The sequence below is a fragment of the Sapajus apella genome, unplaced genomic scaffold, assembly GCF_009761245.1.
Source record: "Sapajus apella isolate SASKATOON/1434 unplaced genomic scaffold, GSC_monkey_1.0 scaffold123, whole genome shotgun sequence".
Lineage (NCBI taxonomy): Eukaryota > Metazoa > Chordata > Mammalia > Primates > Cebidae > Sapajus > Sapajus apella.
Window position 1 is genome coordinate 3,140,355 of NW_022437063.1, and position 69,518 is coordinate 3,209,872.

Consider the following 69,518-nt stretch of genomic DNA (forward strand, 5'->3'; position numbering starts at 1 on the left):
TCCAGGGAGGGGACCTCCAGGCCACCTGGATCTAGGGAGGGGAGCTCTAGGTCATCAGGGTCCAGGGAGGGGACCTCCAGGCTGCCCCCGTCCAGGGAGGGCTGCTTGACCCTGTACTGTGTTCCCTGCGCTGACCCAGAGGGCCAGAGCCTCTTTGAGGAGCTCGGTGGGGCCGCCCTCCTGGTCCACAGCCTGGCTGCCGGCTGTGGTCTGTGCCGAGGAACAGGAACCCCAGGTCCCACACGGCCTGTCCAGGACCTATCCGCAGAGCCTGCCCCTTCCCTTGGCCCAGGCGTGGCATCAGGGGTGGCTCCTGCCATGACCCCGCCCATCCAGGGTGTTTCCAGGGCCAGGGAAGCTGGCAGGTACACAGGTGCATTGCGATGTGGTGTGCAGGCGAAGGAGGGGCACACTCCATTCGGGTGGGCAGCGGCTGGGGACAGCGGTGCCCAGGGACCACAGGAGCAGAGCCCCGGGGGTTCAGGGGAGAGTGCCAGGAGGGGGAGTGGGCAGGAGAGGCAGAGCAGGAATGACTAAGGGGACCTGGGGACACAGACAGGAGGTCACAGCACAGGTCAGGGCCTGTGTCAGGGGAGAGGGGGCAGGAAGGGTTCTAAGACAAGGGTGGAGAGGCAGGCAGGCCGCAGGGAGCCCCCGGACTGAGACCCGATGCAGCAGGCTTGAGGGACCTGGAGAGAGGACTCTGCAGGTGGAGGAGGGCAGGGGAGGGCAAGGGCTGCAGGAGAGGGGAGACGAGGCAGAGACTTTCCCAGGCCCATCGTCCCAACTCGCCCCCTCCCCCACAGGGTCCCTGGGCCCTGCCATTTTAAGGCTGAAAGAAACCAGTCTGAGTCAAACTGGAAGGGCCTCCTCTGGGAATCCAAAGCCCTAAATCACGGCGCCTGGGCGCGGGTTCACTCCAGGACATGCTGGTCTTCTGACTTCTGTCTTCCTGTGCAGCTGGGGGAATGGACGGCCCTGGCCCGGGCCCCCGCTCCCCGCCAGAGCATTGTCTGCCAGGCCAGTGGCGGAAGCAGAGGCTGCTGGGGCAGGCGGGGCCTGCAGGAGGAAGCCTGGGCCCCCACCCCACGCTCAGCCTCCACTTGCCCCACCCCCTCTGACCCTGGAAGCTGGTGGGCAGACGCTGGACATGGAGACCCGCCCTGCCTCCATCAAGGGCCCCTCAACCCCAGCCAGGACCCTCCCTGTCCTTCCACCCGGCCAACTCATCCCAGCCCCCCGCGGATTCTCAGGACAGTCTGGTTGTCCAGCCTATGGGTGACTGACCCACAGTTGCCCTGACTGAGGATATTGGCCACTTCTCCACCCAGAGGGAGGGGAAGAGAGAAGGCCAAGGCCTAGTTTACCAGGGAAATGAGTCCAGGCCTGGCTGCTTCCTCCTCCCTCCCTGAAGAAAGAATTCAGTCACCCGCCCTTCGGGAGTCCGGACCCAGGACAGAGGCCTGAGGTGCCATCTAGGGGCATTCTTCAATGAGAGGGGACAGCTCAGAGCTGGGGGGATGTTCCGTATGCACTTCCTGCCTGCTGAGCTCAGGAGTCTGGGGGCCAGGCAGCTGGAGACAGACCAGCAAATCAGCAGCAGAAAATAGAAATGACATGGACAGCTACCACCTGGCACCTGCCTTAGAAAATGCACTGAGCACGAAGGAAGCAGACGTGCAATCAGCCAGGCGACACTGACACTGCGTGGATGGGGCAGGGATTCAGAGCCCAGGCCCCCGAGGGGCGGGTCCCAGGCACCTGCTGCCACGCTTCCCAGAGGGTGGAATTCTCCATTGTGGGGTGGGGCATCTCAAGGGCTGTAGAAACCAAGGAGCTTGAAGCAAGGAGCCAGGGATCGCCTTGTCCAGAAGGGATTTGGGGGTGCAACCAAGATGCCACAGAACATGTATCTAAAAGTAAAAGTGAAAAATGAAGGGAAGGCGGAAAGAAGATGTGTCTAAGTGGAGCCAGAGATGAGCCCACAGCTTTGGCTTCAAGCTTCCCAGCAGCAAAGGCAAAAAGGGAAAGGGGCGGTTCCCACACATTACTAGTCTATGGGTCCTACTCCTGAAGCCTCCCTCCCATAGCGGACTGCGGATGCCGGAGGAAAAGAGCATGTGGAATTCCTTCCCAAGCTGTGCACAATCAGAGCATTGCGCTATCCTGGGCTCCGGGGCTGCCAAGTGAAACAGCCCCCACTTGCCAGGCCCTTAGCCCATGCCTGGCGCAGCCCCCTGCTTCCTCCTCACAATAGCCGGGGCACTTGAGGTCGGGGTCTCAGCTGTCACTCTTCTGACCCTATACATAAGGGGATGGAAGGAGGGAAGCCAGCACTTCGTGCGGACGTGGTGGTCCGTCTGCCCCTGCAATGCAGATGCCAGCTCTGTGCAGGGACCCCATTCCACAGCCCCACGTGTGTGGGGGGACCTGTCCTCCCATCCAGGTGCCTCCCGGATGTGGGGCCTCCACTGAGGGACTTGGTTTTCTGCCTGGTGGCTGCCCCTAGCACCCTCAGCTCTGTCCTCCCCACCCCTGGCCAACTGGGCTCCTCCCTGCAGGCCGGGCAGCTGCGGAGGGAGCACGGTGCTGAGCGTTCAGTCCTTTCAGTCTGGCCAGCCGCTGGCCCAGTGGCTCTGAAGGTGCCTGGAGAACCAATGGCTGAGGCCCCCACTGGGCAGTCCAGGCCTCTCACGTGTGTTCAGCAAAAGAGAAAGCTCCTCCCCGCCACCCCACCCCTAGAAGTCCCCTGCCCCTCCTGCCCTGGGCAGGTGATGGCTCCATACGGGCCAAGCCTGGATGCAAGTGGATGGAGGCCAAGGACACGGGGGTCCCCTGGAGTGCACACAGATGGTGGCATTCATTTGACCCGCTGTGGCCTCAGGAGCCCCGAGCCCATGTGGGCCAGAAGGTGCAAGAGTGTCCAGGAGCCCAGAAAGCCCTGGGGCTTGTTCCTGTTACCCCAAAACGCATGTGCTGGCAACAGCCCCTTTCTTGTGCTCCACGGTCATAGTGGGGGCACCTGGCTTCTGCTCCCCGCAGGGCTGGGGCTAGAATCTGTTTTTTCTCTCTCGGTATCAGCTGGCTCCACCAGCCGGCGCCCCTGGAGAGCCAGGCAGAAGTGAAGGCTTTCCACATGCCACCTCCACCACCTCCTCACAGGGCGGTCGCAGGCCCCGCAGACCCAGAGGAGGAGAATGAGCGCCGCCCTGGACGGGGCGTGGTGAGGTTCTAGGAGACCGCTGGATGGGAGGTCCTGCGTCCACAGCATCCTCCACTCCTGTAATAGGAAATCCGCCCTTTGCCCTGGCCGCCTTGCCTGGCCCTCCCTGGAGCACACTCCAGCCACCAGGCTTGCATTTCCGAGCCCTGCTGTCGCTTTTCTCTCTGCTGTCCCAGTCCCTCACGCTGCGTGCTCCAGCCCGCCCTGGAGGCCAACCCAGTGGGCACGTTCGCTGGCTCCCTGTGCTGGGACCCGCCTGCAGCCTCTGCTGGTTCCAGGCGCCTGGCAGGAGGCCTGCGGGTCCCCATCACCAGCGGCTGCAGCTCCCTCCCCATTTGGCCACCAGCCCCAGAGAACGGCTCCTTCCCTCCTAGCTTTTCCTGAGCTGGGCCCACGCCTTTGTCCTGTTATTAAACGCTCCTCTAGTGGCCCACATGGAGGGGCCACGCTATCTGCTTCCCCCAGGAAGCCGAAGGGCCGCCAGCTGTCACCCACAGGTCTCCGGCCAAGGGGCTGGCCCCTTCAGACTTCCACAGCCAAGAGCTGCTTTGAGACGGTCACTGCCCTTGCGCTGGCTCAGTGGACACAGGGCTGCAGGCTGCAGCTCCAGAAAGACTGGACCCAGCAGGGGGGCCGGCGCCAGCCAGCCAGCTGAATCCACAGCCACCGCCGCGGGTCCAGGCCCCCTGCAGCCTGGCTGCCCTACACGCAGGACTGGGGGCCACTCAAGGCCACGGGTGGGGCCGTCCTCCTCAGTGGAGATGGCAGCAGCCCCCCACCTCCTTCCCCACCCTGGCTCCTGGGTCCCACAGTGAGGCCTCCCGGGTACACAGCCTGGGTGAGGGGTTGGCTGCTCCAGATGGCACATTCCGACCTTACGTCCCCAGCCCAGCAGAGCAGGGGTGTCAAAGGGGAAGGGGCAGCTCAGGGAGGCATGAGGGGTGGGGTGCACTTCGGAAGCCTTGAGAGGTGCCTTGAAGGCTTGAACCTCTCCTGGGGGCAGCAGGAGAGCCATGACTGTGGCCGGGCACCGTCCCCTTTTAAGAAAACTGCCCTGGCAGGGCGCAGTGGCTCAAGCCTGTAATCCCAGCACTTTGGGAGGCCGAGGCGGGTGGATCACAAGGTCAAGAGATCGAGACCATCCTGGTCAACATGGTGAAACCCTGTCTCTACTAAAAATACAAAAAATTAGCTGGGCATGGTGGCGCGTGCCTGTAATCCCAGCTACTCAGGAGGCTGAGGCAGGAGAATTGCCTGAACCCGGGAGGCGGAGGTTGCGGTGAGCCGAGATCGCGCCATTGCACTCCAGCCTGGGTAACAAGAGCGAAACTCCGTCTCAAAAAAAAAGAAAACTGCCCTGGTGGCCGCTAATGGAGAAATGGAGGGACAGAGGCCGTGGAGGGAGGAGACTCTTTCGCTGGGGTGTGGAGGGCTTCTGGGCAACAGTGCAGCCCAAACAGAGCACGCCTTGGTGAGAGGTGGATGGAGCTGGATGTTGAGGGTGGGACGGGCACATCGAGAGGCAGCCATACTAGCCACTCCTGCCAGCCAGGCCTGGTGGCTGGTGTCACCCTCCCAGTCCTGGATCTCAAGGACACCACTCCCCAGGCCCAAGTGGCTGAGTCACCTGTGCTGCCTTGAGGGTACCTGGCCATTGGCTTGGGCAGATTCGTTCTGATTTAGCCCAAAATAATGACTTGGTGGTTTTCCTAGCTGCAGCCTCCAAGCTTTCAGGCCACCTCCCCTCCCCGATGTCCCTGAGCTGGACCTGAGACTGGCCCAGAAGAGGGCGAGGAAGACTAGGGGGTGACGGGGCGCAGACACCCCCTATCTGCACCAGGACCCGTGGGGCAGAGCGCACCCTGTCGTTGCCCTGGGCACCGTGGCCATCTGCCAAGGGACAGATAGATGGTCCTTCCTAGTCCTCAGGCACTCACAGGGTGAACTCGGACCTTCTCCTGGGTCCCCACAGTACCCCACACCAAGCCCTTAGCGTGCTCGCAGCGTGGAGGTGGGCTTCACCTCTCAGCCCCCCTACCTGGGATGCCACACACCTCTTCAGGGCCAGGGGAGTCCCCTCCTAGGGCTGCCATCCTCAAGGCCCCCAAGGATGCGTCACTCTCTCTCACCCCAAGTCACCCAGGAGGGTTGACCTCAGTCACACGTCTGCCCCTCCAACTGGGAGAGCCCTGGAGCAGGGACCGCATCCCACGCCTCTGTGATTCCTTAGCCTCGACCCACTGTGTGAGCACCGACGGCCACAGCACCTGAGACCTAGCCAGAGCGTCCCAGTTTCCTGGGCACCCGCTGTTCTCCCCAGCCTCTTCCATGCGTGCTGGGAAGCAAGATCTGTCATGATCTTGCACAGAAGGACAAGAAACAGAGAGGTTGAGTAAGCTGCCTGACGGTGTCTCGCTCTTGTCACCCAGGCTGGAGTGCAGTGGTGTGATCTCAGCTCACTGCAACCTTCACCTCCTAAGTTTAAGCAATCCTCCTGCCTCAGCCTCCCAAGTAGCTGGGATTATAGGTGCCCACCACCATGCCCGGCTAGTTTTTGTGTTTTTAGCAGAGACGGGGTTTCACCATGTTGGCCAGGCTGGTCTTGAACTCCTGACCTCAGGTGATCTGCCTGCCTCAGCCTCCCAAAGTGCTGGGATTACAGGTGTGAGCCACCACGCCCAGCCCCCATCCTCCATTCTGATGGTGACATTGGAAATGAGATGCCAGGACCCCAGGGGTTCAGGTGGCCAACCCAGCTTTCAGTCCCCCAGTGTGGCCGGAGAGGTTGGAAGTCGGACATTTCGGGGAAAAGTGCTCCCCTCCCCTCTAGTCAGCAGCCACTGGGGTTTCAGGCTCTGGGAAGGGGAGGAGAGGGTGGGGAAGACTGAGGCTTATTATTCTTCCGGGGACGCGGGGGTGGTCGTTAAGATGGGACCTGGCTTCCTAACTGAGGGAAGCTGAAGAGAAGGGCCCAGTTCACGGGAACAAGGTGCGGGTTTGGGATGCCCCGAGGGCCCTGGGTGCAGGAGACTGGGCTGAGAGGCAGCTGTGCTGCTGGGGCTCACACCCACACTCTCGATGCCATCTGTGTCCCCAGGGCAGCCAGGTGGGGCTGGATGCGGCAGACACGGTGCATGGCTTCCCGGAGGGGCCTGCCCAACAGGTGTAGGGGCTCAGTGAGCACGGGGCCTCGGCCTGCAGGTGAAGCCCAAGGAGGCGGTACAGCTCCACCTGGCTGCCAGAGAGGGCGGCCCCAGCCCTATGACACCTGGGCCTGGGGGAGCTCATGGCTTTGAGGGTGTTGGTGGCCGTGGGGGTGCCCTGGCTCTGGACTGGGCTGCCATGTGTTGCTATAGCCACCAGAGGGCAGCAGAAGGGAGCCGTTCCGCCCTGGGGAGCTGGAGCCTGTGCTTCCTGCAAGGCGGGGAGACCAGGAGGCCCGCAGGGTCACTCGAGGCCAACGTCGGATCCGGCTCCACCGCTGCTTCCCGCTCGCCTGGAGCCAGCCTGGCCCTCATCTGCGCTCGAAGGGCGCGCTGCACCCGACCAGACATCTCCAGCCCGGAGATTCAGCTGCAGCCCCGGCCGCCAGACCCACGCCCACTTGGAGCCCGCCCCCGCCCACCTCCTGTCTGCAGATGGGGAAATTGAGGCCCAGCCAGGGCAGGGGATTGGCTGACGTTTTGCAACAAATTCAAGTCAGAGACAGGCCCAGCTGGGGCTGCCAGCGCCGAGGCCCGCTCGGGACACTACTGGCCAACACGGGGCCCAGCACCGTCCCAGTCTCACCCAGAGCTGGGTCCTTCCGGCCCGCTCCGCCCGCCCCCGGGGGAAGTGACCCTCCTCCACCTCCCAGGGCCCGCAGGAGTGGGCAGGAGGCCCCTCTGGGCCGGGCACCAGGTGCCAAGTCGCTGTGTCCGCCTCGGGGGCTCCTGTGCAAGGCCATTTCCAGTTCTCCGTGTCCTTCCTTCCATTTGGGAGGTCAGGCTGCCGGGCCATGCTGGTTCCTGTGGCCCTAGGGCCCGCCCAGCACAGAGCGTGGCAGGGAGGGGGGAAACGGGGGTGAGGGAAGTGAGTCACCCCTTGGGACACTTCCCTGCTCAGTTCCTGCCTCTCTGCAGCTTCTGTGAGGCAGGTCACACCTGCAGGGGGGCCTCGCTGCACTAGGACAGGCAGGGGGTGGGGACGCCACCTTTTCATGGGCCCCAGAGAGGCCCTGAGAGGGACACCGGGTGACAGATCCAGGGGCCTCCTTGCTCGGCCACCCCGCATCCGGCCCCAGCTCAGGAGGGCCAGTGGCCTGAGTGCTGGGCTCTGTGGCCGGAAAAGACTCACGTTCCAGAAAAAAGCCGCTTGGCAGGTCCGAGCAAGCTCATGCCGCTGCTCCCGGAGCCGGCGCGGTGCGGCCTCTGTTTCCCCCGTGTGCGTGGGGGTGGCGTGTTCGCAGGGCAGGGGCCCCCACGGAGCAGGGCTGAGGCCTGCGCCGGCTCGGCGGGGCGATGAGGGAGTGACTGGCTCCCCGGCCATGCCGCAGTGAGGCCGCCGAGCGTCCGGCCTGGCGTCGGGCTCCGGCTCTCAGCCCGCCTGGCCCCTGTGCGGTGGCCTCAGGCCGGCAGGGCAGGGCGGCCGTGGCAGCCATCTTCCCGGGGAGCTGGGGCCTGGCCAGCCGCGCTTCCCAGCGGCCTCCTCCCGCGCTCTGAGCTGCATTACCTCATCGGGAAGCCATTCCAGAAAGGCGCTGCAGCGCCCTGGGAGCGGGAGAGGGGAGAGCTGCGTCAGCGTCCTCCTGGCAGCCTCGGTGCCAGACAAGGGCAGGCGTCACGCCTCCGGGTGTCTGCCTGCCGACTGACTGCTGGGAGAGCAGCTGGCTTTTGTCAGCGTTTCGGGGTGACTGGGCCGGGCTGCAGTGGGCAGGTGGCGTGGCACGGCCCGTGGCCGGCCAGTTACCAGGTGGGCAGAGGATCTATTTCAAGAGCCGGAACCAAATGGCCAGGCATGAGGGGAAGCCAGGTGCAAGCAAGCTCGAAGGCAGAGACCAAGCCCTGACTCTGCAGTCCCAGGCCTCAGTTTCCCCCAGGCCAGCCCTCGTCACCCCAACACCTGTCCTCTGCCTTCTACAGCCACAAAGAGCACCGGACATGAATGAGCAGGTGACTACACTCCCTGCTGCCCGTTGGAATAAGCCACCCGCAGCCGGCTTGCAGGGACCTTTCTGGACCACAGGGTCAGGGCTGAGAGGGGTGGGGCTGCAGGGGCAGCGGAGGCTCTGGGGAGGGAGGAGGAGCTTCCTACCTGTGGAGGAGACAAGGGCTGCTCCCTGCTGCGCTCCTAGCCTTCCTGCCCAGTTTGGATTCCAGAAACACCTCTTGGTGCCTCCGCTTTCTCATCTGGGGTGTGTGTGTGTGTGCGTGTGTGTGTGTGTTCTGTAGACAGGGTCTTGCTCTGTCACCCAGGCTGGAGTGCTGTGGTGCAATCATGGCTCACTGCAACCTCTACCTCCTGGGCTCAAGCAATCCTCCCCCCTCAGCCTTCTGAGTAGCTGGGACCACAGGTGCACACCACCATGCCTGGCTAACTTGCGTTTGTCCGTTTGTTTGTTTTTGTAGAGACGGGGTCTGCTACGTTGCCCAGGCTGGTCTCAAACGCCTCGGCTCAAGCGATCCACCTGCCTCAGCCTCCCAAGTGCTGGGATTACAGGCGTGAGCCACCTCACCCGGCCTGGTTTTATCATGTAAAATGGGTTGACAATGCCCACCCCAGAGAATGGTTGAAAGGACTCGCAAAACCACGTAGGAGACACAGGCAGACAGGCACTTGTGGGGATCCATGAGTGAGCCCCAGCGCCAGCTCCCCTAGGCCAGCTCCCCTAGGCCAGCTTCCGGTCTTCACACGGTCTGGGCCAAAGGAGTCTTCCTAAAACAGAGGACTGTGTGGTGCGCTTCTCCACTAAGAAACCTCTTCCCTCAAGTCAGTGACACTGTCCTCCAGCCCCACCCAACTGCACGTGTGCCCAAGCTCATCATACCTTTTCCTAAACTGTGTCTGTCTGGAAGACTCCTACTCACCCTGCAAAACTCCATGTGAGATGCCCACTCTCCCACCTAAAATGCCTCACAGGATTGCTCTAAGAACCAAGTAGCATACAAGTGTGAATTGGCACTCATGGCTGTCCCTGTTACTTATTAGAGCAACCATAACCAAGAACGCAGCGGTGGGCAGGAAGTATCACTGGGGATAGGAGTTAGCAGGAAGTTTTTCTGGCTTGGAACTTAAGCCCAACCTTGGCAAATGGTAGATTTTTCAGAGGAGAAAGGAGGAAATTGGAGGCCAGTGTGGCAGTGTTAAATATGGCTGCAAAGTCCTTGGTCCTTCTCTCGTTGAAGGGTGGGCCCTGTGGCCTCTCCTCTTGAATCCAGGTGGGCTTGTGACTACTTCAACCAAGAGAATTCAGCAGAAGTGCTGCCGGGTAACTTTCAAGGTTCACTCATAAAAGGCCCTATGGCTTATATCTTGGAGTCCCAAGTTGCCATCTAAGAAGGAAGTTCAACAACCTGAGACCTCCATGCTGTGAGGAAGTCCAAACTCCATGAGGAGTCACATGGGGGTATGCTGGTTGACAGTTCCAGCCTTCTAGCCAGCCCAGCCCAGACACCAGCCATGCGAATGCAGAATCCATCTTGGAAGTGGATCCATCAGCCGCAGGTGAACTGGCCCCCAGCCATCTGAGTTGTCTCTGGTGGGGCACAGAACCCACACAGCAGAGTGGAGCTGTCCCTACTGTGCCCTTTCAGAACAGACTTCCTGAGCATAATAAAGTGGCTGCAGTTTTAGTCATTGTTTTGGGGCTGTTAGGCAGCACTAATTAACTATAACGGGTGAGAAGAAATCAGAACTTCCTGGTACTTAAAGCCAGCCACACAGCCCCTCGAAGCAAGGTTGTCCCAACCTGGAAGTCAGTCCCAAGATCAGGTTCTCCCCACTGCTCTCTGCATTCCCCAGCCCAGGCTGGCCCATAAGCAGTGCTTGGGACATGAAGTTGCTGGAGCACTCCCAAGCCACTCCCCACACCTGGGAGGAGCCTCCCTCCTCAGGATCGCAGGGTCTTTGCAGCTGGGATGACTGTGGACCCAGAAGCTCTGGAGAGTGATCCAGGTTCTCTGTGTCATGACTATCCCTCTGTGCCTCAGTTTCCCTACCCATGGAATAGGGCACAAAACTCATAATCTCTCTGACCCCTCTCAGCTCCTACCCCGCTTCCCAGAGGCCTTGTTCATTCTCACATGTGTCTCCCCCACGCCCTCTTACCCACATGACTCTGCCTGCCGTGAAAGCAGAGGTCATGACTGCAGTCTCACTGCTGAATGTTCCGAACCCGGCACCCAGCCTAGGCTGAAGGATGGATGCCACTGGTGTTTTCTGAATGGATCAATGAGTCAATCAATAAATGGAGTGAATGAATGAATGAAAGAAAGAGCTCTTTTTATACTCACTTGATCCATTTATTTCCCCTCCCATACAATAAGGATTCCCTTATTGCAGCCCCAAGAGTCTCCCCTTGCATGCCTCACATGACGGGGAACTCACCACCTTTAAAGATAGCCTATTTCCTGTTGGGGCAACTCTGATCAGAGAGTATTTCCCTGAGCTGGCCTTGCCTTTGGCCCCTCCCCAGGAGAGAGGAAGGAAGGGGGAGGCAGAGGAAGGAGTCCTCAGTCCCCATGGTCCACAGAGCTTGCGTCTGGTGAGTGCTGAGAGCAGTTGGAGGGACTCCAGAGCTCCAGAAACCCCTTGGCTCTCTCTGTGCCCGGCCCAGCTAAAGTCCCAGGGTGGGCGGGGGCAAGGCACTGTCCTGCTCTGCCCAGGGCTCAGCTGGGGCAGGGCCAGCGCACCAGGAGGTCCACAGGGGCAGAGAAAGCAACCGGGCGGGAGCGGAGCTGGGGCAGGACAGGTGGTCTGTGCTGTTTCCATGGCTCCGGTGCCTCTGCCTGCCTCACTGGCCTGGGAAAAACAAGCCAGGCACTGAGCAAACAGCGCCTGTGACTGCCCCGGACAAAGGCTGGGCTGTTCAGGCAACCCGGCGGCCAAATGGGCCTCCCTGGCGGAACATCGGTTTAGACTAGGCCCGTCGGGGCTGAGCTGCCAGGCCCCACAGCCTGTCCCTTGGGTCTCTGGGGAACAAGCTAGGGCTGGTGGGGGTGGGGGAGCGGGGGACAGGGAGTGGAGGGGAGGGGCTGGGAGGGCAGGGGCAGGCACTACCCCAGTTCTGCCCTCTAGGCACACAGCTCCCTTGCCCAGCCATTCAGGAGAACGAAGACAGCACAAGCTCAGTAGATAAAGGAAGAGGGTTTCTCTATCCAGCCGCAGTGACTGGAGCTCAGTAGCCACATACCCCATGGGCCTCCCACCCTCCCGAGGGGCTCCCCTAAAGAGTGGCCAGTCCTGTGCCCACGTGTGAAGGATATTTTTACTGCTACTGTGGACAGATGCTGTCTTTGGCCCCAAGCCAGGCAAACCCAGAATGCCAGAGTGCAGTGCGGGAGGCGGTCCTCCCTGGGAGGGAAGGGGCTGGGGACAAAAGCCCTCTACAGGGGCAACTCAGAGGGCTGCCCTCCTGGCTCTGGCTCCTGAGACAGAGCCCAGGCCCAGGCAGTGGCTGGCTCCGCTAGCAGAGTGCACTGGACTGGCCGAGGCCCTCCCTCCCCGGGCCCCCCACGTGAGTGCTGTGGCGCTGACATGAATCTTTGCTCTAGGCTGTCTTCTGGGGAGACCCAGAGTGGGACAGGAGCTCAGGGAGAGGCCTCTGCCAGTACATGGGTCACAATGGCGTCTGCCGTCCTGGAACTCAGAGGCAGAGAAGACGGGACCCTGTCATCCCAATCACTGTGACTCTGCAGCGTGGGAAGCCGAGGAGCCGAGGGGCACTGAGGGTACAAGGACCCAGAGCTGAGGGACTGGGCTGGCCTGCAGGGGAGAGGCTGTGATTTTAAGGAGAAAGGAGATAGAGAAGGGGCCCAGGGCAAGGGGTGCTGTCTACAGAGCAGCCCCCGGGGCCTGCAGAAGCCCCCTTGTCTGTGTCTCCATGGGCTCCCAGGCGGCAGCGTTCCCAGCACCCTTCCCCCTGCCCCTTCCCCACTTGAGGCTGGACTACTCGCCTGCCTGCGGGAGAATCCGTGGGGTCTCAGCCCCACAGCCCAGGGGCAGCAGCACGCTCTGCTGAGCTGGCAGCCACGTGGGCCCCCAGACGCTCCAGCCAGCAGGAAGGAAGTCAATTAGCGCTGCCCTAGTCAACGCGGGGGACGGAGGGGAAGGACACAGGGGTGGGCAGGGGCAGCAATTGGACCCTGTGCGTGCTCTGCAGCTCGAAGGGACAGAGCTGGCCTGAGTTAAGCAGAATGGGCCAGGCCTTGTGCTCCGGATCGGATGGGGCTGACCCAGGGAAGGCAGGACCTTCGAGCCAACCCTGAAGGGGCCACAGGTGAGGGATGTGTGCCCAGGAGGGAATTCCGAGAGGCGGGGCAGAAGGCGGGAACCCCACAGGTGGGCACTGCCTCAGGGACTCCCGCTTGTCCACGGCCCCGGGTGTCCTGCACCCCACACTCGGCCTCCTTCTGGAGGTCTGTGCCCATCCCCACCCCCTTGCCCTCATCTGCTCCAACCCACCACGCCTTGGGGCCTTCTCTTGGGGCTTCCTAGCCACCACCGCGCTCCACCCACCTCTGCCCTCATCACCCACGAGGCCTTCCCAGGCCTCAGGCTCCACAGCCTTTCACCAGCCTCCGGCCGCTGGCAGTGAAATTTACAGGGGCTCCCTCCAGGCCAGGGGTGCTTCCGTCTCCTCCATGGCAGCGTCCCCGGCCCTGCGCGGGGCCCTGGGTGAACACGTGGGCTGAATGAATGAAGGAATGAATGAGTGCATGAGGGACACATGAACACATGAATGAGGCAATGGCACTGGGGGTCCGTGTACAGCTTTGTTGCTTGCATTGAAGACGGTGAAGGCTTTTCGTCCCGGTCCAAGCGTGGAGGCCTCTCTAGAAACCGCCCCTGCCAGCCCCATGAGGGCGGAACGCCGCGCTCCGAGGCCACGGGCCAGTGCAGAAAATGGCTTTGAAGTCTGGGCGGAGGGCAGAAGCCCCCCGCCCGGGAAGGAGGAGAGCCGCTGCGAACGCTCCCAGGAAAGGTCGCTGGGGGGCAGACCCGAGCGGCCGCGGCCCCAGAGCCCCCGAAGCGCAGCCCGCGGTGCGTCGGCGCCGGAGTCAGCGCCCTCCGCGTCCCCAGCGGCCCCGCCGCGACCTGCAGCCGCCCGGGCGCCCCGGGAGCCCGGCCCGGCCCTGCTCAGCGCCGCTCTGGGCTGGAGCTTGCACTTTCCGGGAACTCGGACCTCCCCCAGGACGCCCTCCCAGGCGCCAGCGGGCCCCGCGGATCGTCGCCGTCCAGGTGCGGGGTGGGGCGCGTGCAAGGCGGGCCCGGAACCCGGGCAAGTCGCTGCGGTGCCCCCTGGCTTCCCGGGGGGCATGCTTCACCTTTGCGCCCCCAAACCCTCCGTGCTGCGGCCCCGGCCCCCCTCCGCGTTCCCGCCTGCTCCTCCGGGCCTGCCCGTTCCCTCGGCCTTCTTGGGAACCTCCCTCTGTCTCCGCATCTTCCGCCGCTCCCTTCCCTGCGGCGCTCCGGCTCGGGCTGCGCGGGGAACCCCGCCCTGGGCGCCACGCCCCCTCCACCCGCCCGCCGTCCCACGCCAGGCCTTCCCGGGGGCCTCCACCCCCCGGCCCCCGGCACAGGCCTCGGCCCCCTCCGGGCACGGGTTGTCGCCACCCTCCACTGACATGGCGGCAGCCAGCTCCGGGCCAGGCGGCCCGCCCACCCCGTGTCTCGCGTGGCACCCACGGCGCTGTTCCTGTCCCGCCTCTCTTCTCGTGACCTCACCCGGCTCCAGACTCTCACATGTTTACGCCTTCAGCCCTGACCAGCCTGGACCCCACGTCCCCTCCGATATTTCTTTCTTCTTTCCTTTTTCTTTCTTTTCTTTTTTTTTTTTTTTTTTTTTTTTTTGACGATGTTTCACTCTTGTCGCCCAGGCTGGCTTGCAGTGGCCTGATCTCGGCTCACGGCACCCTTCGCCTCCCGGGTTCAAGCGATTCCGTTGCCTCAGCCTCCCAAGTAGCTGGGATAGCGCGCACGAGCCACCACGCCCAGCCAACTTTGTATTTTTAGTGGAGACCCGGTTTCAGCATGTTGGTCAGCCTAGTCTCAAACTCCTGACCTCAAGTGATCCACCCGACTCACCCTCCCAAAGTGCTGGATTACAGGCGGACCGTGCGGGTTGGGGGGGGGTCCTCTCCAGTATTTCTGAGGCCAGCTGCCCAGAGAGGAGGGCTGGGTGGAGAGGATGGGGCCAGCAGCACCAGGCCTGGACTACGAGACTGGCACCAGGCATGCGCCTGGGCTGGCTCTGGCTAGCCTACGTCCACCCGGCTGCAGGACCTCCACCCCCGGCCTCCTGCAGCAGCCCCACATCTCCATGGGGTCACCCTGCTGGGATCAAGAACACCTCCCCTAATGTCCCAGCCCAGGGGAGCTGAGCCACAGCACCGGCCACTCCTGGACAGAGGCTGCCTCATGACTTCTGACCTCTGTCTCTCGGGTTGGCATGAGAGAGACTGGACTCCTGCAGGCCTCAGGGCAGAGGCAGATGTCAGCCTCCAGGGATGTCACTGCCAGAACCCCAGATGCCCTAAGCCATCCGCACTCCCCCATGCAGTTTCTCTGCTACAATAGCACATACCCAGATCTGAGCCCTCTCACCTGGGCCACTGCCAACGTGCCCTAAGGCCCTACACCCCACCCCCAGGAGCCCCGAGGATCTTTCCTTTTAAAGATATTCAGACCTCACAGATAAGTGTGCCCAGGCCAGCCCCTCCTCAGTTCCCAGGCCCTACCCTGACAATGGCCACAGCTTCAGAGCAGCTGAAACCTGCTGTGAGTGAAAAATGAGAAGCTGTTGTTTTAATTTTACTTCCTCTGATTACTAATGAGGTTATTTCTTCTCTGTGTAAAAACTACACTGGTGTTTAATTGGATTTTTGTCTTTTTTGTTAGTGTATAGGAGCTCCTTTTGTTTTTTGCCTTTTTTTTTTCCTTGGAGTTGGAGTCTCGCTCTGTTGCTCAGGCTAGAGTCTAGTGTCGTGATCTCGGCTCACCGCAACCTCCGCCTCTCAGGTTCAAGCAATTCTCCTGCCTCAGCCTCCTGAGTAGCTGGAATTACAGACACCTGCCAGCACACCTGGCTCATTTTTGTATTTTTAGTAGAGAGAGGATCTCACCATCTTGGTCAGGCTGGTCTCAAACTCCTGACCTCGTGATCTACCTGCCTCAGGCTCCCAAAGTGCTGGGATTACAGGCGTGAGCCACCCTACCCGGCCAGGAGCTGCTTTTGTACTTACATATATTATCAATTCAAATTCTCTTAGATAAAAATTAATGTTTAGAGGCAAAATCATGATTCTCATGCAAATAAAAATTGAACACACCTAAGATTTTATTTAATTCATTAGTAAGGAAACCAGTAAGATGTTAAAACCAGTTCAAAGGAGAACTGGAAAGACAGACACGTAGGCAGCAAGGAAAGCTGGAACACGTTTGCTTATTGGTGCAAACTGCTTACTATCGTATAGGGCAGTACAGCTTGGGATTATCTTTTCTATGGGACAGAATTCAATTCACTCTCTATGGAGCAAAATTCATTTGCATTCTATGGGCAGGATCATTGGCCTTATAATTGGTTTTCTATAACTTAACTTCTCCCCTGAGAGCTGTAAAATAGCTTAGTGGCCAGGCGCCACGGCTCACGCCTGTAATCCCAGCACTTTGGGAGGCTGAGGCGGGCGGATCATGAGGTCAAGAGATCGAGACCATCCTGGCCAACATGGTGAAACCCTGTCTCTACTGAAAAAAAATACAAAAATTAGCTAGGCATGGTGGCACGCGCCTGTAGTCCCAGCTACTTGGGAGGCTGAGGCAGAAGAATTGCTTGAACCTGGGAGGCGGAGGTTGCAGTGAGCCGAGGTCTTGCCACTGCATTCCAGCCTGGCTCCTGGTGACAGAGCAAGACTCTGTCTCAAGAAAAAAAAAACAGCTTAGTCCGTAGCGTAGCAGTTGAAGAAGGACCCCATAGAATCAGATCATTCCCAGTGGGGCCACTAGACAGATGCCACTCAGCACACTACTGAAAGGACACCCACACTCCCATAAACCCACTTCCAAGTCTATGACACTTTTTTCCTCTATGTCACATCTTTTCACTTTGTTGGCTGTTGTCATGAAGTGATGTTATTATTGATCAGTGGTTTCATCTGTGATTTGTGCTGTTTGTATCTCATTTGCAACCCATATAGAAACACACTCAATTTTTCACAAGTTGACTTAAAGTATTGCTTTTCTTTCTTTTTCTTTCTGTCCCTTCTTTCCTTCCTTCCTTCCTTCCTTCCTTCCTTCCTTCCTTCCTTCCTTCCTTCTCTTTCTTTCTTTCTCTTTCTTTCTTTTCTTTCTTCTTTCTTTCTTTCTTGAGATGGAGTCACCCAGGCTAGAGTGCAATGGTGTGATCTCAGCTCACTGCAACCTCCACCTCCCAGGTTCTAGTGATTCTCCTGCCTCAGCCTCCTGAGTAGCTGAAATTACAGGTGTGTGCCACCATGCCGAGCTAATTTTTGTATTTTTAGTACATACGGGGTTTCACCATGTTGACCAGGCTGGTCTGGAACTCTGACCTCAGGTGATCCGCCTGCCTCAGGCTCCCAAAGTGCTGGGATTATAGGCGTCAGCCACCATGCCTGGCCTAATTCCTGTATACATCTTATAATTTGGTAGGGCAAGTTCTCACCATCTTGTTCTTCTTCTGCTTCCAAATAGTCTCGGCTATTCTTGGACATTTTCATTCCCCTATGAATTACAGAATTGGCTTGTCACAGAAATCCCATCTCTCTCTCTCTTTTAAAAAAGTATATTCCTGAGAGGTTCAGTGTCAAGTTTCTTGTATATTTTAGCATTACCATAAATGGGAGATTTCAGTTTTGTTACATCTTCTAACTTGCAATTGCTGGTAAATAGGAATACTGCTTATGACTGATCAGGCTCTGATGTGAATCTGATGAATTTTCTCTAGAAGCAGTAGCTTTTACTTATTAGTAGATTTATGGAATTTTTTTTACTAGTAGCTTTAGATACTTTTTTCTCTCTTTCCTAGATATTCTGAAAGTCCATGATGACTTACCTTCTAGTAGAATGTTGAGATTTTAATTTTCATTCTTTCTTTTGTCCTAGTTGGCATTCACTGAGCACTTCCAATCTGAGGACTCACCTCTTCCTTCAGTTCTAGGGAATTCCTATTTAATATATCACTAAGTATTAATTATCTTTCCTTCTCACTAATATATAGTCTTGGGCCTCTGATTGCATAAAAGAGGCAGCCTCTGGATTTGCACTCCCTCTTTTTTAAGAAGCTACTTGCTGTTCTGTCATAATTCCCCTTATTGAACAAGTCATTTTTTTTCTCCCAAACCTTTCAAAATTTTTTCTTAGGCCTTGACTTTTAGAAATTTGACTGTGATTTGCCTAGGAATTATTTTACTCTGCCTGGGGTTTGTTGAGCTTTTTGGATCTCCAAGTTAATGCTTTCCATTAATACTGAGAAGTTTTCAACCATATTTCCTCAAATTTGTTTTGCCCCTTTGTCTCTCTCCTCTCCTTCTGGGACTCCAATTACACGTATTTGTGCTGCTTGGTTGGTACTGTCCAAGAGAACACTGAAGTTCTCTTCTTTTTTTTTTTTTTTTTTTTTTGAGATAGTCTTGCTCTGTCACCCAGGCTGAAGCACAATGGCACAATCTCGGCTCACTGTAACCTCCATCTCCCAGGTTCAAGCAATTCTCCTGCCTCAGCCTTCCAAGTAGCTGGGATAACAGGTGCCTACCACCACACCTGGCTCATTTTTATATGTTTATAGAGACAGGGTTTCACCATATTGGCCAGGCTGGTCTCGAACTCCTGACCTCAGGTGACGCACCTGCCTTGGCCTCCCAAAGTGCTGGAATTACAGGCGTGAGCCAGTGCACCCGACCTTTTGACTCCAATTCTATTTCCCCCTTTTCTTTGAGTTAAATATTTTCTGCTGATTCGTCTTCAGGGTTTCTGATCCTTTGTTTTCCTGCCATTTCCAGAACTGGGGTCCATCTAGTAAATTTTTTAAATTGCATTATTACTCATTTCAGCTCTAGAATTCTCATTAATGTTTCCATTTGTCCGTGCAAATTCTCTGTTCACTCATTGACATCGTATTTTCCTATAGTTCCTTGAACATATTTTCCTATGAACCTATTTTTTTGTTAATTCTTCAAACATATTTATAACAGATACTTTGAAGTCTGTACCTGCTAAATCTAAATTCTGGGCTCAGAGATTACACCTGTTAGCTTCCTTTATGAAACACATTTTCCTGTTTCTTTGTCTAGTAATTTTTGGTTGAAAACTGGGTATTGTAGCTAATATATCATAGCAGCTTTGGAATCAGTAGTGGAATCATCAGCCAGGGCCAAGGACTCCAGGAATGACAGATGTGGCCGAGTAGGGAACTGAACCGTCCCAGAGCTCATCAGAGCTTTCACACTGCCACTTCCTCTGTCCAGTTTCCCTCACTATTCTCCTCCCCCAATTTTTTTTCATTGTGCTAGACTTGGCTTAAGAATCACCTCCTTAGGGTAGTCTTTCCAATAATCCTGACCAGGTTAGGACCGCTTGTTAAACACATTTATAAGTACTTTCTACAACTGTAGCAATTATGAACTTGTTTGTATACTTTCTTCTTTAATGTCTATCTACTGTACTACACTGGAAGGGAAATGAGAACAAGACATTGTACGTTGTTACCACATGCCTGAGGTACAGAGGAGCTCAGGAAATATTTGTTTAGTGAATTCATGTTGCCCACTTTGCCACGAGGACATTTTCAGAATTTGCTGTCACACCAGAACACATAAGAATGTTCATTCCCTGAACACTTACTGGGACTTACAATCTTTTATAAGTATTTTTGATGATCTTTTTATATGCTTTTCCAGTCTAAAAGCTGAAAATTTTATCTTAGTCTAATTTGGATCCTTTGAAATTGAACATTTTTCACATTTGTATTGGCAATTTGAAGTTTCTCTTCTGTAAGTTGCCTTCCCATGTCATTTGCAAATATTTTGTCTTATTTAGTTACAAAGAGACTTTCACATGTTACTGATATGGTCTGGTTCTGTGTCTCCACCCAAATCTCATCTTGAATTGTAATCTGAACTGTAATCCCCACGTGGTGGGGCAGGAATCTCATGGGAGGTAACTGGATTATGGGGGTGGTTCCCCCATGCTGTTCTCATAATACTGAGTGAGTTTTCACGATATCCGATGGTTTTATAAGGGGTTCTTCTCCCTTCACTTTGCACTTCTGTCCCCTGCTGCCCTGTGAATGAGGTGCCTGCTTTCCCTTCGCCTTCCACCATGATTGTAAGTTTCCTGAGGCCTCCCCAGCCATGTGGAAAGAGTCAATTAAACCTCTTTCCTTTATAAATTACCTAGCCTGGGGCGGGCACAGTGGCTCACACCTGTAATCCCAGCACTTTGGAGGGCCAAGGCGAGTGGATTACTTGAAGTCAGGAGTTCGAGACCAGCCTGGCCAACATGGTGAAACCCCGTCTCTACTAAAAATACAAAAATTAGCCAGGCCTGGTGGCTCATGCACCTATAGTCCCAGCTACTTGGGAGCTGAGGCAGGCGAATCACTTGAACCCAGGAGGCGGAGGTTGCAGTGAGCCAAGATCGTACCACTGCACTCCAGCCTGGTGACAGAGTGAGATTCCATCTCAAAAAAAAAAAAAAACCAAAAACAGAATCTGGTGAACAGTAAGTGGCAAGTGCTCTTCAATGCCAAAGGGTGGGAGATCAACCCTGGCCTGTGGTACTGTGTCCCCCACACTAAGAATCCAAAGGTCCAGGAACCAAGGGAAAGGCTTAGGTCCAGGAGGTGAGACTGACTTCTCTCACCCGTCCCTCGTCCTTTGACTTTGTTAAGTTTGAAGTCCCGGTTCCCACAGGGAGATTCTGCCACCAGGTGACAAACTACAGGTCTTGAGCCTTCAATGACCTCTTGGTCATTTTGGCTTCTTCATGCCAGTGGACCAACAGGTAAAGAAAGGAGTCACCATCCTGGCAGAGTCATTGGCCCTGACCTCAAGAGAAGCCCCACTCAGAGCCAGATAATTCACTGCAGTGCCCCTTGGCACTTCCACGATGGTCACAGCAGGGACCTGGCAATGGCAGCAGCCAGAGCTAGCAAGGGCAAATGCAACTGAGGGCTCAGACCCCCCCAGAGAGAAAGACGAGGACCCCGCAACAGCCACACAACCTAGGCCCATGGAAGTGCTCGTCTGGAATGGTGGCAGAGGATTGAGATAAGGTGATCCATCACGACCTCAGACCTGCCGCAGTAATGGAGAGGAGCCCCTCCCACTAATCATCTTATCTTCAAACTTACAGAGCTTGCTGTGGCCGCCACCTTGAAGAGAACTCTGTGGCAGACTAGATGTCATCAAGGGCACACGCAGGCGTGAGGGAGGCACCAGACCCCTCTGATGCACCACTTTAAGGTCTTCTCAAACCCAGCTCCTCCATTCCGGCCACAGACGGTCTTCAGTGGCTTCGTCCAGCTTCGAGTGGGTGCCAGCAGCCACACAGTGCCTTGCCTTGGGCCTGTGCTGGAGATCTCTTGCTTCCTGTCCAGGCGCTTCTCTGAACATGCGACTCAGGGTTCCTGGCAGGACCCACTGTGCAGCCACACTCATGCAACCTGGGAATGCTGGAAAGTTAACATCTACAGAGCCGACCTGACTGCTGACAAGTTGAGCCGATGGAGAAATCTTTTCAGCTCGTGAGTGAACAGTTCTGAGATACATTTCGTGAGATCCCCCAGAAACCTCCACAGGAGCAGGTATGGGGCCTCCGCAGCCGTGACTGACTTGATGAGACGCCCTCGTATCGCGTCCCTGAGATGTCATTTCCAGCCGAAGTGTCTGCGGTAAGCCTTTGTCTCAAGCTTTGCCCCCAAGGAAACCAGACTAAGGTACGTGCCTTGTGGAAAGACTGCGCACAAAAATGAACTCACAAATGTAAATAAGTATAATAAGTGTTATGCAGAAATAATGCGGGGTGGTGTGTTGGGACCGTAACTCTGGATCTGTGCCATCTAATAGGGTAGCCACTAGCCATATGTGACTATTTAAATATAAACGCAGGCCGGGCGCAGGGTGGTGGCTCATGCCTGTAATCCCAGCACTGTGGGAGGCTGAGGCAGGTGGATCATTTGAAGTCAGGAGTTCAAGACCAGCCTGGGCAACATGGTGAAACCCCATCTCTACTAAAAATACAAAAAATTAGCTGGGCGGTAATGGCATGCACCTGTAATCCCAGCTACTTGGGAGGCTGAGGCAGGAGAATCACTTGAGCCTGTGAGGCAGAGGTTGTGGTGAGCCGAGAACACGCCACTGCACTCCAGTCTGGGCGACAGAGACTCTGTCTCAAAAATAAATAAACAGGCCGGGTGCAGTGGCTCACACCTGTAATCCCAGCACTGTGGGAGACGAAGGCGGGCGGATCACCTGAGGTTGGGAGTTTGAGACCAGCCTGGTCAACATGGCGAAACCCCGTCTCTACTAAAAATACAAAAAATTAGCTGGTGTGGTGGCGGATGCCTGTAGTCTCAGCTACTCAGGAGGCTGAGGCAGGAGAATCACTTGAGCCTGGGAGGCAAAGGTTGCAGTGAACCAAGATAGCCCCACTGCATGCCAGCCTGGGCGACATGAGCAAACCTCAATCTCAGAAATAAATAAATAAACACATATAAATGCAAATTAGTTAAAATTAAATGAAATTTAAAATTGAGCTCTGGGGTCACACTAGCCACATTTCGAGTGTCCAACAGTCCCATGCGTCTGGTGGCTGCCTGACTGCAAAGTCCAGATCCAGAACATTTCAAGCCTCATGGACAGGTCTGCTGGCCAGTGCTGCTCTGAGTCATCTGGCCCTTGCCTGCTGCTTTGTACTAGATTCTAAGCACAGAGTCACGGCGTCGAGATCTGGCTAATTTTACTTTCTGTCTGTAGAAAGTAGCACAGAGACCAGCACAGAAGCAGACAGTCATCAAGTTTATGGAAAGCAGGCAGGAAGGAAAAGAGAGAGGAAGAGAGAAAGGAGATGCAGAAGCAGGAGAAAGGAGGAAGGGAGGGAGGGAGGGCGGGAGAGAGGGAGGGAGGGAATAAGGAAAAAGGAAGCTCCCAGCCCACCCACATGGAGCAGTTTGCAGTTGGGCCTCAGGCCTGGCAGGTCAAAACAGCCAGGGTGTGGAGGCAGGCAGAGTCTAGGATGCTCACTTTTACTAAGCACTTACTATGTGCCCTGCACCATCCTAATTCTTAATTCCCTGCAGTTTTCACATTGTACCCTATGGTTGTTATTCGATTTCACAGAGGAGGAGACTGAGGCTGGAGAGGTGACACAGCTTGTTCAGGGACACGGGACGCTGAGTAGCGAGCCAGGGTCAAGCCAGGCAGGTGGCTCCCGGCCTGGTTCCTTCCCCTCGCACCACTGAGGTCAAAGGTGGGAGGATGCGGTGAAACAGGAGCCGAGTGTCCACATTCCCTTCCTTTCGTCCTGGGCCCAGAAACCTCTAAGACCTTGCCAATACTCTCTGGCCAGTCCCCACCAGCCCTGCCAGCTGCCCACTGAGCCAGCCCCTCTGCCCAATGCCCAGCCCTGGGGTGGTGGCAGCCAAAGGCGGCAGGTCACACTGCTGCCAGCTGGAGCCCAGGCGGCCGAACCACGCAGGAGCTCTGCCCCTGATGTCAGCACCACCAAAGCATCCTCATTAACCGCCCCCCGGGTGACACAGCCCCGCTCTTCTGCATGGGATGTGTGGGGGACTCACCGAGTCCCAGGTGTTCGCAAGAAGCCGGGATGGAAAGTCTGACTCGCTCCTTCCCAAGTGTGGGATGGCTTTTCCATTGCTAATTTCCGAGGAATCCGGTGAAGTAGTGGAAAGACCGAGAAGGCGGGAGACTGGGTCACACCCTGGCCCATCCTGGCTTTAGACAAGAACTGCAGAGCCTCAGTCTCCCCTTCTGTTCACCAGAAACCATGGCCCTGTCCAGCTCTGACTCTCCAAAGTGCCCAGGTGTGAGTGAGGCTGACGGCATGACAGTCGCCTTGGGGCTGCAGCCTTTAAAGCTTTTGTTTGTTTTCCAAACACGTCTTTGGGAGTGAGGATCCATCAGTCATGACTTACACATTTCGTTTCAGAAGTTATACTTCAGTAGCAGGAATACAAAGGACTTGAGAACTGGATCTCCCTCCCCAGTCACCCTCAGGGTGTCCCAGCCTTGCCCCTGGAGCAGTCAGACGTCCAGTAAAATGAGGGCTTGGGCGCTGTGCACTGGTCTGTGGACTGACTGTGCATCAGGTCTGCTTTCTCCGCACCCCCCGGGAGACTGGCACTGTTGCTATTCCCATTTTATAGTGATTCTACTTCCCTGCCAGAATTAGAGCAACCCTTCACCATCACTTCCTCTAGGAAGCCTTCCCTGACTCCCAAGTGTGAGCCAAGCTCCTTCCCAGGTGTCCTCCGGACCCTGGAGTGCACTGTCCAGTGTGTCCAGCCACATTGAAGCTTCCCTCCCATCTTGGTTTTGCCCACGCTGAGAGCGGCAGCCCTGCTACGTAGGGCCCAGCTGCCACTCAGCCGGCCCCTGATGGCTGCACCCTGTATGCTTCCTACCCTGTTATCAGGGGGCCTTGGCGAGGACCTGATGCCATGCAGCTCACAGGCCTCTGGCTTTTGGGGCCAGAATCAAACTGCCCATCTCTTGTGCAACCAGCTGCTCCTTAAAGGCGCTCAAATCTTGGGACTGAGAAATTAGTGGACTCCTAGCCTGCAACTCCTCAGGAGTTCAAGGCAGGCATTTTTTTAAAAACTCAACTCACCCTCTTCCCCCGTCTCATTTTCTCACCCCGACATTTCCTTTAGCTGGACCGACTTCTGTGTTTTATTTTAATGTTGGTGTTTCTAGTCCTGCTGGCCACCGTGAGGCAGAATGTCTATGAATGCAAAAGAATAGGACAATTTGCCCAAGGAAGAGATTTCTTTAAAGTGAATTCTGAGTGTCCTTCCTCTTTCAGAATGTTCCTTCTCCCTGAGTGCTCCCTACCCTGGGATGCTCTCTCTCTCTGAGTGCTCCCTCTCTCTGAGTGCTCCCTCTCTCTTAGTGTTCCCTCTCTCTGAGTACACCCTCTCTCTGAGTGCACCCTGAACCCTCTCCCTGCAGCACTCCCTCTCCCTGCAGTGGTCCCTCTCGTTAGAGTGCTCCCTCTCCCTGAGTGTTCCCTTTCCCTGCAATGCTCCCTCTTCCTTCACTGCTCCCTCTCCCTGAGCACGCCCTCTCCCTGTAGTGCTCCCTCTTCCTGCAGTGCTCCCTGCACCCTTTTGGTCCCTGTCTTTGGAGTGTTCGCTCTCCCTGAGCACTCCCTCTCCCTGAGTGCTCCCTCTCTCTGCAGTGCTCCCTCTCCCTGCAATGCTCCTTCTGCCTGGAATGCTCCCTCTGCCTGCAACTTTGCCTGAAGTGCTTTCCACTCTCTTCTCCTGATGAGAAGCTACTCATCCTTCTTGAGGCTCAACTCAGGCAGCCGTCTCCCAGGAAGCCTTCCTGGACTCCTCCACTGCCTCCTCTGTTCTCCCACACACCATGCCCTCATGCCTCCTTTCTCACCACACTCACCGTCTGGGTTTTTATCTTCCATCCTCACCTCTCCTGCCTCTAGCCAGGCTCTGAGCCCCCAAATGGCAGACCAGGGTCTCATGCCTTTGGGGAGGCAGGGATCTGTACCAGTGTGTAGCCCAAAGGAGGCCTCTGGGAGTCAGCTGCCGAAAGCCAGTAATGCCAGCCACCCTGGCTGGGAAGGATCCAGCCCTGTACCTCATCCCCATCCTTGAAAGAGTGATCTTATTCATTTATATCTGGGGGAGCTAGAAGGATGCTTAGAGAGTGTCTCTACAACATCCTCTTTTAACTCTGGAGAAACTAAGGCCCAGGCAGGGAACATCTTGCCCAATGTCACTGTCTCTAAACCTCTTCCTCCTGTCCTGAGCCCTTGCCATGGCAGAGCTGAGCTCCCCAGCACCTTGGCAGAAATGAACCTGAGTGCATGCTCTCCACCCACACAGGTGTGCGCATGCGCAGGAACCCTCACTGCCTCCGCAAGATGGGCAGGCAGTGCTCACAGACCCCTAATCCCGTGAGGATACCGAGTCTCCGGAGGACAAGTGATGAGCCTCCAGTTGGCTGCAAGGCTGGGACCTCAGATTCTGGGTTGTGGCCGTCTCCTGTCGCAAATGTGCCCAATCCAAATTCACAGAAGGTGCTGGAATCGCCTGCCTGCCTGGCATGTGTGCTTTTTCTGTCTTGTCCGTTCAGACTATGTTTAAGCAGGTGGGGATGGATGCCGCAGGATCCACATGTGGGCCTGGCACCTTTCTGGGCTAGTTTAGCACGTCGTAGTTTGGCAGCTCTTGGTGATGTCCCTTTCCTTTTGCACATCCACTGACGGGCCCCGGAAGACCTTGTTGACAAGCCGTTGTCCCTGTGACCGAGACACGCAGCGGCAGGGACTGTGGCACAGCTCAGGAGAACAGTACCATGCAGCTTTTATTTATTTGTTTATTTATTTTGAGGCGGAGTATCACTCTGTCACCCAGGCTGGAGTGCAGTGGCGTGATCTTGGCTCGCTGCAACGTCCGCATCCCTGGTTCAAGTGATTCTCCTGCCTCAGCCTCCTGAGTTGCTGGGATTACAGGTGCGTGCCACCATGCCCAGCTAATTTTTGTATTTTTAGTAGAGACAGGGTTTCACCATGTTGGCCAGGCTGGTCTCGAACTTCTGACCTTATGATCTGTCCGCCTCTGCTTCCTAAAATGCCAGGATTACAGGCGTGAGCCGACCATCCAGCTTTTAAAAGGGACATTGGTAAGCAGTGGATGATAAATGTTATTTTCCAGGAAAAAGTCAAGATGCTGAATTAAAAGTTCATCCTGAGCTGTGAGGAAGAATTTGCCCCATGGAGAGAGAGGAGGCGAGGGAGCCCGTCTCCAGGTAGCAGAGCTCTCCCTGGGTGGGACGGTTATTGGTGGCAGCCTTTATTTCCTTACTGATCATTTACAGGATTTTAAAAAATCAATCTAATAAAAGAAAAATAAGAAGGGCAGGAAGGAGGGAGAGGCAGTCACCTACAAGAGTCTAAGATCTTTTGGACCTGGTCACAAAGGGACACCCTCCAGGAGGGTCGCCAGGGCCGCGGGGTCCGGGGCTAGGCCTGGGGTCGAGCTCAGCCCAGGCCAACACGTGGACACATGCGCACACGCACGTTCCCGTGGGCCGCGCCCCGCCGCGCCGGGGGCCGCATTGGCGTTCCGCGCCGTTCCCAGCCCGCGGCGCCGCGCGGGGACAGTGGCGCATTGTTCCCTGGACACGCCGGGTGGTGCTGCGCCCTCGGGGCTTGGCGCGGCCCCGCCGCGATTTGCATGCGCTCCAGTCACAAAGGTTCAAGGTCAGGAGCACCGGGCGGCCCAGCCCCGCCTGGCCCAGGCGCTATTCTTCGCCCCGGCGGCGGGAATTCCTCGCCGCCCGCGCCCGGGCCGCCCCTGCGCGTGAATGGCCGAGCGCCGCCACCGTCTGAGGCGCTTTGTGTCTCGGCCCGGCCAGCTGGGCCCGCGAGGGACGTGCCAGCTCGGCCGGCGGCGCCCCCGCGCCAGCGCCCCTCGCCCATGCTAATCAGCCTGGCAGCGCGTCTGGGCGGGTGGCCCGGCCGGGCCTGGGAGCCCCTCACCTTCCCTGCCGGGAGCCCCCTCTGCCAGGCCCCTTCCCCCAGCTTCCCCTGATGCCAGGAGACCCCACTTACTCTGCCAGGGCCCCCCCACGACCCTAGCTGCCAGGTGCCTCCACCTCACCCCACCTCCACCCCTCCTGCCAGGAGAATCCCTCTCCAGCTGCAGGGAGTGCCCTCTGCCCTGCCAGAAAGGTGGGTGCACCTTGCAGGAATGGCTGGCTGGGGAGCCTGGAGCCTACCACCCTGCTGGGGCTCTGACACGTCAGTGGGGCCTGGGGCATCTTCTCCCAGCCTCAGTTTCCCCTGAACAACGAGGCAGGTTGCCTTCCGTGATCTCTAGAGGCACTTCCTGAGCTGGGGTGTCTCAGCAGGCGCTGGGAGGGTAGTGGTAAAGACGGCACTCCCCCAGATCCCGCCTGCTCTGCCATTGTCCAGCCTGCTGGCCTGGGAACAGTCAACCCCAAGCGCTAAGTCTGTCCCCAGAGATGCCTTGAGGAATAAGGAGCTGAGTGTTCCAAGTTGGGATTGGCCGGATTGGCCCTCCGAGAGTGCTGCGCTTATCATCCTTCCCACAGCGAGGCCCTGCTCAGGCAATCTTATCATCGCCCACTAGACAGGGAGCTTCTGCTGGGCAGGGACTCCTGAATTCCCACAGCACAGCAGTACCCAGGACACATTAAATGACCTCACAGTTGGATAGGTGAATGCCCACCAGTGCAGGTTACTCTGCTTGTGGCGGATGGCCACAGGCCACACCGCATTTGGCATTTCCAGTACTTGGAAAGAGGCTCAGAGCCTTTCTTGGGAGGTGGGAGCAGGCTTCTCCTGGGAGATCCCCACTGGGTGTCTGGGCTCCATTGTCCAACAGGAACATTCCCCCACCCAAGCATCTGGGGAAGCGAGGAAGTTGCCTTTCTGCAGAAAGCTGTGCACAGGTGCACAGAGCCTGGCCAACATGCCCATCAGCAGGTCTAGAGGCTGGGGCTGCAGACGTGGGGCCTCTCGGCATGAGGCTGCCAAGGACCCGTAACTTCCTGTAGCATCTGTTCTCCTGGCACGTGTGAAGTCAGCAGCCCCACCTGATACCAGAGACAGCCCCTGGTGTTGGGGGCATCATACTCCGGGGCACATTCCACTCAGAGCACAAGGAGCCAGGCCCCATAGACGGGCAGCCCCAGCCAGTCTCAGGCCCAAAAAGGAGGGACCAGGTGAGGCTGTGAAATGGGGCACCAGAGGAGGGCAGCCAGCCTCGGACAGACCCTCAGACAGCAGAAAATCCAGCCTGGGGGTTCTAGGCCTTTCCCCGGTCCTCTCTCAGTGTGCAATACAAGTTCTAAACAGGGAGTGGTGATCTGGCAACTCTCCCTGGTGGGTCTCCCTTTCCCTCCAAACCTTAAATATGAAGTAGACCTAATTACATTTACCTCACTTCTCCAAGAATCTCTTAGGGCCAAATGCAGCACATCACGCCCGTAATCCCAGCACTTTGGGAGGCTGAGGCAGGCAGATCACTTGAGCTCAGAACTTCCAGACCAGCCTGGGCAACGTTAGTGTGAGACCTTGTCTCTACAAAAATAATAACAGTAATAAGGCCGGGCGCGGGGGCTCACGCCTGTCATCCCAGCACTTTGGGGGGCTGAGGTGGGCAGATCACCTGAGGTCAGGAGTTTGAGACCAGCCTGGCCAACATGGTGAAACCCTGTCTCTACTAAAAATACAAAATTAGCCGGGCGTGGTAGTGCATGGCTGTAGTCCCAGCTACTTGGGAGGCTGAGGAGGGAGGATTGCTTGGGCCCAGGAGGTCGAGGCTGCAGTGAGCCATGATGCAGCCCCTGCACTCAGCCTGAACAAGACCCTGTCTCAAAAAAAAAGACTCACTTAGAACCCTGGATGTTACCCTCCCTAGCACTGTGTTGCTGGCTTCAGTTTCCTCTGCATCCCTAACCCAGTGCCTGCTTGGCTGGCCAGATACCACCCCAGCTGTTTTCCAGCCACCTCAGCTTTGTCCTGCATGAGGTGTTCTCCTGCCCGTGGAATGCCCTCTCAGCCTGCCCCTCCCTTCTCCGTTCACCCCTTGCCAGGAAGCTCATACTGCAAGGCTTGTTTCAGATTCCACCTCCTCCAGGAAGCTGCCCCTGATCCTTTCCTCCTCCCTTTTCCCACCTGCCTAGGTTTTTGATGCCATGATAAGGAATTTGGCTGCAGATCCTAGGGCAATAGGGAGCCACTGCAGGTTCTAAACAGGGAGCAGTGACCCGGTGACTCTCCCTGGTGGCCTTAGCAGGGAGCATGCACACAGGGGTTCTCAGACATCCGGAATTCATAGGCTGGTCAAATTTCAAAGGAGTATTGCAGACCTACTGAAGATTGCCAACTTTCTATTTTTTCATGTTAGAGCCTTTAGAAAAATAATTATAATTTCCCTTTTTGAAAGAATATCTTTAAACCAAAAAAAAAAAAAAAAGTAGGAAGACAATCTCAGGACAAAGGCCATTCCTTTGTGCTGGATAAACAGAGCTTTATGGAAAACCTGCCATGTGGTCCTCATATTTGATGGTTGGAAAACAGCTAGCAGTGGTATCCGGCCTAACAGTTGGTCAGGGCTGGGCCTCCATATGGGTAGAGGAGCCTCAGCATCCCTTCCTGTCCAGACCACAGGTTGCCTGAACCCCCCTAGACCAGGTGGTCTCCTTCCTGGTCCCCTGGCTGCTCTGGGGCCCTCTAACCTGGCAGTTCTCAGAGGTCAACCCAGATGAGCATGGGGCTGGCCAGAGTGATGAGCGTCCACCATGGGGAGACCCCTGGGGCAGCCTGGAGGCTCACTGCAGCCTCGACCTTCTGGGCCCAAGCAATCCTGACTCCAAGACACAAGGACGTTTATGAGAATAGATAAGAGGGGACAAGGCACAGATGCCTTCTGTCTGTCCCCACATGTGAGGCCAGGAATGAATATGTGTGTGCGCACAAGCCTGGGGCCACCCTCAGAGGAGGGAATCCGTGATGCATGACCAGCCCAAGTGGAGCATCTGCACTGAGCCTTGTGGAGTGTCCTAGAAGGAGACTCATCCTCCCTTCCCAGGGCAGGCTGCACTGTGGATATTCTGCTGATCAGGCGATGGGTACCATCCATAATTAGCACTGAAATCCTGGGCTCAGCATCAGAGCTGGGAGGCCCAGGGTGACGACTGAGGACTCAGCATTGAAGAGAGGCCTGAAGCTGATTAGAGGCAGGTTACAGGAGTTACACCTGCTCTGTTAGGTGACGTGTATGTGTGATCTTGTTTCCAGCTTTCCTTTGCCCCTTAATCCTTCTTTGTCAAGAACAAATTTCAAGCCATCCTGTTTCCGAATGATCACGTTTGAAAGGGGATGGTATGGATCAACCTCCAGCCAGCGCTGGTCCATGTATCAGTGCTTGGCTGCTCGCTTTAACCGGGCTGTGTTGTCCAGGACTTGCTCCTCCAAACATGATGTGACTCAGCACTCACATCAGGCCCTGGGCTAGGCACTGAGGACACCCAAGACACAGTCCTTGCTGTCTTGTAACCATAGGCGAGAAGAGCCTATTCCCCAGGAGTGGCTTGTCATAGCTAAGGGATCCATCCCGGAAAGCTTCCCGGAGGAGGTGGTAGCTGAGTGGAGACTTGTACATGGTAAGTGCTCATTAGTGTCAGCTGCTGCTGTTATTCCCAGTAGGAATAAGAGAGGAGAAGCTCTTATCACCATGAGGGTGGGAAGCGCATCCCATTCAGACGGAACAGCATTTGAGAAAAGGCAAGGAGTTCTCTCCCAGCCAAGTGCGGCGTGGGGCAGGGAGTCGTGATCAGTGATCGTGGGGAGGTGGCGAGGCTAGAGAGAGAAGCAGGGGCCAACCCTGCTTTGGTTCTTAAAACAAAAGAGTTTTGTTTTGTTTTTAAGGTGGGGACAGGGGCTGTGGATTTGAGAAACTACTCTGGCAGCGGCTGGGGGGAGGCTGCAGTCAGGGAGGCCAGTATTCAGGTGAGGGAAAGTGTGGCCGTGGAGAGTGGAGGAGCGCAGGCTGAATTACAGGGGGGGTTTAGGAAGGACAGCCAGGACTTGTACATCTAGTGGCCTTAGGGCCCTGGCTCATGCTCACGATGGACAGACGCAGAAGGGGTGCCCCAGGTCAGCCTTGGTTTGGGGCTGAGGCCCTGTGTGACTGGGCTGGGTGGGGTGGCCGCTGGAGTATCCTGCAAGACACCCCCATGCTGCCATGACAGAGGGGCCTGACGGTGGGAGGCTGCAGGGGGACCCTGGTAGTGGCTGCTTCAGACAGGGGTCCTGTGTCCCCTCAAAGACGCATGGAGGACCGTGGAGCCTGTAACTGCGGGGCCACTCTCCACGCCAGAGCCGGGAGACCCGGTGGAAATGTGCAGGCCACGTCACGCCCACACCTAAGAAAACGTCCCAGTCCTGACGGCACCAGCAAACAAGCAGTTAAAAGTATTCCGTGGTTGAATTCATGTGGAGGTCAGAGTGGAAGCAGGTGTGAGAGGGTCCAGCAGAAGAAAACATGGCTGCCAAAGTGTTTGAGTCCATTGGCAAGTTTGGCCTGGCCTTAGCTGTTGCAGGAGGCGTGGTGAACTCGGCCTTATATAACGTGGATGCTGGGCACAGAGCTGTCATCTTTGACCGACTCCGTGGAGTACAGGACATTGTGGTAGGGGAAGGGACTCACTTTCTCATCCCATGGGTACATAAACCAATTATCTTTGACTGTCGTTCTCGGCCACGTAATGTGCCAGTCATCACTGGTAGCAAAGATTTACAGAATGTCAACATCACACTGCGCATCCTCTTCCGGCCCGTTGCTAGCCAGCTGCCTCGCATCTTCACCAGCATCGGAGAGGACTATGATGAGCGCGTGCTGCCGTCCATCACGACCGAGATCCTCAAGTCAGTGGTGGCTCGCTTTGATGCTGGAGAACTAATCACCCAGAGAGAGCTGGTCTCCAGGCAGGTGAGCGACGACCTTACAGAGCGAGCAGCCACCTTTGGGCTCATCCTGGACGATGTGTCCTTGACACATCTGACCTTCGGGAAGGAGTTCACAGAAGCAGTGGAAGCCAAACAGGTGGCTCAGCAGGAAGCAGAGAGGGCCAGATTTGTGGTGGAAAAGGCTGAGCAGCAGAAAAAGGCGGCTATCATTTCTGCTGAGGGCGACTCCAAGACAGCTGAGCTGATTGCCAACTCACTGGCCACCGCAGGGGACGGCCTGATCGAGCTGCGCAAGTTGGAAGCCGCGGAGGACATTGCGTACCAACTGTCACGCTCTGGGAACATCACCTGCCTGCCAGCGGGGCAGTCCGTGCTCCTCCAGCTGCCCCAGTGAGGGCCCACCCTACCTGCACCTCCACGGGCCGACTGGGCCACAGCCCCAGTGATTCTTGACACCGCCTTCCTTCTGCCCCCACCCCAGAAATCACTGTGAAATTTCATGATTGGCTTAAAGTGAAGGAAATAAAGGTAAAATCACTTCAAAAAAAAAAAAAAAGTATTCCATGGCTTCCAGGGTCACAGAGTGGAGCCTTCCCCAGAGTCAGAAGCCTGCGTCCAGGGTCACTGCCCCCGCAGAGCTCAGAGCCCAGACCTCCCTGCCCACTCTCTTTGGGAGTGATGGCTCAGCAAAGACAAAAAGGCAGCGACCCACCGTGGACCAAAGCCCCGGAGCCAGGGCCTGTCCCCTGACAGTGGTCCTGCTATAGCAGGTCCCCCACGAGGTAGGATAAGACACCTCTGTGTAAAACACACGCCCACACACTCCCGCGATGTTGGGGCAAAAACAACCTGTCCGCTCTTCCTGAAGTGCTGATTGGTGATACTATATTCAAAGGCCTTTAAAAAGCGAATCCTCGGTGATGTTACAATTGGTCCCCTGGGAGTACCCCCGGGAATTATCCGAGATACACCACGAAGACGTTCATAGCAGCAGGTTTGTAAATCACCTCAACAGCCAACCATCAAGAGTGAGGTAAAGAAGTTACATATGGGACATCCGAACAATGGATTCTTCTGCAGTCATTAAAGTGTGACCTAGAAACATTGACGAGGAGGTGAGTTGTTTGCTGCATGTTAGTGAAAGTGCAGAGCGTAAAACGTGACGTACGACCACAATGATTTTAAGTATGTGTTAGGAACAGACAAGAAAGGCTGAACGAAGATACACCTCGATGTCAGCTGTGTTTCTCTGAGTTGGGGTTCTATCTGTTGTGTTCTCAGGGGTGCTTTCCCATGTTTGCAAATTTGCTGACGATGAATATGTATCACTCATGTTTGCAAAGGGAGTCAGTTGTGTGTGTGTGTCTCAATGGCACAGAACTAAAACCGCAAGTTAAAGATTCACAGTGACTCAGTGCTTCCACAAAGCAAGTTTCTCTCTCCCAGCTTGGAAATTATGATGGAAAATGCCAGATGTGTGAGGCCTGGCTTGAGCCCTGTTTGTCCAGAGCTGGGCTCCCCAGAAGGGCCATCCCCAACCACCTGGGTAGGGTCATCCAGGAGGAGCTGGTTATGTGTGCAGGCCTTGTTCCATGCAAGATGCTTGGGACCAGAATCTCGGAAATATCTTTCCTTTTCCCCCCCAGAAATGTCTTTGTGTGTATGTCATGAAATATACATAACAAAATTTGTCTTTTCAGCGCATTAAGTACATTCACATTGCTGGGCAACCATCACCCTGGTCCGTCTCCACACCTTCATCATTCCAAACTGAAATTCCATACCTATTACATAATAACCCGGGGCCAGGCATGGTGGCTCACACCTGTAATCCCAGCACTTTGGGAGGCTGAGGTGGGCGGATCACGAGGTCAGGAGATTGAGATCATCCTGGCCAACACGGTAAGACCCTGTCTCTGCTAAAAATATAAAAAATTAGCTGGGCGTGGTGGTGCACACTTGTAGTCCTAGGTACTCAGGAGGCTGAGGCAGGAGAATCCCTTGAACCTGGGAGGCAGAGGTTGCGGTAAGCCAAGATCACACCACTGCACTCCAGCCTCGGCGGCAGAGTGAAACTCTGTTTCAAAAAAATATGTAATAATAATAGTAATAACAACTCAGTCTCAGCTCTCCCCAGTGCCCTGTAAGCACTGGTTTACTTTCTAACTCGATGAATTTCACTACTCGAGGGACTTCGGACAGGTGGACGCGTACACTGTGTGCCTTTTTGTGTCTGGCTGACTTCACTCAGCACCATGTTTCCAAGGTTCATTCCCGTCATAGCATGTGTCAGAACTTCATTCCTTTTGAAAGCTGAATAGTACTCCATTGCACATCTATATAAGCTGCCTTTTCCTTCCCATCCATCTACCCATGGACATTGGGGCTGTTTCCACCTTCTGTCCATCATGCATAACTCTGCTGCTTTTTGTAGCAAAAGTGTGCAAATAGTTGTTAGCGTTCCTGTCGTCAATTCTGGGGGGTCTATAGTTAGGAGTGGAAATGCTGGGTCCTGTAGTAGCTCTGTGTTTGCATTTCTGAGGAACCCTCATACGGTTTTCCATAGCAGCTGCACCATTTTACATTCCCACTAGCAATGCTAACATTCCCACCAAGAAGGCTAGTTTTTACATTTTTTATAAAGACGAATTCTCACTCTGCTGCCCAGGCTGGTCTCCAGCTTGTTTTTGCTTGTTTGTTTTGAGATGGATTCTCACTCTGTGGACAGGCTGGAGTGCAGTGGCAGGGTCTCGGCTCACCGCAACCTCTGACTCCCTGGTTCAAGCCATTCCCCTGCCTCAGCTTCCCGAGTAGCTGGGACTTGCCTCAAACTCCTGAGTAGCTGGGATTACAGGCATGCGCAACCACGCCCAGCTAATTTTTGTATTTTTAGCAGAGACAGGATTTCGCCATGTTGACCAGGATGTTGAAATCCCATTTCAACATAGTAAAATCCCGTCTCTACTGAAAAAACTAAACATTTTTGTATTTTTAGTGGAATCGGGATTTCACCATGTTGGCCAGAATGACATCGTGGTCCGTCTACCTTGGCCTCCCAAAGCGCTGCGAGTACAGGCATGAGCCACTGTACCCGGGATTTTTTTTTTTTTTTTGAGACAGAGTTTTGCTCTTGTTTTCCAGGCTGGAGTGCAATGGCTCAATCTCGCCTCACTGCAACCTCTGCCTCCCGGGTTTAAGCCATTCTCCTGCCATAGCCTCCCAAGTAGTTGGGATTACAGGTGACCGCCACCATGCCCGGCTAATTTTTGTTTCACCGTGTTGGCCAGGCTGGTCTCGAACTCCTAACTTCAGGTGATCCACCTGCCTCTTCCTTGGTCTTGAGCTCTCGAGCTCAATCAATTCCCCTGCCTTGGCTTCCTAAAAGTGTTGGAACTACAGGGGTGAACCACCACGCCCAGCCAGGAGTTCTTTATATATTCTGCAAATGAGAGATCTTTTTTGTATATAGAGTACTCGAGTTTAAACCAATTGTTAAAATACTGATTGATTACTTTTTAAATTTGGAAAACATAAAGATAAAAAGGGACATACAAGAAGCATTCGTGTTTATATGCTTTGACTCAGCATTTCCACATCTAGGAACTGGACATGCATAAAGATTTAGCTGAAAGAATGCTTATCATAAAAGAAAGAAGGAAGAGATGGAATTGGAAACAACATCAATATCCAATAATCTCATATGGGTTAAATAAAATACAGCCCCACTGTGTATGATCACAAACACTGTGGATGAACAGCAAATGATGTGTGACATTTAGAATATAGCCATGGTTAAAAAGACAAAGTTGTAAAGTAGTATTTACAGCATGATCCATTATTTGTCTGAACAAATGCATAATTGTGTAAAAGGAAAGAAAGAACGTCAACTGTTAACAATGGTGATCTCGTGCGAGGGAATCTCAGGCTACTTTTTTTCTTTGTAATTTTTTCCAGTTTTCCAAACTCCATGCAGTAAACGTGTGGTCTTGCAATTAGAAAAAAAAAAATGTTATTTTTAAAGGTAGCCACAAGCGTGTATACAAGGTTATCCTGATTACGTAAAAATCCATATAGTTAGATAAAAAGATACTCCAGACCAGTATTTTGCTTGATGACTCGGAAAGGTTTCTCCTTTTCTTACTTTGTACTCGCCTAGGTTTTACAAATTTTCCACTGTCTGGTTGTTTTATCTGGTTTAGGGAGGGGAGAAAAAACAGCAAAAGTTGTTTAATTTTAAAGCGGAGACCTAATTTGCGCGAAAGCTCGGAATCGGCCCCACCGCCCGCCACGCAGGCCCCGCCCAGGTCCAGGCCCCGCCCCTGCCCAGCCAGGCCCCGCCCCACAGCCACCGCCCTCCGAGTCTTCCCCTGAGCTTCCTGAGAGGGCCAAACAGAGGCCCCGCCTAGGCCCCGCCCACTCGACGGCGACGCAACGTCCGCACAGCCCTAGTCCTAGGACCTGAGACGGCCACCCAGAGGCCCCGCCCCCTGATGTAGAGACCCGGCCCCCAGACTTTGCCCCGCCTCCTCAGCTGCGGCGCTACGTCCGCACGGCCCGTCGCACTCTCGCTTGGGCTTCCGGAGCGGGCCGCGCCGAGGCCCCGCCCCCCCGGCCGCCTCAGGCCCCGCCCTTTTGGCTACGGCGCTGCGTCCGCGCCGCGCGTCGCGTCCTCGTTCCGGCTTCCGGGGCGGGACGGAAGAGCGGGGGTGGGGGCCCGGCGAGTCCGAGGCGCCGCGGCTTCCGCCCGGGAGGGGCGCTGGTGCCAGACGAGGTCGAGCGCGCTTCCTGCGATGGTTTTTTGCTGTCCCCGCCCGCCCCCAGGTGCGCGGGACGTAGAGGCCGGACAGCCGGGAGGCGGAGATGAAAGGGGCGGGTGGCGGGGCCCCGGGGGCGCGCGTGCCAGGCCCTGCGGCAGCCCCCGAGGGGCCAGAGGTGCGGAGCCTATGCACTGGGCCGGGGGCCAGCCTGCCTGTCGGCCTGCGCGGAGCGCACCGCTCGGGCAGAAAAGTGACATCAGAACCCTAGGCTCCGTTGTCAACCAGGGTTACTGATGTCACGACTCTGCACTGGGAGGAAGGTGTGGCCCAGTGAGGCGTCCTCCGGGCCTAGTCAGGGTCTGCCCTGGGTGGGAGGGATTGCGGGGCCCCTCTCCGCTGGCCGTGACAGCCTAAGCTGATGAGCTCTTTCTAGCCAGAACGCCCCTGCGGTGAAGACTGAAGCCCCGACATGCATGGCAATGGCAGCTGCCGTGTATTGGAAAGCGCGAGCCAGGCCATCCTGGACTTAACACGTAAACGTGTTATCTCAGTACTCATGGCAGCCGTATTAACGTGCTGGTCTCACATGCCACCCCCTTTCAGAGGTGAGGGACCGAGGTCAGAGACGCAGCTTGCCGGAGGCCCTGCAGGGCAAGGGGGCGCAGCCTAGATTTGGACCTAGATCCCCAATTCTCAGTCTCAGCAGTTAGCCTGTGTGCTGACCCGGCATCCTGTGATAAGAATTTCCCTTCATAGGTGTAGCTGGCTGCCAGCTCTGTTGATTACCTTAGCTCACTGCTGCCTCATCTCCAGCCGGAAGATCCGCGTACCCAGAGCTAAGCCCCTCTCCCAACTCTCAAGCTGCTCAGCATCCCTGAGCTTGACCCAAGTTGCCTGAAGATCCCCACCTACCTGTTACCCCAGATCTCCGAATACTGGCTGCCTCCCTTTGCTTGAGATGGGAAAGGATGCCCTCTGCCCAGCATCTGAAGAAAGGGCATGAAGTAGGTGAGCCCTGGATGGCCCATGTGTGGCACCAAGCCTGCCGGGCCTGTGGTGCCAGGGCTACAAGGGCATGGCAGCACACCCCCAGTGTGCCCACACACAGTGGCAAGCCAGCCCCCAGGACACAGGCTGCCTCTCCCATCTGTACCCCATCCGTCCTGGCAATGCGGAGGGGCAGTCTGGCTTTTTCCTTGGCTTTCGAGGTTAGTATATGCTGGATGTTGGCAGCAGACAGGACACCCCACCACAATGAGCCACAGCAATCCAGACTTTCTAGCCTCCAAGTGTAGCTCAGAGCGGAAGCTCCACATTTGATTTTTTTTTTTTTTTTTTTTGGCTCCATATTAAAGAACAAAGCATAGGAACTGGACAGGCCCCTCTGTAAACAGAAAACACATGTTTTCTGAGAGAATGGGCCCTTCCTTTCCTTGTTTCATCTCCCATGGACAGAGGCCTCCTTAGGCCCGCTGACTTCAAGACCAGGGAGGCTGTGGACCAAGGGTTGAGCGGAGCTGATTCTTCTTTGCCCAACTCGGGCTGACACTCACCTTCTTGAAAGGGGGCAAGGACAAGTGTTAGGGGTCTGCTCAGCAGTGGGGTGTGGTCTGAGGAGGGAGGCTCCTCAGGGACCTGAACAGGAAGTGGGGGCCCTGGACCATTTGTCTCTTCCGAGCACACAAGAATTGTTTAGGGTTCTACCGGAGCTGAGATGAACATGTGTTCTTTGGAGCCTGCTAGCCACAACTGGGAAGACAGCTCTAACTCAGAAGAGAAGCCTGATGTCTGCAAAGAACGGGCATTCTGGGACTGAGTACCCACTGCTGTGTGGCCTTGGGCAAGTTTCTTAACCTCTCTGGGCCTCATGTTTGTCGTCTGTAAAAGTGGGATAACAATAGTTGTTTAAGATTAAATGAGATCATGGGAATAACCCCAACAGACATATAATTAGAAGCTAATTAATAAGTGAGCAAAATCAAACATTGTCTCAATTTCAATGCTGAGCTATTGTAGAGTGGCCCAAGAATCGCCTACAGACACGCAGGATCCCTGTACTCCAAGGAGCACCTCCTTTCCCCTGGCCTTCTGTTGGGCACAGCCACTCACAGGCTGGCTGTGACACCTCTTTGGAAGCAGCCATTTTGGGGACAGATCATTCCTTTGATTCCTCCCAGCAGCCTGAACTTTGTCCTGTAGGGGAGATTTGATTTTGGGAAATAATCAGACATCCTTTAAGACAAGTCTGTTGAATGGATGCTCAGAAGCCAAGCCAGGGCCTCGTGTCCAGGGCCAGCTTGTGCCACGACTGTAAAGTCAGTAGCCACGGCCTCATGCTCCGAAGGCAGTATAGAGCCACCAATGGATCATTGCCACTGGTGTTGGGGTGTGTGTGTGTACGTGTCTGAAAACAGAGAGATTCACACACACCCGTGAGCTCGGTGGAGGGACCAAACCAAAGCCTGCGCAGTTAACACGAGGCTGCCTTTCATCTCTCAGCCCACAGCTTGATTTTCATGGAAATATCTCTGCGTGGGAAAATTATAAGCATTTCTGATCCAGGCAAGTGTGAGAGTACGGCGCCATGCTGTCCTGGCGTACTGCGGTTTAGAGTGGGTCCCCCAGCCCGTTCCTCACCAGCTGTGTGGCCACTGGCCCCTTTCTTCATCCCCTAGCCCTTGGTTTCCCCATCTCAGGTCCTCCACGGAGGAAACACACAGGCCATGCCCACATGCGTGGGCATTCACAGCATGTGCTGGTGACATTGCTCATTAAAACACTGTAAAAATTAATTGGCATTCACAAAGTTCTAGTCACAATAGCAAACATTTTTTTAAATCAGAAACAGGCCAGGCACAGTAGCTCATGCCTGTAATCCCAGCACTTGGGAGGCCAAGGTGAATCACTTGAGCCTGGGAGACGGAGGTTGCAGTTAGCCAAGATTGTGCCACTGGACTCCAGCCTGGGCAACAGTGAGACCGTGCCTCAAAAAAAAAAAAAAAAAATTCAATTATCCATCAGTAGATAAATAGGTAAACAAATATCAATAGGCATGTGATAAAATATTACAATGCAGTAAAAAGGAATGAGCTCTTAATGGACTCAACAATGTAGACACATGTCAGGATCCCAAGCAAGATTTCATACTCCATAAGTTTTAACGTTTTTTTCAAATAAATTAAAAGTGATCTACAGTGAGTCAGGTTAGTGGCTGCCAGGGAGTCAGAGGCTGCCTGCAACGGCCCTAGGGAACCTTGTGGTGATCGCTGTTTTCTTTCTTGATCGTGGCGGTTATACGTATCACCCGTGCATACGTTTGTCAAAACTCATTGAACGGTAGGGGTGAAAGGGATTTTGCTGCATGGAACTTTTACCTCAATAAGGTTGGTTTCAAAAATTAACTGGTATTTATATTTTATTTTTCAAATATTGTAGAGAATAATAATGACATAAAATGCTCACAAATTATTCAACACAAAGTGTAAAATAACGTACAGTATGATATGATTATATAGATACATGCATATATGTTTGCATTTATAACTTATGGGCCATTCACATAGGTATGAACACAAATAGGCGGGCGCACATACACACATACAGGTTGGAAAATATCGCAGGACTTCCACCAAATGCGCTCAGTAATTACCTCATGGGAAATTGGTTTCTTTTAATTTTTTTAATTCTAAATACGTTTATCCTCTTAGTAGTTTGTTTTTTTTTTTTTTGGACTTTTCTGTAATGAACACTTTTGTGTGTGTAGAAGAGGAGTCTTTTTTGCTTGCTATATTCTTATTAATTTTATTGTTAATTGACTAATAATTGTATATACTTATGAGGTTATGTTATATACATAACACTTTTTATAAACAAAAACAAACATATCTCTTTATTTTCAGCTGTAGCAGGCCACAGACATGGGGCTGGGCTCCAGGGTAGGGTGTTGCGGACATCCCCGTTCCCACAAAAGGCAACCGCCTGGCAAGGCTGGAGCAGATGGAGAGCGAGTGAGGGGGTGCGGCTCGCTCCCCAAGTTCTTTGGCTCAGCTTCAGTGCTGGGTCATTCTTAGGGACTGCTATGCCCACTGGGCACTGCAGAACTTCTGGTGCTCATGGCGAAGGGCAGCCGGGAGGAGCCCTGTACCTGGGCCAGACCTTCCAGTTTGGAGTACTGGGACCCAATGGCCCCATGCACCTTTCCTGAAGCTTCTGGGCCCCAAGTGGTTGAACGCAGTGTGGGCTGGGGAGTCACGGACTGTGCCTCCTGCATGCGTCCTCCATTCCAGGTTCCTGTGTGTTCCGTGGGCCCATCCACCTGTTTGGGCTTGGCTAGGCTGTGACCTTCTCTGAGGACAGGGCCCTGCCTGCATTTGGAGCTGCTGGGACCTCAGTGTCACCCCCCACTCTCGCCAGCTGGCCTCACAAAGGTGCCCAGGAGGAGACCTGATTGCTGGCTCCTTTCCCCTCCCTGGCTGAGCAGATTCTACGACAGCCTGTGGAAGTTAAAATAAGAGCCTAAAACTGTCAAAAAAAAATTTTTTTTAAACCAAGTCACAAATGGGAAAGCTGAGGCAGCAGCAGGTTAAGGACACTTTGTGATGTAGTATTCTCTCCCAGTGCCTTCGTACTGTAAACATCACAGTCCACAGTCCCTGCACACAGGCAGCCACAGAGACTGGGTGTAGACTTGCTGGTGAAGGCTGTGTTGGAAGTATGGCGGGTACAGAACTATTCCACCACATGAGGGGTCATTAGCTCTGCTCAGTTCTGTGAGGCCTCACTAGTGTTTCCATTTAAAAATAAGTCCAGGTAAAAGAAAAAGTTTTTAAAATGTAACAGTTGTGTATCTGTTTCCCTAATTGTAAAGAAATACACTGTCATGTGCCGGGCTGGAGGCTCTGGAGCAGCAGGCCTAGGAGGGAATGTTTTCTTTCCTTTTTTTTTTTTTTTTCTGAATTCTCCAAACTGTCTTTAACAGTGTGTATTGCTGGCCAGGCGCGGTGGCTCAAGCCTGTAATCCCAGCACTTTGGGAGGCCGAGGCAGGTGGATCACGAGGTCAAGAGATCGAGACCATCCTGGTCAACATGGTGAAACCCCGTCTCTACTACAAATACAAAAAAAAATTCAGCTGGGCATGGTGGCGTGTGCCTGTAATCCCAGCTACTCAGGAGGCTGAGGCAGGAGAATTGCCTGAACCCAGGAGGCGGAGGTTGCGGTGAGCTGAGATCGCGCCATTGCACTCCAGCCTGGGTAACAAGAGCGAAACTCCATCTCAAAAAAAAAAAAACAAAAACAGTGTGTATTGCTTCTATAATGGGAAGAAGTAAAATATACGTACATTGAAAGTAATCAAACTGTACCTGAGCCTACATGTCAAATGATAAATGTGACAATCAAGAGCACTATTTATCGAATTCTTGGTTTGTACCACATGTCCAGCTAGGCGCTTCCGCTGGTTCCTCAGAACACCCTGCAGGTGGGAGCCAGCACCAGGGTCCCTGAGGCAGCACACAGCATCCCCGCGCAGAGCCAGGGAAGGACAGGGATTGTACTGTGCTCATAACGACTTCCTGCCTTGGTTTTTAAGACAAGGTCTTTCACTGTGACCTCAACCTCCCAAGCTTGAGCAATCCTCCCACCTCAGCGTCTGGAGGAGCTGAGAGTTCCAGGTGTACACCACCGTGCCTGGCTAATTTTTGTATCTTTTGCAGAGACAAGCTTTCACCGTGTTGACCAGGCTGGTCTGGAATTCCTGGGCTCAAGCAATCCACCAGCCTCGGCCTCCCAAAGTGCTGGGATTACAGGCGTGAGCCACAATGCCAGGTCCCTGGCTCTTAAAGGTGAACATTTTCCCTGAATACAATGATCTTCAGTTAAAATATCTGTATCTTATTTACATAGATTCTGAAATTATTTCTGTAAACAGAATGTGGTAAAAGAAATGATAAAATCATAGATTTTTACCTTTTTACTTATGACACAGTTGACCAACAGCCAAAGTCAGGATCAGTGATGTAACTCTCGGCACCTAGAACAAAATGAAAATGTGGGTTCCCTTGATCAAGAATGACTAAGAATTTTAAGATCAGGGATGGCCAAGCATTGAGTGTGGGGCCCTTCTGCACACGGGACCCTCTGCCATTGGGTAGGCCACATGCCCACAAAGCCCTGGTATGATAGAACTAGGTTGACAGCTTCCTTTGGGACATACTCTAATCACCAGTGACCACTAGTCAGAAGAGAAATGAGCTCAACCTTCAGGAAGATGAGCCATTCCCAGTGCATTTTCCAATTCTAAAAACAGTGGTCGCAGCTCAGGAATGGAGTTCCCAGTGAGGACGCAGTGGGAGACAGTCAGGCTTCCCTTCCCAGGAAAGAGCCAGGGCCTGCATAGAAGCTTTCATTAAGAACCAGGAGGCTGCAGATTCTCTTGAAATGTCAGCACGTTGGGAGGCTAAGGCAGGAGAATCACTTGAACCCAGGAGGTGAAGGTTGCAATAAGCCAAGATCGCACCACTGCCCTCAGCTAGGCAACAGAGCGAGACTCTGTCTCAAAAAAAAAAAAGGAACAAGAAAAAGAAATGTCAACACGTGGCCCACACCCTGATGGAGCTTCGGTCACACTGCCGTGGAGCGGGCGAGGCTGACCCTCGGCCTTGGGGGGATTTCATGACCACTGATGCCAAGGCTTGTTACTGTGAAAATACCGTAAGAAACTTCAGTTACAACTGCTATGTACCCACAAACATTTTGAAAAAGATTTAGTATGAAAACGTAAAGTTATCTCATTAATCTTTATCTTGATCATATTGAACTGATCATATTTTGGATATATTTGTTTAAATAAAATATATTATTAAAAATTTTTCCCCTCACTCCCTTCTAAAATTTTTTTTAAAAGAAAAGGAAAGTGTCATCCCACTGCCTGTGGAAAAGGATCTTGGGGTTCTTCGGCAGGTAAATTTCCCCTGGTCCCCTGTGGATGCTGGAAATGAACCTTCCGCTGACAATCATCTGCAGCTCCGAAAACAAGGGCTCCCACTATTCCAGCCAGCACCCCACCAGCCCACCTCCACCATCTCTATGTCCTCAGCCCCACGTCAGGCTCTGGAAGGTCCCGGGGTGGGGGGGGGTGGGCAGTACCCTCAGGGGCTCTTGGGGCTGAGGCCTCTTCCATGAATCACATGTGGAAGCCCAGGACCAACCTCAGAGAGGATCACGTCTGAGAAGTTTGAGGGGAGAATATCCACCCCTTCGGGGCACCACACGCATTTGTGGGACAAAAGACAAACATTCTTCCCACCCCAGTCCCCAAGCAGGCTCCCATAGCCCATTGTTCATTTTTCTTTAAAAAAGAAGAAAAAAAATCCCCATTCTCCTCAGCCTGCAATGGCGCTCTGGAGGAGCTGGGTTGGTCTCGAGTGTCTTCTCCATAAACACCTCTGGTGAAGAAGGGCAGACAGACGGAGGCCTCGGGCCCAGCTGGCAGCCGGAAGCTCTGTGCCTCCCAGCACCTGCAGAGCCCTTGCAGTCTCAACGGATGATGCTTGGCCACTTTTGCAGATTCCTAGACCTGGGGGCCACTCAGTTGCCTACCCCAGCCCAGGTGTGTCCTCAGAACCCTGGCCTGGGAGGGTTTGAAGCCAGGGAGGAAGAAGAGGGTAGAAAACGGTGGTGCCAGGGAGCTGGGCTGTGGGAGCCGGGTGAGGCCAGCGAATCATCCCCGAAGGTGGAGAACTAACTGCGGGCTGAAGCAGGGTAGGTCTGGGCCCAGGACCCAGCATGGAACCCCTTCTCCTGGAGCACGAGGGGGTCACAAGAGTCCCTCCACTCTAGGGATCATGGGTGACCGACTGCCGGATGCTTCGGGAGGAGACAAAGACGGCGTGTTCCTCCAAGCCCCTGCCTGCTACTCCCTCACTGGGGACATGGGCTGCGTGCCAACAACCTTTTAGGAAGCATCTCGTGCCTACCCTCACCACCCCGCAAAAAAACCTTTCTCCTAAACACTTGGCAGTGGGCTTAAAACACTCAGGTGCCGAGGACTCGCGCAGAGATGAGCCCAGCGCGCTGGCTGGCGGAAGCCCCAGCAGGACTGGGGCGTGGGACCTGCTTGTTTACCTCTCAAGAAAAAAACACAACGAAAAAAGCGCCTGGGTAGAATTGGAAGTTCTGGGGCTCTCTGCGCCGCGGCCTCCGCGCGGCTCCCTTCCTCCCCTCCCCGGCCTGATTTTCCTCCTTCTTTCCCTCTTTGTTGCCAACCTCAGAGCCGCGGCTGAAACCAGCCCAGAGTCCGCGGAGCCCGGAAACTTCCAGCTCCGCCACTGTGCAGAAAGTTGGGGGGCGCGGCCGGGGTGACAGCAGCGCCTCGGGGGCGGCCACAGCGGCCACCCGGGACCTCGGCCTCCCGCGCCTCCCGCTGCCCCGGCCGCACCCGGGGACCTCGGGCAGCCCGCGGGCCGGACGTGAACTTGACCCAGCGCTGCGCCCGCCTGGACCGCGCTCGGCGCTCTCGGGACGATCTGGTAAGGCTGCCCCTCCCGCCCTCGCCCGGCGGCGCTGGGGTCCGGGTCGGGGTCCGAGCTCGACCACGAGGGCGTGCCCCGGGGTGGCGGGCGCCAGGGCGCCTCGGCCACTGCACCGGAGCGCACGGCTGAGCCCGCGGCCCGGTCTGGCGAAGTCAGTCAGCCCCCGGCCTCCCAAACAAAGACTCGGAAAGTTCGGAAGGGACTCTTTCCCGACATTTTCCCTCCCCTCGGGCTCAGGGCTGAGGCCATCAGGGCTCTTAAAAGGGAAAGGAGAGCTCTCTGGTTTTCTCCTGGGCTTTGCTCCCCACCTTTGGCTGGAGAGAAGGAGGAGGGGCCTTGGATGACCCTCTGAGGCCAGGCTGCCCAGGGGCAGCACAGGAGGTGAGGACCTGTGTGATGAGGGACCCCCTACAGCACAGGGAGGCTGGCCCCTGGCCGCTGCAATGCTCGCTTCTTGGGGCTCAAGTGGAAGCTGCTCCTGATCCCCCCCAGGCACCATCCTGAGTGGCTTCCCATGGTTGTCCTGGGTGACTCTCCTGAGCAAGACCCCCTTGCCACTAATTGCCCTGTCGGCTCTGCTTGGGGCAGCCACAGTGCCAAGTGAGGCTGGCCGGTGCTGGGGCACAGGACAGCCATGCACAGGACCCAGGGAAGAGGAGAAGCTGGAACCCTGCAGGGCCTGTGCCTTGGGGAGCAGGTGGGGGACCCTCTGCCTCCCCCATTCCTGCCTGCAACAGGCTGGGCCCACACCTCCAGCCAGCTTCTCTGTATGCCCCTCTCTCTGCCTGAGACAAGGCCTCTGTCCCTGTGAGTGGTCTGATCCAGGCACTCACGGGGTAGAAACCTACCCTACCCATGGGCGGTGGCAAAGCCCTGGGAACTCCCAGAGGTGTCCTGGGCCTGGGCCTCCACAAGCCTCCCAGTTTGAGCAGGTGCTCCCAACCACAGCAGGGACCTCGTGTCAGGTCTTGATCCCAGCAGTGGCCAGGTCCCCAGCATTCAAGAGACCATTGCTAACTTGCCTCCATCCCCGGGGAGCACCCAAGCCGAGAAGGCTGGGCGGCCAGAGTCTGAGGGGTCACCCCATCATGTCCCTGGACTCTGCAGCAGGGCTGTCACAGGGCAGCCTCCAGGCATGATTTGGGGCACAGAGGGAGTTTGCAGTGACGGCAGGGGAAGAAGCCCAGAGTGCCCAGTGGGTCTAGCCTGTTGCTGCCATGAGGGTAAGGGCTGGGACCGTCAGAGCTTCTGACTTCAGAAGAAATCCACATTTGTACATGAAATGTCCAAAATTTGAACACATTACAGGAAACACTCTCAGGCTGAACCCAACCAATGCCCCCCCAAACCCCGAGGTTGCAACCCCTGTGTACACATGAACTGGCTAGTGTTCAAAGGAAGGCAGATTTCTTAGTGACCCTGGCCCCAGCCCAAGATTTGAGCAGGAGGCCCTGTGGATCTGGGGAGCAGGGAGGGAGGAGAGTTTGTATTTCATGAACCCAGCACCACAGGGAAGGTCAGCCTCCACAGGCATGAGCTGTCCAGGTAACTAACACTTGGTTGAGCCCATTTGAAGTTAAAAATCTCCCTAAAATGAGGAACGTGACCTGCCCCATCCCCAAACCCTCTGGGGGAGTTTCTATGCCCATTCATTCGGGGAATAATAAAGGAAAGACAGGATGCAGAAAGTGAACCTGAACTTGAGCTTTCATGTCGCAGGTGATAAAGCGCAGGACACTGACAGCCTGGGCTTCTAGGGCAGTTCTGCACTGAGGCAGGCCTGCCTTCACCTGCCAGCTACCTCATTCTAGCTGGGTAGCCTCACCTCTCTGGGTCTCAGTTTCCTCACTCATAAAAGGGGCTTAATAAGACTTCTGCTGGCCAGGCATGATGGCTCATGCCTATAATCCCAGCACTTTGGGAGGCTGAGGTGGACAGATCACGAGGTCAGAAGTTCGAGACCAGCCTGGCCAACATGGTGAAACCCCGCCTCTACTAAAAATACAAAAATTAACCAGGTGTGGTGGCGCACACCTGTAGTCCCAGCTACTCAGGAAGCCGAGGCATAAGAATTGCTTGAACCTGGGAGGCAGAGGTTGCAGTGAGCTGACAACACGCCATTGCACTCCAGCCTGGGTGACAGAGCAAGACTACGTCTCAAAAAAAAAAAAAAAAAAAAGAGCTCTGCCTCAGTTGCATTGTTAGGAGAACGGTGACAATCCCTGTGAACACCCAGCACTCCACTAGCACACAGCAGGCACTCAGTGGCTGGCTCCAGGGGGCCTGTGGCTGCTGGCTTCTCTCACACCTCACCTGCTTCCGGGCAGCTTAGGAATTTCTCTCTGGCATCTCATGTCAATTTTGCATCACTTGCCTCACCCCACCTTCTGGTGTTTGTTCCCTTATCCTGAAGGAAATAGTCGCTGAGGCCCCCCGCCAAGAGGGCTGGGCAGCCAGAGTCTGAGTGGGTCAGACCTATCCTCCTGTATGGCGTACGGAATGCAGACAGGTGAGATGACAAGGCCCTGCCTTAGGAGCTGCCAGATGCCCTGGGCAATGGCATCCTTAGGTGAGGTTCTCTAGGCTAATGCCAGGGAAGGTGTTTCCTGTGCGGCCTTTGTTGAATGCCTCCGGAGACAGGCAGCTCACCACCTATCTGGCAGTGTGGCCACAGAAGCTGTAGAACAGAGTCACCCAGGCATCTTTGAGCCTTAACTGGTAGAAACACATGTGGGGCAGGTCCATAGGCGGTGGCCCTGAGTCAGAGGCACCTGGTTTTACTGGAGAAAACATGTACCTTGTAAGGAACTTCTGAAAATGTGGTGAGGTGTACAGAAAGAGCTCAGTCTCCAGAAAAAGCCCTGCAAATGATGGATGTGAGTTTTCACAGAACAGACCCCTGTTTCCTCTTTTTGCCGACAGCCCATTTAGCAATGCCAGGCTGTGCTGGTGACCCCACCCACCTCCTAACAAGGCAGCCACTGTCCCAGGGGACAGCCAATATAGGCTTTGATTTTCCAAGGTTACTGTCCTTGGGACCCTAATTTTGGAAAACCAGGAAAAAATATAAGGAGTCACTGCATGGAAAAGAAACCTACTCCAGAAAGCTGGCTGCTGCATTCAGGAAGCTGGAGAGGAAGGTCAAGGTGTTCAGGCCCAGGACGCCTCACCAGGGTCGGCTACAGAGTTTGCAGGGTCCAGGGCAAGGTGAAAATGTGGCGCCCTCGTTTGAAAATGCCTGAGAATTACAAGATGGTGATGGCGGGGAGCATTAAACAGAGCTTGGGACCTTTCTAAGCTCAGCGCCCCGTGTGGCGATATGTGTGGGTCCCAAACCCACAAAGCTGGCCCTCTCCCTCACGTGTGTTCATGCCACGTCCTGACGCCTGGGGAAGGACCAAAGACAGCTTCACCGAAGGAGTACAGCTCCTCGTCTTTGGCATTCATTTTTTATTTTTTATTTTTGGTGCCATCATTGATGTTCCATGCTAACTTTAGAACGTTTTGAGTCCTTACAAAAGAAAAACATTTTTCAATCACCTGTGACACCACACATTTTTTTTGAAGTCTGGAGTGCAGTGGCTTGATCTCGGCTCACTGCAACTTCCACTTCCCTGGTTCAAGCGATTCTCCTGCCTCAGCCTCCTGAGTAGCTGGGACTACAGTTGTACACCACCACACCTGGCTAATTTTTGTATTTTTAGTAAAGGAGGTTTCACCTTGTTGGCCAGGCTGGTCTCAAACTCCTGATATCAGGTGATCCACCCGCCTTGGCTTTCTACAGTGCTGGGATTACAGGCATAAGCCACCACGCCCAGCCTGTCAAAACATATTTTAAGCAAAATTAGCATCTTAGCATCTTATTAGGTGTATCATTTTATCTTCTGCTTGTTTCATTAATTTTTTTATCACAATATTTTCCTAAGTCAGAAGATACTGTCCTGCAAGTGGACTTTGATGACTATTTGGTATTCCACTGGACAGATGTCCTAACTAACCCCTAATTATCAGGCACTTGGGTTCTTCCCAGTTATTTCCAATTTTCCCCATTAAAGATAACACTTCCAAGGAACATTTGTCTGCATTTTCCTGATTACTTCCTGGGGGAGGGTGAAACCATGCTTTAGCAGTAGGGCTCCCAGTTAGGTCGTTAGGGGTGACATTTTGGCTCCAGCAGCCTCTTGGGGTGGTCTCTGAAAAACCGCCTTGCCCAAGTGCCTCAGCCCCCACACCTTGTGCGGTGACACCCCAGCCCCCACATCTGACTTTCATTTTAAGAGAAAAACCCAACTCTTCCCACAGCTGACTTGACTGGTAGCGAAGCCAAAGACTTGAAGCCGGTCTCTGTTTTTTGAGATGGAGTCTCGCTCTTGTTGCCCAGGCTGGAGTGCAATGGCGCGATCTTGGCTCACAGCAACCTCTGCCCCCCAGATTCAAGCGATTCTCCTGCCTCAGCCTCCTGAGTAGCTAGGATTACAGGCACGTGCCACCATGCCTGGCTAATTTTGTATTTTTAGTGGAGACAGGGTTTCTCCATGTTGGCCAGGCTGGTCTCGAACTCCCGACCTCAGGTGATCTGCCCGCGTCAGCCTGCCGAAGTGCTGGGATTACAGGCGTGAGCCACCTCTCCCAGCCTTGAAGCCAGTCTTGAAAACTAATGGCCCGCCCTGCACTGGCTGTGTTTATAGCCATCTGTGAGGTGCTACGTTCATCCCCCCATACAGACGAGGACTGGGGACCTCCGTGCCACCCTGATTGTGAGGAGGACGCACTAGTGACTATGAAGCAGAAAAGACCCTTTGTCCTGCCAAACTGTGGGCAGGATTCTGGGGGTCAGTGTGGCAGCTCGGGGGGCCGGACCGCTGAGCCTGTCAGGCCGGGGCTGGGAGGAGGATGCTAGCCTGGCGCCTGCTCACAAGGAGCACTCAACAAACGGCGGGGCGGCAGGAGGAGGAGGAGAGGGCGGGGCGGCAGGAGGAGGAGGAGAGGGCGGGGCGGCAGGAGGAGGTAGGCTCTGCGGGGCGTCTCCCAGCTGGCGAAGGCTCCTGAGGGCAGGGATCAGATCTGTGGCCCCCGTGCCAGCCCAGCGCAGGAGAGCAAGGTGTGTGAACACTTTGATGAGGTCTGTGCCCGCACCGTCCTTCCCCTTCACAGGCAGTTGGGCATGTTGGGGCCAGAGGGGAGGGCCTGTTAGTTTCCTGTGGCAGCTGTGTAACAACTTATGGCTGACTTAGTGGCTTAAGCAATGCACCTTTATTACCTTACAGTCAAGGGGAATCAGATGTCTGACATGGGGGTCCCAGGGCTAAAATCCAGGTATTGGCAGAGCTGGTTCCTCCTGGAAGTCCAGGGGAAAAATCCACACCTTGTCTTTTCTGGCCTCTGGCGGCACTTGCTCGCCTTGGCTTCTCGTCCCTTCTATCTTTAAAGCCAGCAGCATTGCCTCATTCTGTCTCTGACCATGGCTGGGAAGGAGTCTCCGTGTGATTGGATTGGGTGCACCTGGCTAACCCAGGCTGCCCTCCGGCTGCAGATCTTTCACTGAATCTCACCCGCAAAGTCCCTTTGGTCTGGTGAGGTAGCACCTTCCCAGGTTGCAGGGATTAGGGCTTGGACATCTTGGGGACATTATTCTGCCGAGCAAAGATGGTATCGGGGAGTCTGAGTATCTGAACTTCTCCAGGGGACTGAAGAAATGCCTCCTTCCCTCTTTCTCCCCTTCAGTAGCTGTGAGTCCAGAATAGCGGCCATCTACAAGGTCACACCTGGAAGGATCTGGGGAAACTGAGGCCACAGAGGCCTTGCCCAGGACCCCAGGCCAGGCCCTGTGTTGTCCTCCACAGATGCCCCTTCCACACCTGTGCTGTGCTGCCTCGGGGGTGGAAGCGTTTTAGCCTGGAAGGACACCAGCTTGAGGACTCTGCAGAGTTCTGGGCCTAGGAGAAAGGGAGGGATCGGGGGGAATGTCATCTATTGGGTGGCTTCCCCACACCTGAGGCCGCTCTATGGAGGTTACCTTTTCATCCCCCCACGCCCAGTGGGAAGTGAAGATTTGTTTTGTCATCTCATGGGTAAGGAAGCTGAGTCCCTCAAAGGGGCTGTGCTTTGTCCGTGGAGAAGAGTCTTTTCCTCCCAGGAAGCCTTCAGCTGGTGGAAACTCGGCCGTGAATGGGCTGTTGCATGAGCAGGAGGGTGGGTGTGCGGCAAAGTCAGCGTGGCCCCCGCAGAGCCTGCATCCGCTGACAGGCAACCAAGAAGGCCTGCAGTCATACCTCTGATGGTAAAGCTGTCGCAACAGGTTCAGAGAGGCGTGTCAGTTTTCCCAGAGACACACAGCTCTCTGGAGGAGTGCAGGCCTCTTAGCTCCATCGCCTGGTGCTATGCATTCCTTGCCCAATGGGCGCGAGGGAGCAGAGTTCCCCAGGGGTTTGATCTGAGGGGTGGTTTGTGAGGGGGACTGTGCCACCCATTGTGGAGCGCGCTTAGCTGCCTCTCTGTAACACATCTTTGCCCGATGTGAATTCTCTCCCTTGATCGGGGCCAGCACAGTGCCTAGTAGGGCAGTTAAGAGCCCTGGGTTTGGGCTGAGCCCGGTAGCTCATACCTGTAATCCCAGCACACTGGGAGGCCAAGGCAGTAAGGTTGCGTGAACCCAGAAGTTTGAGGCCAACCTGAGCAACAAAGGTAAATACACACACACACAATACAAAAATTAGCCTGGCATGGTGGCACACGCCTGTAGTCCCAGCTACTTGGGTGGCTGAGGCAGGAGGATAACTTGAGCCTGGGAGGTCGAGGCTGCAGTGAGCCATGATCACGCCACTGCACTCCAGCCGGGGCAACAGAGCAAGACCCTGTCTCAAAAAAAGCAAAGCAAAGCTTTGGGGCGGAAGTTGGGGTGCTCGGACTTTAAATCCCAGGCCCCCCACTTTGGTGTGATTGCGGGCATGCTCCTGACCTCTCTGCGCCTGACTTCCCCCAGCTGCAAAGGGGGCTGATAATGCTGCCCAGACCCCAGAGGCCCCCTAGGAGGCTCCTGCTGGGCAGCTGGTCCTGCCCCAGAGCCCTCCCACTCCACGCACCCCCACTTACACTCAAGGGCAGACGGGCCCCCCCCCAACCAAGCCAGGCCTGGTGGCCCTAGGACACTCTTGGCCACAAGAATTCAGATTATTTTCTCAGCAAATTTCTGACCCCTGTCCTGGGGCCTTGGCAGGGGCAGGGCTGCATGGTCCTGGGGATCTGACTAAAACCTCAGCCCCCCACGGGTCTGGGAACACAGGCAGGTTCTCTGCCAACCAGGAGCGGCTCCTGCTTGCCTGGACCCCACGGGGCAGAAAGAGTGGGCGTTCATATCATTCCCATTTTGCAGCCAGGCAGACTGAGACCCAGAGAGGCCAGATAACTTGCCTCAGGCCACACAGTTGGCAAAGGATAGGGCCAAACCTTGGTGATGGCCAGACTCTAAATCCAGGGCTCCACCAGGCCACCTCTTGCCTTAGGAATATAGCCTTCCCTGGCACTTCCTTAGCCAAGAATCTTTCTAGAAGGGTGGCAGGCCTTCCTGCCCCATAACCGGAAAAGGCCAGCTGCTCTCCGGGCCAGAAGAGCCAGGGAACAGCTCTTTGGAGGAGGGGGCTTGTGAGAGTGCGGCGGGCAGCACTGCAGCTTGCACGTGGTAGGGGTGTGGGGTCAAGGTGTGCAGGGCAAGGACAAGTCAGTCCCCGCCAGAAGTGCGCCGCTGAGGGGCCTACGTGTGTCCCTTTCAGCAGCACTGGCATGGCACATTCTGACCTGAGCAATGGTGAGCTGCCCGGAATAAGAACCGGAGGAAGAGAACCTTCCCCGGGTGGCATGTGAGGCTGGGGTGGCACTCGACACAGGACAGTGGGCAAGGACATGCCCCCCTCCAGGCCAAGGGTCTCAGGAGCCTTCCCTCCTGCTCCTGCTGTGGTCTCCCCCTCAGGCCTGGCATGGGAGGAGTTAAGCTGCCTCGGGCACCTTGGCACATAGCGCTGCCCAGAGTGTCCAGCTCCCCACCCCCACTGCTTTTCTTCCTTTTTGCCTTTTTCCTTCTTAATTAATCATATGCTGCTGTCCAATTTAAATATGGAAATGCCCAGGCCGAGGCGGTGCAATTATTCATGAGGGCCGGGTGGCGGTCCGGGGCTCTCGGGCTGTGGGGAGTACCGTGGCATCGCCTCCGTTCTGATGTGTGTGAAATTATGTGCACAAAAGGCGCCTCCTTATCTGGGTGTGTGAACTAAATAAATAAATAAGGGCTTTTGTTTGTTTGTCGGCTCCTGCACATGGCTGCTGGGACTCAAGCGCTCGTGTTGTCTGCGCCTCTGTGGGACTCGGGAGTCGGGAGGCAGGGGAGGCCCCCGCAGGCTGGCCAGGGGCTGGGGGCTGGGGGCCGGCCGCCGGGCACCTGGGGCCCTCTCCCTCCCCTGGCACCACCCTCACCCTGCAGCCCCCCCGCCATACACACCCTCATTGGAAAGTTTGCCCTGCCCGGGCTGGGCTCCCAGGCAGTCTGGCACCGTGCCAGGCTCGCCGCTGAGCTCGGGCAGCAGGGTGGGACGAACGCAGAGCACGGAGGACGGGGCCTGGCGACCTGGGCACCAGCAGAACCCGAGGCCAGGGGCCGGGGGCCCAGAAGGTGAGGGCACCTTGGGTGGGCACAGGGTGGGCGCTTGGTGGGCAACAGGCCATGCGGCCAGGCCCAGGAGCAGGCCTCATGGGTGGGGGGGGGAGCGGAGGCTGGCAGAGGAGGCAGGCACAAAGGAGGGCAGTGCCAGGCAGCTGTGGCCGACACGGGCATCGCTGCCCGCCTGCCCCTGGCCGGCCTCCCCGCCGACTGGGGCCGGCTGGGGCTCCGAGGGGAGGATGCGTGTGCAGGGGCCCGGGCAGGAGCGGCAGACGCCAAGCCTGAGCCGCGGCCACAGGGCTCGGAGGAAGGGCCGGAGCAAGGCGGGGCCGGGGCTGTCAAGGAGAAAAACATCCCAAGGCCTGCAAATTGCTGCTCTCAGCTTCCCCCCCTTCCCCCCCCACCCCGCCCTGCTTCAGGGGGAAAAAAAAAAGCAGCGCTTCCTCTGGAGGCGGATGCAAAAAGGATGCAGAATTTTAACCATCTCCTGCACGGACCCATCCTTCCTGAGCAGGGTTTGGGCCTAGGCCTGGCGCCTTGGCACCCTGAGAAGGGAAAGGCCAGAGCAGCTGATGCTGGTTCTGGGGGACCCGGAAAGCCCAGCCTCCTCGGCGCCTCCATCCAGAACCTGGGGCCCCTTGGTGCCTGCACCGGGGTGGAGGATGGGAGGCAGTGGGGGCCTGGTGCCCTCGGAGGCTGCACCTCACGGTACCAGTCACTGCCCAGTCTGCTGGCCTTCTCTTGGTGTTAAACATGGTGTCCAGGCCCCCGGTTGGAGACCCCAGCCCTGCACTGTGCGGGGCCTTCGTTCCCGCTGACCTGGGGCCTTCAGCCACACTGGCATCCCAGGCCTTACTTCTGATTTCTGCTTTAAAAATAAGGTGGGAGTCGAGGGCTTCACACACTGTAGATTCAGGGCAGGACTTAAGGAATGAGCTCAGAAGGTGACTGATCACTGAGCAAACGGCAGGCAAGCCCAAGTGCCCCTCACTGGGCGAGACTCAGGGGCATGGGTTCAGGCATGGGAGCTCAGAGGATGGTCTGGGCCGGCGCGCCAACAAGGCACAGAGCCCAGGACTCATGACATGATTTGTTTTAATTTCTTTTAAAATCAGAAGAAAAAATGACTATAAAAATAATGAATAGATGATAATGAATTCAACCTGGTTATATTGGTCTTTGATGCAGTCGTAAAATATGATTTTTAGTATTTATGGAGAAAGGGGCCCAGGAAGCCAAAAGTGCCCCAGCCCAGGAAAGGCAGGAGTGTCCTGGGTTGGTCCTGTCTGTCCCAGGACAAAGGGTCAGACATCTGGCTCCTGGGGAGGTTGGCGCACCTGGGTGCCCTGTGAATCTGGCTTCCACAAAGGCTAGCCGGGACAGGTTGCTCCAGCCTGCGCTCGACGGGAGCCAGGGCTGTGTGTGTGTCCATGCGTGTCCGTGTAGGTGCATGTGGGTGTGCAGGTGTCCTCGCGTGCACACGAGTGTTTGACAAAGGGCTCCCAGACACCAGCATGTGTAAGTCCCAATTCTCAAAACAGGGGGCTGCAAGGCCAGGGTCAGGAGACAGTGTGGCTGTGAGGGCCTGGTATTCCTGACAATGATGGGTGGGGAGTGCCATTATCTCGTTAGGAGAAAGCAGCCTTCAAGGTCCCTGTACCCCCAAACCCACGAGCTCACCCAAAACAACGTGAGCCACAGATGCGAGCCACGTCTGTGGTTTAGCATCTTCTAATAGCCACATTTTCGGAAAGTGAAAATAAGCAGGTGAGATTCGCTTTAGTACCAAAATTCATTGTGATCTAAGATACATTTCCCAAATCATATTTCAATGTGTTGCTTAGATGAAACTATGAACGAGGTATTCTGCCATTTTTTCCACATTCGATTCGGCCTCTCCCCATGTCAAGGGCTCAGTTGTTGCATGTGGAGGAGGGGCTACCTGGGTGGGCATGCAGGTTTACCAGGTCCCTGTGCCCCCCACTTCCCCACCCAGAGTAGTGGAGACTGGTTTTCTGCTTCTTTTTTGCTGGTGGCCCTTCCTGGCCAGGGAGAGGGATGCGTCCACTGGTTCATCGGCCCCCAGCAACCCTGAGAGCTGAAAGAATGTGTGTTGGGGCTGCAGGTTCCAGAATGAGGGGGGCTGCTGGAAAGGCTTCTTCGGCTGTGCTCCCAGACACCAGGGCACGACACAAAGGGCTGACTTCAGACTCACAATAGTGGGGCGGTTAGTCACAGTGCCAGGGCAGCGGGCAGGCAGACAGAGCCCCCTGTGTCTGTGCCTGGTCGGGCTGGGCCCTGCAGCCCCCATTTCCCCAGCTGGCTTCCCACCCCACCCCTGCCCGCTCCCCACATTAACCCCCTGCCGCCTGCTGCCTACCTGGCAGCCTGGCCGGGGCTCCCTTGGCCAGGCTCTGGTTTCCACCAGCCACCCTGGCCAGAGGCGCACTCCTTCTAGAAGCTGGGCTCAGGCCTGCATGATTTCACAGGCCGTCTCGGGAAGCAGGCATTGGAACAGTTCCGTCACTGTGGCCAGGCAGCGTCCATGCAGCCTGAGAGGAGATTTTCAGATTAGTGAGAGAACCCAGTGTTCAGGGCTCCCCACTTAAAGATTTCATCAGCGTTTGCAAGCATTCGCCATTCAAGGACTGTGCATTTCTGGAAACAATGCAAAGCCAAAACTGTGAAAAATTAAGGAGTGGCCCTGGAGCTGGTGTCTGGAGCTGCACATTTTAAAGTGAACAGACTGATATAAATATTTTAATCCTGTGCACAGATAGATGGATAAGATAAAATAAATTAGTCATGTTCTGGCACAGTCTGGAGACTCTCTGAAAGCAAGACTCATGTCAGCATTTGCTGTTTAGAGGTTACAATTAAAATCTCTCCTTCTAGATGGAGATTCTAGAGCCTTGGAGACGGAATTCGATGTTTTGCTGTGATTTGGCATTAAATTACTGACCCATGGGGAGGAGGGTAACTTTCCCTTAAAAGGTATAAAATGAAGTTCTCAGTCCCACTTTTTAATTAAAAAAAAAAAATCTCTGCAAAGATTGTGCCTTCTGGCTTTTCTTTGCTAAATGAAAGTGGCATGTGTTTTTATTTTAGAAGGCAGAGATGTTTTGCTGTGCCCAGTGTGAGGAAGGGAAGGAAAAGAAAGGTCTTTTGAAAATGTGCACGTCGACCTACAGCTTAAAAATCCCAAGTGCCAGACATTTTTCTCAGAGGAAATAAACGTCTTCAACGTATTAATCTTACCTGTTGATTATATTCTGTAATGATTTATTCTAGAATTTAATCCTTGCCTAGAACTGAGGCTGTCTTTGGAAAGCGGAAGACCTAGTTCTCTTTGTCCCGGCGACATTGTGCCTCTCTGTTAAAATCACTGACCATGGGGATCTGGACCCAGGCAGCTGTGCTAGGCAGCTCGGCCCGCTCGGCCTTCAAAAAACAAGGGATGGGAGACATATGCTTGGCTCACATCATTTTGTTCTGATTTATTTTAAACTGCTTAAGATGATTTTAGCACAAAGAGTGGTGTATCTTCCTTGCATTCTGAGAGCCACTGGATTTTCAAGCTAGAGTACAATTTTTTTTTATCCAAATTTAGAAATTGCCTTACAGAGAAGACAACAGTATGCTAGTTTGCCTTTTAACTCACTTTTAAAGAAAGATACTTAAGATCAAGTACATTGAATTTGGAGATTGGTTCCCCCTCCGTTATTAGGGGCTGGAAATGGCCCATTTTTCAAAACTAAGGTCGGAAAAGGGGTATCTCTGGCAAAGGAGTTCTTCCAGGCTGGGCTTGTACCACAGAGATTCTTCCACACACGTGTCTCGAGTCCTTGTCCTATACACAGGTTTTACTCCCAGGGAGGAGTGTGGCATTCAGTCCCAATGTCACCGTGTGGAAAACAGTCCCTGCCTGGCTAAGTAACTGTCACAGGCAGTAGGGCCACTTCCCAGCATGACCCACAAGCTAGATGGTGCCCCTCGAGTGGTTAAGAGATCCGTGCAAATATTATTCTTTTAAAGAAGCCAACGCAATCTTCACAAATTGCAGTCTCAGCCTGGCTGCTGGTTCTACCTCTAATAATGGAAAAAAATTTAAGATTGGGGACAACAGGAAACGCGTTGGATCCCCAGGGGAAGCAGCCTGGAAGCTACAGCAGGGGGTGGGGGACCCCAGGGCTCTGTTCAAGTCCCGGGGCTGTTCCCTTTATTCCTCCGAGCCTCAGCTCCCCGGATTTAAAATGAGAACAGCACCCAGCCCAGCCCACTGCCAAGGGCTGTTGCGGGAATCTGACAACAGCCACCAATATTTGCATAGCCGAGCTGCCCAGTTTCATTTTCTGTTTGAAAGTTTCTCTGAAGGGTGACGTGCTGGAGACACGAGAACAACTGCTATCATCTTAATAACTTTTCTGGCAAAACACGACCATGATTGTTTATGTTAATCTCGCAACTGTTGACAATAATTCATTTCATTCTCATCATGAATTTTATCTATTTGACTTATAATAAATATGATCATATCAGTCATATAGTCCTTTTTCTGATCATGAAAGCAACATATGCTCACTATAGAAAATTTGGAAAATATAGAAAAATGCACATAAGGGAAAAATTATTCATCCTTTCTCCCACGCAGAGGCAAGCTCTGGTCACATTTCCCTGTGTTTCCTTCCAGGCTCTGCTCTCTGCCGAGTGGCTTTCATCAATTCTCATAGCTTCTATTTTCAGATAACTCCATGGGTTTTTATGATTGGTCCTCCTTGTCACCTTGGCCCTTCTGGTCCTCAGTGGCTGTTCCTTCTCTCTGGCTGTCTCCTTCAGGGGGGCCCAGCTCCGGGTCTGGGTGCTCAGGGAGAAGACCTCAGGCTCCCCAGCACCCAGGCTCCTTGTCCTGCCACGCTGGGAGCCCTGTTGGGGCAGCCCAGACACACGGCCAGCACAGCCCCATGGCAAAGCCAGGCCGGCAGGCGGGCTCAGGACGTCAGGGCACGGGAATGAGTGGCATGAAACCCAGTCTCTCGCAGGGCCTGGGCCGTGGAGGTGAGCACGCTAGGCCTTCCCATGCCGGAGCGGGCTGGGAGGTGGGAAGACACAGGCAGGCCGTCCCTGACAGAAAATCCAGGGACACTGCAACATGGATCGGGGGAAGGCATGAAAAGCAGCCTCAATGCTTGAATTCTCAGCAAAGAACGATGCTCGGAGCCGGGCGTGGTGGTTTACTCCTGTAATCCCAGCACTTCGAGAGGCCAAGGCGGCTGGATCGCCGGAGGTCAGGGGTTCCAGACTAGCCTGACCAATATGGTGAAGCCCTGTCTTTACTAAAAACACAAAAATGGGCCAGGCGTGGTGGCGTGTGCCTACAGTCTCAGTTACTCAGAAAGCTGAGGCAGGAGATTGCTTGAACCTGGGAAGTGGAGGTTGCAGTGAGCCGAGATTGCACCACGGCACTTAGCCTGAGCGACAGAGCAACACTCCATCTCAAAGAAAGAAAGAAAGATGCTTGGGCCAAATCAAACAAACCACTTCTTAGACGTGCAAAGTTTCATTGGAACTGTTCGGATAACGTTTCCAAGGTGTCAGCGCTATGGCCCTGGCTTGCACCCGCCGCGTGGTTGCGCAGTAGGGCCAAATGGCTTGGTAGGCAGAAATCCACCAGAGCTTCAACGCGAGGGCACAATCCCCCAATACCATGTCACAATCATGCATATGCCTTGGCTGGTCCCACGAGTCCATCAGGAAAACGTTCCACAGAACTAGGCCTCTGGAGAGGAACCACACAGACCTCCCTATTGCCTTCTGAGTAACTGATCCAAAGGCATTTTTAGAATAGCCGGTACATTCGTGATAGGGGAAATGGAGACTATGAGGTCCGCCTTAACCCCTTTAGAATAATGCAGTGGCCTCAATGTCTTAGCAACAGATCATTCAAGATTTATTAAAAACTTAAGTTGCAGACAAACTTCACAGGCGAGATTATAGTTTGCAGTATTAACAGTATAGAAATGTTAGCAAGACATGACATAGGGAATCATAGAGGACATGACAGTAAATTATCCCACAGCTAAATGATGGAACACTGTGTCACCCTTAAAACAGTGTTGCCACTTTGGTTGACCAAAGCAGGTGGATCACCTGAGGTCAGGAGTTCGAGACTAGCCTGGCCAACATGGTGAAACCCTGCCTCTACTAAAAACACAAAAATTAGCTGAATGTGGTTGTTTGTTCCTGTAATCCCAGCTAGTCCGGAGGCTGAGGCAGGAGAGTCACTTTAACTCTGGAGGTGGAGGTTGTAGTGAGCAGAGATCGTACCATCGCACTCCAGCCTGGGTGACAAGAGCAAAACTCCATCTAAAAATAAATAAATAAATAAATAAAAATAAAAATATGATGTTGGCAAAGAGTTTGGAATGGCATGGGTGTGTATGGGATACAACACTTTCCTACAGTACATACATATGTGAAGCATGCCCGTGTCTGCATATGTGCACTGAACAATAGCTGGGAGGGAAATACAACAGGATGTTATTTCTGGACAATGGCATGTAGGTGAATTTTCCTTTTTTTGTGTATTTTATACTTAACACATTTTTTATTTACTACTTAAATAATCTGTGTCTTATCTACCTGTGTATTTTATTCCTAAATTGCATATACTTTATGCTTCCCTGTGCCTTCCTTAAACACATGGTATTTTTATAATCAGGGAAAAACCGTATTTGAAGCCTCGTTGTAGAAATATAGACAAATAGAGACAAATGGCACGTTTTCTTTCAGTCACTGGGGACGAATGACACATACAGCAGAAGTATTCGTCGGGCCAACAAATAGGAATAGTAAGTGAACATATTCCTTCTTTCATAAAAGAGTTGTGTGTTGGTAGCTTATTAATCAAACACTACCTGAGTGTTCTAACCGAGCACATATTCTTGTAGAGCAAGGCAGAAAAATCTCAATGATGATTTTATGTGGACTCGGCAAGTGTTTTTGTTCCCTAACAATAGCATTAAGAAGCGGGAAAAGGACGGTCTTCTTCTCGGATCTTTGGTTGGATGACAACCCTCCCATGGTGAGCCATGCTGCCTGATTTTCAGTTTGGGCTTTCTGCTTCCCCCGTTTGGGTTTTAAAGACAATTTCAAAGATTCTGCAAGTTGATTACTGAAGAAGTCCATAGATCCTGGATTCATAGTGTCAGATAATACATTGTGATCTTTGAGTGGGAATCCTAGTAGTTTACTTAGACTCATCAGTTGCCTGATTAAAAAAAAAAAGAAAAAAAAAGAAAAAGAAAAGAAAAAACGAAAGAAAACAATTATTTTCTTAAGCTTGTATTGCTCTTAAAATAGTTCTCTGCGCCCTTAAGTCACCTGCCTATTCGCGACAGGAGCGCACCGCTTGCCTTAAGAGACAAGAATTTTCTTTCTTAACCATAATGTGCCAGGATTTTTGTTATATGGAAAAATCTGTCCATGTTTCCAACTAATACTTCTTAGCCTTCAGGCAAGTGCGACTTGCTTCCCTGTAAAATGGATTCCCAGGACCTGCGGTATCGGGATGGGCAGAATTCCTTAAAATGCAGGGCCCGGGGCAACCCCACCGTGTCCCGTTGGCTCTGGGCGGTCCCCGGGGCTGCCCGCCGGCTGCAGAGCCCCCTCTCCCCGGGCCCGGCCCGCCGGAGCCTCAGTTTCCCTGGCAGAGAGGGGCGGAGACGAGGCAGGGGGTGGCGGGGACGGGCCGGCTCGGCCAGGCGCGCCCGGCTGGGAGGTCCCGCGGGCCCTGGAGCCGCCCGCAGCCCGCCCGGGCCTCCGGGGCGCGACCCCCTAATCCGCTTTAGTCAATATATTGTGAGCTCCGCTTGGGCAAAGTAAACAGGCGCCGAACAAAGCGGCGGTCGCCGCCCGCGACTCCTGACCCCGGGGTCGCGCCCTTTGTTCGCCCTCAATGGGGCAGCCCCGCCGCCCGGCCCGCGGCTAATTGGGGCGCGTGCCGCCGCCTCTGCTGCGACCGCACTGCGGACTCCGGCTGGGACGCGCCCTCGGACTCAGGCCCCGCACCCGCCCGCCAACTACGACCCGACCCCGGCTGGAACCCTCGTCCCCGCCCAGGCGGACCAGGTGCCCCGCTCGGACTTGCACTCGGACCCGGCCCCAGACTCCGACTTTGGGCCTCGGTTCGAACCCCGGGGGCCCGCCCCACCCCGCCCCGCCCCGCTGCAAACCGGACTCCCTGCCCGCTGGGGACCCCGAGTCCCAGGCCTGGTGCCGGACTGGGCCCTGCCTCACGCGCGAACCCTGGGGCTGCCTGGAGGAGGCGCATCGAGGCCTCCCGGCATAGAGAGCCGCGGCGGCCCCGGGCCCTGTGCCCCTCCAGGCCCGGCGCTATCTGGCTGAGACTGGCCCGTGCCTCCCTCCCGCCCCGGGGCCGGGTGTGCTCCTGGTCCGCGCAAGGTCCCCAGGCACTCTCGCGGCCACGTGGGTGCCTGTCGCCTGGGGCGGGCTGGGGGAGGCCACGGCGACACTATTCCCGGGGTCCCAGGGCCGGCAAACCGCCTCTGCAGGCCCCTTAAGACCTCGGACGGCCGGGATGCAGAGGAGGAGACGTTTATTAGTCCTGGTTTTTCTTTTTCTGCCCTTTATTTCTGCTTGGAAGCCTGTCACATGGGAAAGAAAAGACGCTGGATCTATGCGAACCCCACACCCCCTGGTGAGGGAGGACGGAACCGTCGGACCCTCTGCACGTGGGCTCCCTTCCCACAACCTTCGTTTCCTCCAAATCACCACCTTTCCAGCACCTGGGAACGGCTCTAGGCCAGAGGAGGATGCTGAGGCCGTGAATGCATCCGTTCACACGAAACTCAGGCCTTCACCGTTTCGCATCTTTCCGTTTTGTTTTTCCTCAAATGTTGGACAAGGTTCTTATTTTTATCTCAAGAAGCTTTTGAGACTTAGCTCCTTGTAATTTTTGTAAGGATTCTGTCTGATTTTTTAAAAGGTACTTTCTTTTGTACTTAGGTGCAAAAAGGAAAGAAGAAAAACGGCTGTCTTGAGAGCCTTTGCCTCTGAAGATGAGCCGATTGGCCTCTCGTTCCCGGCCTGGCCGGGCAGGGCCCTCTGCCTGATTCTCAATTATTTCGGTTTTGTTCCCCAGCTGCAAATATTGCTACGCTTTGCACAGGAAGCTTTTTTATTTTTTTATGTTGAGTTTGTTTTGGAGCTTCTCGATTGCAGGGTGGACTGTTCTAACGTGGAATGTGGCTTTGGGAAGACATGTTGTTCAGAAGTTGTCCTATATGCCTTGCTGTTTGTTGTGAGAATGGAGCTGGGTAGGGGTCCTGCCGTGGGCCATGAATAGGGGGAGGCAGGTGTGGTAGTCACCTTCTGGGTGTGTGGGGCAGAGCTCCATCTGGGAACCAAGGCCCCTGGAAGACATGCCTTACGATTCTTGCCTTTCACAGAACAACTGCCAGATAGCAGCCCGGTGTCTCTTTACCTGCCTTCCTCACTTCTGGGCATTCCTCCCGAGGCCGCTGCTTGTATGTAGCCTTTCTCCTTCCTGAGGAGCAATAATCCAATCTGATCAGTGTAAGTTTGCCTCCGTGGAATGCTGATGCCCAGGCTGGGGACCCCGCCACCCCTCTCTCAGCCATGCTTGCAGACATGAGATGGTGAGACTTCTCCCAGGCTGTGCTCAACACTGATCAGCCTTTGATACTGAGACCATGGGGCAGGTGGCTGCAAGGTTCACAGAGGGCTGTAAGCAGGGATGAGGCTTGGGTGGGGCTTGGAACCACCCCAGGTGCCTGGCCAGGGAGGCTCTGGTTGCAGGGGCTGGCAGCCCGGCAGATGAGGATGGAGGACGAGGTTATTGTGATCTGTCAGCTCAGGCAAAGCAGCTTTGTGACACGGACTCTGGTGGAGCGATTGTGTCTGTGATTTTACACCCAAGGCCTATTCGCCCCAGTCTAGTTTTGGGGGCTGATCAGGATGCACCTGGCAGGGAAGGGTGGGCACCTCGGATGGTAGAAGCCACTGCAGGGAAGGTGGGGGCAGAGCTGCCAAAGCTGGACCAGCTAAGGACCTACATTTCAATGGGGCTCTGTTTTGCCTGGAAACTGTTCATAAAATAAGCCTATGTGTGTATGAGTGTGAAGGGGCGGATGGTGATGTTTTCCTTAAAAAAAAAAACAAAAAGCAACGTGCATGTGTATACACAGCGGTTGGGTTCCCAAGTCTGTGTGGTATCAGGCCTAGTCACCACTCCACTCACCTGGGCCTCAGTTTCCCCAGTCTTTAAAGAGGTAGGAGAGTTCTTGTTCTGTCTGCCGCACAGCCGTGAGAGTCACATGAGGCGAGGTGGGAACGCATTGTGTAAATGACGAAGTGCTTGCTCTGGACATGTGAGGTGCTGTCCTCACTACCTTAGAAAAAACCTCTACTCTGAGCCCGTTGTTTTAGGATTCAAATGCTTAGTGACTCACATGGCGCCTAGCACTTGCTAAGTGATCGGGATGAACCATGGTGTCAAAACCCTCTGTGTTGACTGTGAGAAAGAGGTTGGCTGAGCACGGTGAGAAATGGAGTCAAAACAGAGAGCATCCCCGGCCTCTGGAGGCCTTCAGGCATGACAACGAGATGGCCCGCACTTTGGGGGATTGGAGTGGGCGGTTTGGAGACCCTCCTGCCGTATACGCCAGAGAGCCCTAAGTGTTCGTCCCGGGGTCCAGGCCTGTCGCCTGCAGCCCTCCTTGACCTGCCCTGCTTGGACTGGGTACATGTCTGCTGGGCCCAAACCCCAGCCCATTCCACACACTTGGGCCTTCTCTCCCGGGGGATGGCGTCATGAGAGTCCTCCAGAGCTGCCTGGCAGAGGGCACACCTTCCCGGCGCCCTTGTGCCGTGCCACGCTCCCGACACCGACTTACTTGTTGTGTCCTGATGATGATAAATGAGGTCAGCCTGGCTTACCATTCACAAAATAATTCTTTACTGCAGAGAAAGCTTTTCTCTATCTGAGATCTGCCCTTGTTGTCTACAGCAGTTCTGTTTTCCCTGGCTTTTGGTGTTTGCGCACTTGTAATGAGGAAGGGAGTGACCCAGGTAGGGCCTGCTCCTTCCTCTAGGCTGGGGGCCCTCCACCAGGCCCCCGATCAGCATCCAGGCCATAAAGGCCACAAAACATTCATCACGACATACACATACAGATACACACATATGCACACACATACATATGCGTGCACGCACACGTATCCCAGGATACCCTCCTCGCGGAACTAACATTTAATATTCTAAGCATTAAAGTTTGAGGCAACAACAGGCTGTCTTAAAAGGCTCATTCAGCCTGTCTGCCTTGGAGCTATTTTATTTATAATTCTTCTTGTCACGTCAAAGAACTCTGTGTTTCTTGCAGACTGTGTTCGGGTGGTTGAGTGTTTGGTTTTTGGCTACAGCCAGTTACTTTTTCCAAATCTGTAGGTCCAGGTGTGTGTTGACAAGGGTTTTCCGGCATTCTACGTGTGAGAGACTTCCAGTTTGGGAGAAGTGGAAAGAGCGAGGGAAAGAGCGTGCGGCTCTGTGTCCACTGCCTCCTCTCAGGCAGAAAGTCAACGGGCAAGGAGCACTTGGGAAGCAGCATCTTGCAGTAAATTTAGAGCAGAGTTGAAAAACTGATGGATAAAATATTATTAGCAGAGGTACAAACCTTTGATGATATTAAAAAACCCCTGCCTCTGTGCATCATTGAAAACCAAGTGCAGAAGTGAAAATACCTATCCATGTCTCTGATGATTGTGACATCGATTTTTAAAATATAGGTTTATCCTATAAATATTACCTAGGCTTATTTTCCAGGTCACTGTCTCTTCTTGTCTGATTGCTTACATTACCACTTTTTTGGAATTAAAAAAATTAACTTCATGTTCTTTTAAAATTAGGAATTAAAGTTGCCCTATAAAATAGCCAGAAACAAAAGGCACTGGTTTCCTTCTTTAGCGTTTTTTTTTTGGGGGGGGGGGGGGGGGGGGGGAGGGCAGCAATTAAATATTGTCTTGTAGTGAGAAGTTTAGTTAAAACGTTTCTTCTCTTTCTGTAGAAAGAGCTCATATGAAATATCTGACCTTAACCTTGAAGTTAGCCAGATCTAAAAGCTGGGATAGTTGGACATAGGAAAATGAAACTGTTTTTATATATGAATGAGTCACCCGGGATGTGTGAAGTCACATTTGATTTTTTAAAAATAAAATGGGAGTCTTTCAATAAGTAAGACCAATGTGGTCAAATTCCAAACAACTTGTAATTGACAATCCCCCAAAACAAAATCCCAAATTCAGTATGAGTTCCATCTGCGGGCAGCTTAAGTTTGTTATAGTAATTTTAAAGAAGTAATCTGTGAAATCTTGATTTTAGTAAAAAGTTCCTGCGGTCCCTTGCAACTTAACAAATCATTTGAGTTCAAAATCATTTTTTTCTCCTTTCTTTTTTTTTCTTTATTCTAGAGGAATTTATCTAGCCCACTGAAGACCTGTACAATAAAATATTATAAGTAGCACATAAACTTTTCAGAAAAATGTTAACTTCCCAATTTCTGATTATTCCATTTGAGCAATTGTAGAATCAATCCACTAAAATTAATTCGGCACCCACTGCTTGAAAGGTGATATTTTTATTTTTTAAAAATTTAGTTTGTATGGTGCCTTTTCTCATTCCTCATTTAAAGCCAGGAGTCTAGGTTTGGCATTTGATAGAAGCATATAGAATCGGGGATATTGGCCCATCATCCTTAATTCATATTTTCAGATTTGCGTTGGTCCTACTTTGGAGTGGAAAACAATTGTAATTCCTCATTCCCACAGGGACAGTTTCCACACTAGCATGTTTATTAATATTGGATACAGTAGATTCATATGTGATTGAACACACACTTCTGTGGACTTCTAGTTGTTTCCGGCACTCCTTTTAATTGAAAAGTCATCATTAATCCCTTTAGAATGCTTTCAGCATTGTTAGACTTGTTTTTAGATGCATAGGCATGCACCACACGTGAAACGAGAACGTGTGAACTTCCAAAGCGCGTTAAAGGTGACGAAGCGCCACTTACACAGGTTTAGATCCAGACATGTGACGGCACACGTGTGGAGCTGGCACCATCAAGGCTGGTGCTCATCACTCACGGAGGCAGGCACACTTCAGTGTGGTCTTTACATGGAAAAAGAAAAGAAAGAAGATAGAAAAATGGTGCCAACATGCGGGCTTTTTTTGTTTGCTGTTTTCGGGCGGGGTGCACTAGGGCAGTGTCCGGCGTACGCTTTTGTCCTCAAACAGGCTTGGTCCCTGGTCAGAGTTTCATTATTGTTGCCGGTAAACAAATGCCAAGTTTGACAAAAAAACAAACAACAACAAAAAAAAACAGTGAAATAAAGCAAAAGCTTTTGAAAAATGCTTCATCATGTCAGAAGGAAAGAACCCTCACATTTCCTTACCCAGCCTGAGACCCTATCGACTCTGAATTATCTTTCGATGTTTTATTTCTATGAAAATTATAAAGGCATATGTTTGCCCAAGGCGGACTGATGCTTAGAGGTCTTGCGTATGAGTAGCTGAGTGGAAAAAAGCCATCCTACCGCAGGAGCGCGTGTCGTGGTGAAACAGGTCTATCAAAATGGACTCTCAAACCTGCAAACTACTTGGAGACAAAGGCAAAAGAAAAAAAATCATAAGCCTGCTTTGCCTTTACCCAGAGTCCCCAAAGCTGCCAAGCAGCTCCTCAAAAGGCATGTTGTCTAGGATGATGGAAGTGGCATCTTATCCAGGAGCCACCGAAAACTTGCAATCTCAAGTTTATTGGGCTGGCTTTAAAAACATCATTATTCTTGGATGTGCAGCTAAATGTTCAGAACACAAGTGAAAATGTAATTCTTCCCTCACACTTGTCGTCCTTGCTTTAATTAGATTAAATGCATCTGTTTATGAAGTCTTCATAATGCCTTGGATACTGAAAAGTCTAAACTATTAAATGTCGATCCTTTGAGAAAAAAGAAACTAAACCGAAGCACCCCCCACCCACCCAGCCTTCTGAGGCTGGACTGTGGGCCAGGGGCTGGCGGCGAAGTAAGGCAGCAGGAAGTAGCCGGCTGCATTCCCATTAGGCAGATCTGGGGAGAAATCAGGGAAAAAATAACTGTATAAGGCTGATACTGTAAACATCCGAGTACAGCGGCAGCCTCCCTAGACCTTATTTTCAGGCATCTGACCTCAGGCACGGCTGTGGCCCACAGGCAGACCCAAGGTTTTCTTCCTGGAAACTTGTCCATCATAATACTCATTAACAATGTATATTTTCCAGGTTTTCTTGTTGATAATTTGAGCATACTTTAAAAAATATTATTATTTGCTTTAAATAATATGATAGCAAATAGACAAAAACAATCCAACCTGAATAATATCCAGTGGAATTACCCGAGTGCTATTATTTTAACTGAATAAAGCAGCATTTGATTTCTGAATTTGCAGTCAAATTATATGTAAATCCCTGCCAAGTACAGGGGGAATTTTTTTAAAAAGATTATGTGTTCGTGAATATTGTTCTGACTTATCTGATTTCTTGCTTTACCAAATAAAAATTGGAAGGGGGAAAAAAGCCATTAAATTAACTTATTACGGTGTGAGAGCAAGAAAAAAAAATCAGTTAATAAAAAGAAGGTTAGCAAGCCAGTATGATTACACAGTGATTTCAGGTGAAAATTACAAAGCTAATATCCTGGCATTTAGTCACTGCGCTCAGTAATGATACAGTTGTCAAATTTGTATTTGTGCCAATGGAACAAAAGTTGTAAGTGGCATAATAGAAGATAATCTCTTTTTCTTTGTGGCTTTTTAAATTCAATGTTTTAATCCACCCATTTAATCACAAAACATATATCACATTAGTTACAATATTTGTAGTGTTTAGGAAAGTGATTATAAATAGATTATAGTGCGGTCATTGGGATGCAGCCTTTTTTTCTTCTTTTTTTGCTTGAATGCGTATCTCAGAGGTATGCATCATTTCTAGAGTTTGCCCTTGAGAACAGTTTTATTGAGAATAGTAACCATATATTTATGTGCAGAATCCCCATTTGGTAGTTACCGGCGTGCTCATTATTTTGGAAAAACAAGATTCCATATTAAAAGGCCTGGTGCTGATGATGTTTAGATCTCTGCCTTCAGCCCAGCTTCTAAAACATTTTTGTTCTTCTGGGATCCCTAAACTTGCTAAACCACAAAATATCTGTTGTATGTTTTTTAAAGTAGTTGAACCATATAGTAACGATGGGGTACAGGAGGAGTTTTATAGAGCAGTTAGTGGTTGAATTCTGCCTTGGTGTGGCCGGGTTAGGAGGGGCTGCAGGGGCATATGTGGGGCTTTGGGCACTGCTGGGCACAGACTCATCCTGTGGGA

The 69,518-nt window shown here is 53.8% G+C and overlaps 1 protein-coding gene, 2 long non-coding RNA genes and 2 pseudogenes across 5 annotated transcripts; 3 read left to right on the plus strand and 2 right to left on the minus strand.

The window, feature by feature from the left end:
• Nucleotides 1-12,570: 12,570 nt before the first annotated feature.
• On the plus strand, nucleotides 12,571-21,548 carry LOC116538894 (predicted GPI-anchored protein 58). Its single transcript, XM_032261467.1, has 2 exons — nucleotides 12,571-13,660; nucleotides 20,789-21,548. The coding sequence occupies exons 1-2, from the start codon at nucleotides 13,279-13,281 to the stop codon at nucleotides 20,860-20,862; spliced, it is 456 nt and encodes a 151-aa protein (XP_032117358.1). The 5' UTR covers nucleotides 12,571-13,278; the 3' UTR covers nucleotides 20,863-21,548.
• A 9,697-nt stretch (nucleotides 21,549-31,245) lies between these two features.
• Nucleotides 31,246-32,830, plus strand: LOC116538895 (annotated as a pseudogene). Its single transcript, XR_004263827.1, has one exon. The product of XR_004263827.1 is annotated as a prohibitin pseudogene (transcript).
• Nucleotides 32,831-35,951: 3,121 nt separating this feature from the next.
• Nucleotides 35,952-45,731, minus strand: LOC116538896. Of its 2 annotated transcripts, none has more exons than XR_004263828.1 (4): nucleotides 45,017-45,731; nucleotides 43,818-43,909; nucleotides 42,860-43,590; nucleotides 35,952-36,327 (listed from the first exon to the last, which is right to left on the minus strand). It is a non-coding gene; the product is annotated as an uncharacterized LOC116538896 (long non-coding RNA). The 2 variants fall into 2 exon arrangements; XR_004263829.1 differs by lacking the exon at nucleotides 35,952-36,327 and adding an exon at nucleotides 40,792-40,881.
• Nucleotides 45,732-52,021: 6,290 nt separating this feature from the next.
• LOC116538897 lies at nucleotides 52,022-54,247 on the minus strand (annotated as a pseudogene).
• Nucleotides 52,237-58,613, plus strand: LOC116538900. Its single transcript, XR_004263831.1, has 2 exons — nucleotides 52,237-54,085; nucleotides 56,969-58,613. It is a non-coding gene; the product is annotated as an uncharacterized LOC116538900 (long non-coding RNA).
• The last annotated feature ends 10,905 nt before the right edge of the window (nucleotides 58,614-69,518 follow it).

Excerpts from the sequence above, each read along its gene's own strand:
- LOC116538894 (XM_032261467.1), top strand. The coding sequence starts at position 13,279 with ATGAGGGCGGAACGCCGCGCTCCGAGGCCACGGGCCAGTGCAGAAAAT. Across the intron at positions 13,661-20,788 it reads CGCGGATCGTCGCCGTCCAG|AGCTTGCTGTGGCCGCCACC; the intron begins GTGCGGGGTGGG and ends TCAAACTTACAG.